This window comes from Molossus molossus, unplaced genomic scaffold (genome assembly GCF_014108415.1).
Source record: "Molossus molossus isolate mMolMol1 unplaced genomic scaffold, mMolMol1.p scaffold_m16_p_5, whole genome shotgun sequence".
In the NCBI taxonomy this organism is placed as follows: domain Eukaryota; kingdom Metazoa; phylum Chordata; class Mammalia; order Chiroptera; family Molossidae; genus Molossus; species Molossus molossus.
In genome coordinates this window covers 2,280,391-2,351,631 of record NW_023425388.1, presented here as the reverse complement: position 1 = coordinate 2,351,631, position 71,241 = coordinate 2,280,391, and the positions used below count along the sequence as shown (strand labels likewise).

General features: G+C 47.4%; 2 protein-coding genes across 2 annotated transcripts; both read left to right on the top strand.

Annotated features, from left to right (window-relative positions):
* The first annotated feature begins 27,557 nt into the window (after positions 1 to 27,557).
* CUNH21orf62 (chromosome unknown C21orf62 homolog) lies at positions 27,558 to 28,225 on the top strand. Its single transcript, XM_036243593.1, is given in 3 exon segments — positions 27,558 to 27,759; positions 27,762 to 28,061; positions 28,064 to 28,225. Coding segments are annotated over 3 exon segments (627 nt in total). The 3' UTR covers positions 28,189 to 28,225.
* Positions 28,226 to 35,377: 7,152 nt separating this feature from the next.
* Positions 35,378 to 68,351, top strand: PAXBP1 (PAX3 and PAX7 binding protein 1). The gene is made up of 18 exons (XM_036242577.1): positions 35,378 to 35,857; positions 37,136 to 37,264; positions 41,469 to 41,645; positions 43,252 to 43,473; positions 44,008 to 44,111; positions 45,070 to 45,287; positions 45,790 to 45,979; positions 50,007 to 50,130; positions 53,497 to 53,596; positions 53,680 to 53,795; positions 55,548 to 55,747; positions 57,397 to 57,541; positions 58,182 to 58,303; positions 59,104 to 59,180; positions 59,551 to 59,617; positions 62,607 to 62,753; positions 64,307 to 64,461; positions 67,221 to 68,351. The coding sequence occupies exons 1-18, from the start codon at positions 35,518 to 35,520 to the stop codon at positions 67,342 to 67,344; spliced, it is 2,757 nt and encodes a 918-aa protein (XP_036098470.1). The 5' UTR covers positions 35,378 to 35,517; the 3' UTR covers positions 67,345 to 68,351.
* Positions 68,352 to 71,241: the final 2,890 nt, after the last annotated feature.

Genomic DNA, 71,241 nt, shown 5'->3' with positions numbered 1-71,241 from the left:
AAACATCGATGTGAGGGGGACACATTGACCAGCTGCCTCCCACATGACCTCAACCAGGGCCAGGGATGAACCGCAACCGAGGTACAAGCCCTTGACCGGAATCGAACCCATGACTCATTGGTCTGCTCCAACCGCTAAGCCAGATCAACCAGGGCTATACCCAGAATGTTTGTATACCACAAGCAGATTCGAAGAGAATGGAGGCTGACAAAATAATTCTTGTGGACGAACCCGGGAAGTTTTAAATCTTTTGAATTTGCTCAGTTGTACAAAAAAGTGTTTGATGCCAAGCGTGACCCTCTGCAGCTGCTCTTCCGGCCTGAGATGTTGGGGGGCACCCTCCCTGCTGCCACAGTTTCGAAAGGCCCGCCAGTCCCGGTGGAAAGGAGGGAGCGCCCCCGTCCGGTGGGAAAGGATGGGGTGCCCCTGTGGGATGGGAAGGGAGGGAGCGCCCCCATGGAGTGGGAAAGGACAGAGCGCCCCCGTCCGGTGGGAAAGGAGGGAGCACCCCCGTGGGGTGGGAAGGGACGGGGTGCCCCCGTGGGGTGGGAAGGGACAGGGCGCCCCCATTGGGTAGGAAAGAACGGGGCCCCCGTGGGGTGGGAAGGGACGGGGCCCCCGTCGGGTGGGAAAGGACGGAGCACCCCCATTGGGTAGGAAAGGATGGAGCGCCCCCGTGGGGTGGGAAAGGACGGGCCCCCGTGGGCGTGCGGCCCACTGTCAGCAGCCACTCTGCGAGGCGGCGACTGCCCGGAACGGCCGGGCGCCCCATGAGGACACCGAGAGTCTCAGCCACAGCGGAGACACAGGACGGAAGGCAGGAGGCCGGATCCCCCTGGCAGAAACGGTCACCGCCGTCGGGACCAGAATAAAAGACAAGTGTGGCTGGAAGGGTCTGAAGTGGTGCGTGAGACGTTCCTGATCAAAGATGTTTGTCGTTTGAGAAGACGCGTGTGGGTGTGAGCAAGATGGTGGGAAAGGTCAGACGGGGTCCCTGGCTCCTCCCAGGGAAGCGGAAGGCAGGTCCTCGTGCAGGAAGGAGGGTGCGGTGGAGAGCGGTGGAGCAGACGGGAGGATGGCGGGGCAGTGGCCGGGGTCCACGGGGAGCCCAGCACCGTGGACTTTCAGGCCTGCGTGTTTTCTGCACGCCTGCCTGCGCCTGCAGGACAAGAGCTGCGAGCAGACGTGGAGGTCACTCCAGATGCAGGAGAGCCAGGGCCCTGCGCAGCCACGTGTGTGAGTGAGCAGACGGGACACGTGGCGACTCGAAGCGGGAACACAGCTGCACCGACGACAAGGTCTAGAGCGCCCGCTGCCAGGTGAGGACGCGACTGTCCTCGGCCAGTCGAGTGATGCGATGTTGGCGTTGCCACGGAAGGAGCTGGGGAGGAAAGGGGACCTGAGGTGGTCCCCGGCGTTGCCTGGGTTGGAACACGTGGTGCAGGGACTCTGGGGTGACTTGGAGGGCTGGAGCCAGCGGCAGCAGAGACTCCACATGGAGAAAGACTGCTGGGAACAGTGGGATCGAGGCCTCGTTGGAGGCGTTTAGGAAGCCAGCGGGCTGAGTGACCATCAAAGCAGTGACCGAGGTTGAACGACGAGCAAGAGGTGCTTCCAGGCAGGTGTACCCCAGCATTCGCTCTGCAGGACATGTCTGGGGAGGGGGGGTGTCGGTTTCCAGTGTTAGTTATCTACTGGGTATTATCTGAACATGCTCTCAGGAGCCTGCATTGCCCTTGTGATTAAAGAAAGATAGAAAACCAAGCGAGCCCAGGAAAACTGGACTTCAAGCCCACAGTGAGCACACACTTGCTCCCCGGTCTTGAACCATGGAGCCGAACAGAACAGGTCTGCGGTGTGGTTGCGTTAGTCTTCCCCACACTGACCTCCCTAAATCAGCCGAAGCTATATGACCCGGTGAGCACAGAACAAACGGACGTAAGCTTTCAGATCTGTGCAGAGAGACGACCTGGGGTGAAGTTTAACCAGTCACACAGACACCCTCATACACAGACACCCACACACAGACACCCCCACATACACAGACACCCACACACAGACACCCCACACACAGACACACCCCCACACAGACACCCCCACATACACAGACACCCACACACAGACACCCCCACACACAGGCACACACACACACACACAGACACCCCCACACAGACACCCCCACACACAGACACCCCCCACACATAGACACCCCCCCACAGACACGCACACACAGACACCCCCACACAGACACCCCCACACAGACACCCCCACATACACAGACACCCACACACAGACACCCCCACATACACAGACACCCACACACAGACACCCCCACACAGATACCCCCACACAGACACCCCCACACACAGACACCCACACACACAGACACACACACACAGCACCCACAGACACACACACATAGGCACACACAGACACACAGACATACACACACACAGACACACACACACAGGCACACACAGGCACACAGACATACACACACACAGACACACACACACAGGCACCCATAGACACACACACAGGCACACACAGACGCACACACACACACACATACAGACACACACACAGACACCCCCAGACACAGACACCCCCAGTGGATGGTGGGCCCTCCCTCCCCCCCCCCCTGTCCACATACACCATCTCACTTAACCCTCACCTCAGCCATTCAGTGAAGTATTGCTCTCCCCACTTTATAACAAGGAGACGGGGGCTCACAACATTGGACTCACGTTCCAGAAGGTAGCGCAGCAAGATCTGGACCGGGGTGCATGTCCCAGCACCCTCTATGGCAGGGTTTATGTTTGCTCTGCTGAAGCTAAACAACAGGGGATCCTCCCTGTTCCCACGTCCTCGCCCCGAACTGCGATTCACCGGCTTCCAAGGCGCGGGCTGGGCCCTGCGCTGTCCCCTCACCAAGCCCTGCTCCAGCCACGTTCTCGATCGCTCGTGCTGCTGGATCCGGAACCACCGAGAAGCCGGGGGTGCGTGTCAGGACTGTCTGGGGTGAGCGCGTACCCTCCATCGGCCGGTCACTCCACAGGGCCCTGTGTTCCCCTGACTGTGACACCCCAATCTTGGCCATCCTGTGAGGCCCAAATCAAACTGCCTCTCTGTAAAGACTCCAACCTCCCTGCGGAAATGGAGCCTGCCTTCCCTGACCCTCCCACACGCTTAACCCCTTTTAAACACTTCCCACAGTCAACCGACATAACCACCCCGCCACAGCAGTGTCCTTGAAGACAAGAACCGTGGCATCAGTCTGGTGTCCCCTACAGCTCCTGGTACAGTGCGTGAGGGTGCTGAGGGCTCACTAGATGAATAACAAATTCAAGAATTTCCCTAGCGAGGTGCTTGTGTCTTTAAAACATTGCATACTCTGCATCTGCTTAATTAAGAATCCATCGCTCCAGATTCCCGGCGTTTTCAATGGGCCAGCCCTCCCCTACCACTGCCCTTCAGCCGATGGCCTGTTATTTCATGAGCACTCATTAGTCACTGTGCACATAATAATTATTTTTCATGTATGTATTCGCCTTGTGGCTATTAACATATTTATTTATTTATTTAAAGGGAGGTACTTTTATTTATTTTTATCTATATTTTTTGGTACGTGCCCCTAGCGGGAACCGAACCCGGGACTCTCTGGCCGGCGACGCTCCAACTGCTGAGCCAAACCGGCCAGGGCAGCTATTAACATTTTTAAAAATGAGCTAAAAAGAGAGAGGGAGAACAGGACTACATCTTTGGAGTTAAAATGAGTTCATTTATCTTTGGAACCACCCTCCCAGGGCAATTTTTACACGAGCCCAGGAAAATTCGCCAAAAAGAACGGAAGAAATCACGAGAGTGAAAGCGTCGGGGCGCCCCACGCTCCGCACTGAATCGCTCCGTTTCCTGCTGAAGGAAGGTCAGCGGGCAGTGGCGGTCTCCCCAGGCCCTTCTGGAGACGCCCCAGGTTGGAGCCGCAGCAGACTGGCCAGCCCTCACGGAGGCCGGTTCCCTCCTGCCCTTGGTGAGGAGCCCGGTAGGCGGGCAGCTGCCCCTGGTTGCCATGGCGATGGCCAGCGCCCCGCAGTCCCTGGCAGCAGACGGGCAGGCGAGAGCACATTCCATCGGGCCTGGCGGATCCAGCGGCCGCGGGCGGGTGGGCCAGGCCTGCGGGTGGAGAGCCCACCGTGCCCGGATCTCCGACCTGTAAGTCAGCTCTCGGTTCTCTTTGGAAAAGCGTGTCGAAAGCGGCGTCGCGGGAAGGGGCTGTGTAGGTTTTAGGAGGCACCGTCCGCGTCACCAGGTCACCGAGTCACCTCCTTATAGTATGTGCATTTCTTGGACACGACGTACACTTCGGGGTGGCCTTCGCCGCGGCCACTCTTGCTCTTTACCGAGATGCGGCCTTGAAGGGCCGTGTTTTCAGTGCACTGAGCAAGGACGGAAGAGATCTCTCTATCCCTAAATCGATCTCTCACTTAGGCTAATGTCACGTAACAGGTATTTCCGTGGGCTCTGGGCTCGTCTACTTTAAAAACCTGGCTGTGCTTTCCTGTTCCCTTCATGCTAAATCCGACTCCGAAGAAGAGGCACGGAGCGCACCTCGGTCCTTTACCGCGATCGCAAGCAAAACCAGGCACTCTCCAGACATCCCCTGAGCCGTTCCTTGGCTGTGTTTACTAATAGCTTTATGTTTACTGCCACGTATACATAACTCATCAGAAAACGGGTGGGTAAGGAGAAGCGACGTTTAGATCATCATTAACCTCTGAATTCGTTAACTTTTTAAAAAATGCATCCTTTTATTCAACAGTGGGGGGCGAACCCACGATACTTTAGTAAAAGGCAAGATGATGTTTTTAGTAAAAATCAGTGGTCCTTACACAGTCCTACATGTACTTCCTTGTTTAATAATAATCATGTTTTTGCCCTGGCCGGTTTGGCTCAGCGGTTAGAGTGTCGGCCTGCGGTCCAGAGAGACCCGGGTTCGGTTCCCGCTAAGGGCATGTACCTCGGTTGCAGTTCGTCCCCGGCCCTGGTTGGTCGTGCGGGTGGCAGCCACTCGATGTGTCCCTTTCACATCGACGTTTCTCTCTCTCTCTCGTCCTCTCTCTCCTTCCTACTCTATCTGAACAAAAAATGGAAAAATGTCCTCGGGTGAGGATAAAAAAAAAAAAAAATTTTTTTTTAAAATAATAATCATGTTTTTGAACAGCATTTCAGCAACGAGTGTATTGGTGGATATTGAGGAAAGAAAATATTTCCATAGAATTGTGCATAATATTGATTTTAAAAACCTGCCCTTAGAAATGACCCAAAATGTCAGACCTCATTTGTCTGAAAATTTTTTAAGTAAAAAGAGTGGTCTTTGGGAAGTTTTTATTTTTATTTTAGACCCCATAATGCAATATATTTGAAAGAAAAAGTCGTTTTTCAATTGGACAGAAATGAGGCATTTTCTGAAAATAATGCTTCCAATAAAGGGTTTACAGAAATGCCTGCTTTTCAGCAGCTACCTTGGATTTCCCACATTTCTTTTCCACGTCAGTGTTTGCTGCTCTAAGTTGGTAAAGCACCAGCCCTTAGAATCCGGGTCAGCCGCTGAGCCTGGCTGGGGTCTGACCCGGTGATCCAGTGGCTGAGCACACACCAAGGGAGGGCTGGCAGGGGCAAGAGGCGGTGGGGGCGGGGTTTGCGATCACTGGTCCCTTAACTCTGGCAAGGACTTGTGTCGAGTGACATGTTTCTGTGAGGTCTTCCCATTGGCTGACTCTCTGAGATAGTCTTTGTCCCACCTTCTTCCCTATGTTAGCAGAAGTGGCGCTCAGCTAATGGTGTCCTTATTTATTACTCTTTGAAATCCTCACCCCAGGATATTTTTCCATTTATCTTCAGGTAGAATGGGAGGGAGAGAGAGGGGAGGGGGGATGAGGGAGAGGGGAGAGGGAGAGAGAGAGAGAAAGAGAAAAACATCAGTCAGCTGCCTCCTGCACGCCCCCTACTGGGGATCGAGCCCGAAACCCTGGCATGTGCCCTGACCAGGAATCCAGCCAGGACTTCTCAGTCCATGGGATGATGCTCAATCACATACCAGCCAGGCTCCATTACTTTTAGATAGAGTGGAAGGGAGGGAGGGAGGGAGAGAGAGAGAGATGTGAGAGAGGCACATTGATTGGTTGCCTCCTGCACGACCCTGACCAGGGCCAGGGATTGAACCTGCAACCCAGGCACATGCCCTTCACCAAGAATCAAACCCGAGACCCCTTGGCCCAAGGGCCAACGCTCTAAGCTCTGAGCCAAACCAAGACAAACCATCCAGGATGAATAGTCATTTTCATATCTCATTTATAAACCTTCCTTTTTGCAAAAGTGCTTCTGAGAGGTGTGTGTACAGTAGAGCTCGTTGATTCCTTTTGTTTCCTATTGACCCAGCACGAGATTTCTATACACTTGTCAGGTTAAAGGCCACCAGGTCTGCAACTAGAAGGAGAGACATGAAACATCATTTGAGTAGGAACATGACCCTGGAGTACATTCGGCTGTCCGGGTTCAAATCTGAGCTGTTTCCTACTGGCTCTGTGGCCTTGAGCAAGTTGCTTAACCCTCTCTGGGTCTCCCTGTTCTGAGAGGAAAGCGGGATCACGTGATCTATCGGCAGGCTTGTTGCACAGATGATGGATGGGAAGTACGGATTGTTGCACAGATGATGGATGGGAAGTACTTAAAACGGAGTGTGGTGCAAAGAAGCACTCATTAAATGTTACTCCTGGTCCAAACCACGAACACGGGCACACCCTGTTTTACCGTGATTCACGGATGCTGTGTTTCCCACAGGTTGAAGGCCAGCACCTCCGCCCAAGAAAAGATCATGACTTGCGATTCTCGCTTCATTGTGGGGGTCTGGACACCTCGGAATCTCTTTGCGGCGGGAGGGTCTTGCCTTCCCTTTGTAAAAACGAAGCAGCTGCAAAGCCCAGATGAGGTGTGCCTGTGCTTCCTAATTTCAGTCCATTATCAGCACGTGTATCCCTCACATTCTTGTCCAAAAATACATTACCCTTGCCCTGGCCGGTTTGGCTCAGCGGTTAGAGGGTCAGCCCACGGACCAGAGAGTCCCGAGTTCAGTTCCTGCTAAGGGCATGTACCTCGGTTGCAGTTTGTCCCCGACCCTGGTTGGGGTCCCAGGGTCATGTGGGTGGCAACCATTCGATGTGTCTCTCTCACATCGATGTTTCTCTCTTTCTCTCTCCCCAGCCCCACTTTATCCGAAGATAAATGCAAAAATGTCCTACATTTAGCTTAGATGCACGTTTTCTATACTCAGCTAGGTTAGCCTGGGAGCACGGGCTAGGGGCAGGAACTGCAATGTGTTGATACGGAACATCTGCTCTCCACCTAGCGGTCAGCATGCAGTTCCTTGGGGATCCAGAGTGGAGGACTGGACAACAGTCGGAGCAGTCTGAGATATCCCGGGGGGTGCTGTCAGTAAGATGCTGGGTATGTGAGGCTGAAGCTCAGGAAGGGTTTGGGAGCTCATCTGGGTATTGAAATCCATGGGTTGCCCGGCCAGTGTGGCTCAGTGGTTGAGCATCGACCCTGCACCAAGAGGTTGCTCGTTCAATTCCCGCTCAGGACACAGGCCCAGGTTGTGGGCCCAATCCCCAGTGGGGGGCCTGCAGGAGGCGGCCAATCGACGTTCTCTCTCACCGATGTTTCTGTCTCTCTCTCTCCCTCTCCCTTCCTCTCTCTCTAAAAATCAATAAAGAAAAAGTAAATAAATCCATGGGTTATCAGGCAGTCCCCAAGGGGCGGGTAAACGGAGAGAAGCGAGCCAGGCACGGAGCCAGGTGCGCACAGCAGCAGACGGGAGAAAAGGAGATGCTGACGGGAGAGACCGAGGAGGAGCGGCATCAAGGAGGCCCAAAGGGAGCGTGTGGGTCCGGAAGGGCAGAGGTTCCCGGCTCAGGAAGGAGGGAGTGGGCGGCCAGGAGGGATGCCAGTGAGAAGTGAGGCGAAGGGGCCAGGAAATGAGCCGCGGTTCCCACTTGGGGGCGGGAGTCGCTGGGAGCCTGATGATGTTTCCAGGGACGGATGGGAGGGCAGCCCGAGCGAGGGGGCTTGGAGATCCAACACGGACAGGCACCGGGCTCTGCCTGGTCACACACTTTCTTAGAAGAGCTTGTTTTTCATTTCTTCTATGGCGGACTGATGTGGCCCTCTGGAAAAACAGGTTTGAAGCAGCCAAGAACTGTCATCCATGCCCCTAGCTACTCAGGTTCCGTGAAGGAGGCGGGACTTGGTGACCATCTGAGAGGCGAAGGTGGTTTCTTGGAAGATGAGAAATAGAAACACTCCTAGATGCAGGGGCACCATAACAGCACCAGAGAGGCATCACACCTACACACACGAAGCCCACACACACCCCACACACGGAAGACTACACAGACACATGGAAGACCACGCACCCACACAACACACACACGGAAGACTACACAGACACATGGAAGACCACACACACACACAACACACGGAAGACTACACAGACACATGGAAGACCACACACACACAACACACACACGGAAGACTACACGGACACATGGAAGACCACACACACACCCAACACACACACGGAAGACTACACAGACACATGGAAGACCACACACACACACACAACACACACACCCCTCAGGCCCTGCTCCCACAGGGTCCACAGCCCCTCCTTTCCAGTTCTGATGCATTTCCGTTTGCATCTCTGAAGCACCTGCTCTCCAGCTCACCAGGGGAGGAGCCAGAACCTCCTCTGGGGCCAGCAGGTCTGCAGCGTTCATGTGGAGTCAGGCCTGGACGGCGTTCCACGGGTGCTCGGTGAGCCCAAATTGTGATGCCCAGACTAGCCACAGGAGCTGTGCCACTGTCTCCGAAATAACTTCAAGGAGGCATCCATGAGCTCAGGAGGAATGCTTTAAATACACTTTCTACTTTAGAATAGTTTTGTACTTACGGAAAAATTGTGAACAGCACAGAGTTCCCTTATCCCCACACCCAATCTCCCCTACTATTAACATCCACCCATCACAGTGAGTGAACCGGTATTGACACACTATCATCATCAAGTAGAGTCCACCCCTTATTCAGATTTCTTAGATTGTATCTAATACTGTTTCTGTTCCCGGATCCCATCCCACATCTCACCCTCCCTTTAGCTGTCGTTCCCAGGGGCATTTAAACATCTTTCAAGAAACCAACAAGGGAGGATTCCAAAATGGCAGTGGAGTGAATGGAAGCTACACAGACCGTCTCCCAGGACCAAACTGGAATTACAACTAAAATAAAGACAAATCGACAAGAAAAAGCAACAGAAAAGCAGCTTGCGAGGACCATATAACCAGGGACACTGACTCAATCCTGGTAGGATTACAGAGGCACGAGAGGGGGGCTGGGAGCCCACAGACAGCAGCGGCCTTAGCTGTGAGCAGCGCCCTCGAGGTTACACTCCCATGTGACTCCACAGTGCAGAGCCGGGACAGAGGCTAAAATAGCCACAGGCACTCACCTTGGGCTCCGGCAGACAGAGGGCAGACTGGACAGGAACTGTGTGGGGACACTCGGGATTTGGAGGAGGCTCAGAGCTTTTGCTGAGTTGCGGCCATGCAGGACAGTGGTCATCTTACTCCTTCCCAGGGCTCTGGGGAGAGGTGGCGGCCCCTCCCTCGGAGATTCAACCCCACCCAGGTGGGCCATTGAAATGCAAATTGAGGCTCACTAACAACCAGCATCAGCCCTACCCTCAGGAAATCCCCTTACACTGAACACCTGAGGAAGTTTTTCATTTAACTGAGAACACAAGGCTCTTCAAGTAACCACTACTGATAGCCTCCAGGCAAAAAGCTAGAGGATAACTGTACCATTCCTGGGCTAGCAACTCTAACCAGGAAAGTAAGACTGGACAGTGGTGTTTAACGTGCGTCCTCCCTCACTCATCCAAACCCAGGAGAGGGAGCCACAAACAGCAGAACACCAACACCCACAGGCAGGCTCCAAAGCCCACTCTGATAGCCAAAATGTGAAACACAGAAAAAAAAGCCAAATGAAAGAACAAGAGACCTCTATTGAAGATGAGATAAATGAGGTGCAGTTAAGCAAGTTAACAGAACTAGAATTCAGAGCCATGATCTTGAGGAAGCTCAACAGGATGAGTAAGGACATAGAGATGTTGAAAATCAACCAATTGGAAATTAAAAACCACCAAGAAGAAATCAAAAATGACATATCAGAAAAAAAAGGACACATTGGAAGGTCTAAACAGCAGAGTAGAGGAAACTGAGGACCAGATCAGTGAATTAGAAGACAGGGTAGAAAAAAATCAACCAATCAGAAAAACAAAAGGAAATAACGATTAAAAAACAGGAAGACAGCTTAAGAGAACTGTGGCACAACTGGAAACGCAATATTATTTGCATCATAGGAGTCCCCAAAGAAGAAGAAAATGAGCAAGTGTTAGAGAATATATTTGAAGAAATAGTGACAGAAAACTTCCCTAATTTGGTGAAGGAAGAAGGCATTCAAGTTCAAGAAGCACAGAGAGCCCCAAGTAAGAAGAACCCAAACAGGCCCACACCAAGACACATAGTAATTAAAATCCCAAAAATTAAAGACAAAGAGAGAATCCGAAAAGCAGCAAGAGATAAGCAACTGGTTACCTAAAAAGGAACCCCCATAAGCTGACTTCTCAAAACAAACACTACAGGCCAGAAGGGAATGGCATGAAGTAATCAAGGTCATGAAAAACAAGGATCTGAATCCAAGACTACTCTACCCAGCAAGGCTGTCATTCAAAATAGAAGGTCAAATAAAGAGCTTCCCAGACAAAAAAAAAAAAAAAAAGGCTAAGGGAATACATTAGCACCAAACCAGCACTGCAAGAAATGTTAAAAGGACTGCTGTAATTAGTAGAAGAAATAGGAAGAAAAATATAACCATACTAAACAAAAATGGCAATAAATAAGTACATATCAATAATCACCTTAAATGTAAATGGACTGAATGCTTCAATAAAAATACACAGAGTAGCTGATTGGATAAGAAAGCATGACTCATCTATATGTTGTTTACAAGAGACCCGCCTCACAACAAAAGACTCACATAGGTTGAAAGTGAAGGGATGGAAAAAAAATCTTCCAAGCAAACAGAAAGGGAAAAAAAAGCTGGGGTAGCAATACTCATATCTGATAAAATAGATTTCAAAATGAAGGCCATAACCAGAGACAAAGAAGACCACTACATAATATTGTAAGGATCTATCCAACAGGAAGATATAACCTTGATAAACATATATGCACCCAATATAGGAGCACCAAAACATATTAAAAATCTTCTGGAGGACTTCAAAGGAGAAATCGACAGCAATACAATCATAGCAGGGGACTTCAACACCCTGCTGACAGCACTGGATAGATCCTCTAGACAAAAAATTAGCAAGGAAAAAGAGACTCTAAATGAAGCACTAGACCAACTGGATATAATAGGTATCTACAGAGAATTACACCCCAAAACTGCAGAATTCCCATTCTTCTCAAGTATACATGGGACATTCTCAAAGATAGACCACATGATAGGACACAAACTAAATCTGTACAAGTTCAAGAAGATTGAAATCATATCAAGCATCTTCTCAGATCACAATGGCATGAAACCAGAAATCAATTGCAACAAAAACATGCAAAGACATTTGAACGCATGGAGGCTAAATAGCCTGTTATTAAACAATGAATGGATTACCGAGGAGATCAAGGAAGAAATTAAAAACTTCCTAGAAACCAATGAAAATGAACACACAACAACACAAAATCTATGGGATGCAGCAAAAGCAGTTCTGAGAGGGAAGTTCATAGCACTACAGGCCTACCTCAAGAAACAAGAAAAATTTCTAATGACTGTCTCACCTCACATCTTAAATAATTAGAAAGCAAACAAAGAGAAAACTCCAGAGCAAGTAGAAGGAAGGAAATAGTAAAGATCAGAGCAGAAATAAATGACATAGAGACCAAAAAAACAAAAACAAACAAACAAAAAAACCCCACACAATTCAAAGGATCAATGAAACAAAGAGCTGGGTTGTTTTTTAAAAGATAAAAAAGATTGATGGACCCTTAGCTAGACTCACCAAGAAACAGAGAGAGAGCCCTGGCCAGTTTGGCTCAGTGGTTAAGGCGTCGGCCTGCGGTACAGAGATACCCGGGTTCGGTTCCCGCTAAGGGCACGTACCTCGGTTGCAGTTTGTCCTCGGCCCTGGTTGATCGTGTGGGTGGCAGCCACTCGATGTGTCCCTTTCACGTTGATGTTTCTCTCTCTCTTCCTCTCTCCCTCCCACTCTATCTGAACAATAAATGGAAAAATGTCCTCGGGTGAGGATAAAAAAAAGAAAAAGAAAAAGAAACAGAGAGAGAACTCAAGTACACAAAACCAGAAATGAAAGAGGAGAAGTAACAACTGACACCACAGAAATACAAAAGATCATTAACAACTGCTATGAACAATTATATGGCAACAAATTCGACAATCTAAGTAAAATGGACAAATTTCTAGAAACACACAGTCTCCCAAAACTGGACAGGGAAGAGATAGATAACTTGAACAGACCAATAACAACAAAAGAAATTGAAGATGTAATCAAGACTTTCCCAGCAAACAAAAGCCCAGGCCTGGATGCCTTCACGGGGGATTTTTACCGAACATTCAAAAAAGAACTAACACTCATTCTTCTCAAACTATTTCAAAAAATTCAAGAAGAAGGAAGACTTCCAAACTCGTTTTATGAGGCCAGCATAATTCTAATTCCAAAACCAGAAAAAGACACTACAAAGAAAGAAAACTACAGGCCAATATCCCTGATGAACATAGACACCAAAATCCTGAACAAAATACTAGCAAACCGGATCCAGCAATACATCAAAAAAATTATTCACCATGACCAAGTGGGATTCATCCCAGGGATGCAAGGCTGGTAAAATTTTCACAAATCAACTAATGTGATACACCACATAAACAAAAGGAAGAATAAAAACCACATGACCATGTCAATAGATGCTGAAAAAGCATTCAACAAAATCCAGCACCCATTTCTGATAAAAACGCTCAGCAGTGTGGGAATAGAGGGATCATATCTCCATACAATAAAGGCCATATATGAAAGACCTACAGCCAACATCATACTCAATGGGCAGAAACTAAAAGCATTTCCCTTAAGAACAGGAACAAGACAGAGATGCCCACTTTCGCCACTCTTATTTCACATAGTACTGGAAATCTTAGCCACAGCAATCAGACATGAAGAAAAAAGAAAAAGGATCCAAATTGGAAAGGAGGAAGTGAAACTGTCATTATTTGCAGATGACATGATATTATACATAGAAAACCCTAAAGACTCCATCAAAAATTTACTAGATTTAATAAAAGAATTTGGCAAAGTAGCAGGATACAAAGTTAACATCAAGAAATCGACGGCATTCTTATGCACCAATGATGAACTCACAGAAAGAGAAACTGAAAAAACAATTCTATTTACCATCATGGCAAAAAAATTAAGATACCTAGGAATAGCCCTGGCCGGTTTGGCTCAGCGATTAGAGCGTCGGCCTGCGGTCCCGAGAGACCCAGGTTCGGTTCCTGCTAAGGGCATGTACCTCGGTTGCAGTTTGTCCCCAGCCCTGGTTGGTCGTGCGGGTGGCAGCCACTCGATGTGTCCCTTTCACATCGATGTTTCTCTCTCTCTTCCTCTCTCCCCCTCCCACTCTACCTGAACAAAAAATAGAAAAATGTCCTCAGGTGAGGATAAAAAATAAATAAATAAATACCTAGGAATAAACTTAACCAAAGAAGTAAAGGACCTATTTGTAGAAAACTACAGGACATTGAAAAAAGAAATAGAGGAAGATATTAAAAAGTGGAAGGACATCCTTGTTCATGGACTGGAAGAATTAACATCATTAAATGTCCATATTACCCAAAGCAATCTATAGATTCAATGCAATCCTCATCAAAATACCAATGACATATTTCACAGAACTAGAACAAATACTTCAAAAGTTCATATGAAACCAATCACAATACCAGATACCAGGTTATACTACAAAGCGACTGTAATCAAAACAGCCTGGTACTGGCACAAGAACAGGCATATAGACCAGTGGAACAGAACAGAGAACCCAGAAATGGACCCAAGACACTATGCTCAATTAATATTTGACAAAGGAGGCAAGAGCATACAATGGAGTAAAGACAGCCTCTTTAATAAATGGTGTTGGGAAAATTGGACAGCTACATGCAAAAAAAATGAAACTAGACCATCAACTTACACCATACACAAAAATAAACTCAAAACGAATAAAAGACTTAAATGTGACTTGTGAATCCATAAAAATTCTAGAAGAAAATGTAGGCAACAAAATTTCGGACATCATACGCAGCAGAATTTTCACTGATACATCACCTAAAGCAACAGAAACAAAGGAAAAAATGAACACATGGGACTACATCAAACTAAAAAGCTTCTGCACAGCAAAAGAAACAACCATCAAAATGGAAAGGCAACCCACTGTATGAGAGAGCATAATCACCAATGATACATCAGATAAGGGGTTAATTTCCAAAATATATAGAGTACTCATATAACTCAACAAAAGGAAGACAAAGAACCCAATTAAAAAACGGGCAGAGGAGCTGAATAGACACCTCTCCAAACAGGACATACAAATGGCCAAGAGACATATGAAGAAATGCTCAACATCACTAATCATCAGAGAGATGCAAATTAAAACAACAATGAGGTATCACCTTACACCTGTCAGAATGGCTACCATCAACAAATCATCAAACAAGTGTTGGCGAGGGTGTGAAGAAATGGGAACTCTAGTGCACTGCTGGTGGGAATGCAGACTGGAAAACAATATGGTGTTACCTCAAAAAATTAAAAATGGAACTGCCATTTGACCCAGTGATCCGACTTCTAGGAATATATCCTAAGAAGCCTGAAACACCAATCAGAAAAAATATATGTAGCCCCATGTTTGTAGCAGCACTATTTACAATAGCTAAGATCTGGAAACAGCCCAAGTGCAAGTGTCCATCAGTAGACGAATGGATAAAAAGGCTGTGGTACATGTACACAATGGAGTACTATGCAGCTGTAAGAAGGAAAGATCTCTTATCCTTTGAGACGACATGGAGGGACCTGGAAAGTATTATCCTAAGTGAAATAAGCCAAGCAGAAAAAGACAAATACCACATGATCTCACTTATTTGTGGAATATAATGAACATAACAGTCTGAGGAATAGGGTAGACCCAGAAACATGGAAGTAGGTACAGACTGACAACCCTCAGAAGAGGGGGTGTTAGGGGGAGGGAAGAGATAAACCACAGAACTTATATGCATGTATGCATAACCAATGGACATGGACAACAAAGCCAGGACAGGGCGGGGGGGATGGGGAGGAGGATGTCAATGGAGTAAAAAAGGAGAAACATCGGTAACAAAAATAAAATGAAAAATGAAATGAAAAAAAAACAACAAAAGAAACCAACAAGGTTTAAATTACATTGGGTTCTGATGTTTGTAACTAAAACCACTAAAGAAAAATTTAATTCTTGCTTTTGTAAAATCCAGTCGCTGGCATAGTTGAATACCGATGGAAGGGCAAACCTTGCGGCTCACGCCGAGGCAGCAGTCCGGGCGCTCCGTGGGGCTGCCACCGTGTAAGTGAAGGTCTGAAGCCCGGCATTGTTCTGGGAGCACGCGATTAAGATGGAAGAGGCCGCCAGCTTCTTTCGTTTCTCATCTCCTAGCAGAGGGACTGCTCTGGCTCATTTTCCTTGGCCACCTCACACTCTAACACTGGCCGGTCGCTGAGCACGGGTCTCCCGAGCTGGTTGCACAGGACTGAGTGGCCTGCGGCAGGGCCATTGCATCCCTCGGCCGAGAGCACTTGAGCGATGGGTCCCCACGCTCGCCCGTGGCTGTGACGTGTGTACACACCAGCTCTGCCCACACTTCCCGTAGGCCCTGGCAGGTGTGCAGAGGAAGGAAAGGCAGCGATGAGGGCTCCCACGTGGAGTTCATGGTCCCCATTCCAGGTATGGGTCACATGCATTCCCACCAGGGTCATGGGAAAGTTCCGGGTCCACTGCCCACCTAGACTGGGCTCGCTGGTAAAGTCTCAGGAGGCTGAGGATGCCTTGTGGGCCTGGTACCAGGTGGCATGCAAGAAGGCAAGGCACAGGGTCCCAAGCGCCAGCTCCCCTCCCCTCCCCCACACTCAGCATCGCTCTGCTTCCTCTGCCTCCGGACGCCACAGTTCTGGGAGGGAAAGATGACAGAGGAGGGAAAGGACCGGACTGTGCATCCTTGGCCTGGACGATGTAGGAACTCATTTGGATCATGGAAATATTAATGGGGAGCCTCTATGTGACAGGTGTGTGCTAGGGACTGGGGAGACCACAGTCAACAAGAAGACCAGGGCTTTGTCACATCACACACCTGACTTACACAGCGTCCCCACGGCGGGGTCCAGCACCCAGTAAGCAAGTCAGTGGGTAAAATCAACACCCACGTGAGCTCAACGCTCACAAAAAACAAAACAACTGCTTTTCCATCGGTTCTTAATCTTCTTGGTCTACAAGCGTCTGAGCACTGAGTCCACTTCTATTGTTCTTCCCCCAGCGCAATCCGATCGATACGTGAACAGGTGAAGAGGTTGAGATGCACAGGCTGGTAGTTACAGGACAGTCGCGAGATGTACAGCACAGCGTAGGGAACCTAGTCAATAATATTGAAATAACAGTGTGCGGTGCCAGGTGGGTACTGGATTTAGCAGGGGGGTCACTTCCTAAGTCCTATAAATGTCTAACCACTACGCTGTACACCTGAAGTGAATATGATGCTGAATGTCAACTGTCACTGATAAATTTTTTTTTTTTTATAAAAATAGATTATAGCCCTGGCCGGTTTGGCTCAGCGGTTAGAGCATTGGCCTGCGGTCCAGAGAGACCCGGGTTCGGTTCCCGCTAAGGGCACGTGTCTCGGTTGCCATTTGTCCCCAGCCCTGGTTGGTCGTGTGGGTAGCAGCCACTTAACGTGTCCCTTTCACGTCAATGTTTCTCTCTCTCTCTCTCTTCCTCTCTCTCCCTCCCACTCTATCTGAACAAAAAATGGAAAAATGTCCTCGGGTGAGGATAAAACAAAAAAAAAAAGAGAGAGAGAGAGATTCTGGTTTCACCGACCAGTGGGCACAGACAGGTTCATTGAACGGTAATAGCTGTATTTTTTTTTTTTATCCCCACTCGAGGACATTTTTGCATTTATCTTCAGATAGAGCGGGAGGGAGAGAGGGAGGAAGAGAGAGAGAGAGAAACATTCATGTGAGAGAGACACATCGAGTGGTTGCCACCCACACAACCCCAACCGGGGCCGGGGACAAAATGCAACCGAGGTACATGCCCTAACGGGAACCGAACCCGGGACTCTCTGGTCCCCAGGCCGATGCTCTAACCACTGAGAAAACCGGCCAGGGGCCTAATAGCTGTATTCAGCCAGCTCATGCTCTCCCCCGCTCAGGCCCTTCCCTCCTCCCGCCATGGTGTCTACACAACAGATTCTTTCCCAGCTGGCTCGCAGCCCCCAGCAGTGCCCACACAGTCCTTGCTTCTGTCTCCCACTGCCCTGGACTGCTGACTGTCCCCTGCCTGTGCCGGGGGCGCCCCACTCCTCACTGCCAGGGTGGTGTCCAGGGCCGTCCCCGATCTGACCCTCGCTCCTCACTGCACCAGCGCTGTGCTGCACTCGATGCAGAAGTGGGGACAACCCTGGGTCCTCCGCTGTGTCACACTCTGTCCCCTGGGCAGGGCTCCTCATGCCCCATGTCGCAGAGCTCTTGAGAGCAGTCCATACAGCCTCTGCCCGCAACTCCGCTGGGTTCTGCCCAAGGCTTGAGTGAGTCTATCTGAGAAGAGACCGGTGTCATCTGTCCGTCCACTCATCCCTGCCCGGGCCCCGCATGTCATCTTCCCCCTTCCTTCTTTCTCCTTCGAAAGTTCCACGTGGCACATGACCACCGGGTATGGTCACTCCCGAGCGCATGAGACGTGCCAGACGCGTGGTTCGGCTGGGCTGGGTCTAACAGGGTGGCTGCTCTGTGACAGCCTGGAGCTCGGGACTTCAGAGCGTAGTAAAGGGTTAGGACAGTTACCCCAGAGTTTACGGTCCGGTCTAACGAGACTGGGTGTGTGAAGCGGCCAGTGCACACGGCAGGGCTGTGGGTAAGGGGGTGAGGGTTTGCTCCAAGGGCTGCTTGGTGCTTTAGACTCCGAATCTCTGTGCTCGTGTCATGTTACTAACCTAACAGCTTTCCACAGATGCAGTGAAGACAACAGACACTTACTCTCTTACATCCCTGGAGGTCAGCGGTCCAGCCTGGCTGGGCTGAGGTCCAGGTGCGGGCAGGGCTGGCTCCTTCCGGAGGCTCTAGGCCGAGTGTTCTCGCCCTCCCGGCTTCCAGAGGCTGCTGGCATTCCTTGGCCTGGGCCCCCCACTCCAATCTCTGCTTCCGTGGCCTCCTTGCCTTTTTCTTCTCCCCTGTATTCCTCGTAGGAGGACCTGGCAACCACCTCAGGCCTACCCGATAGTCCTAGGTCACCTCCCGGCTCGACCGTGAACTGTCACACCCGAAGTCCCTCTTGCTTTGTAAGGTGACATTCGCAGGTTCTGGGCTTCAGTATGCGGATGTCTTTAGGGACCATTACTCAGCCCCCCACAATGTCCAGCAGGCCCAGCAGGGGACCTGAGGGCGTTTGGTCATACCCCACACTCCTGCTGTGCCTGTAAACATGCACACGCATTTAAATGCGTAGAAATGGGCGCCGCACCATCCTTTCTATTACTAGACTTAATTTGCTGTTCATTTCGAGGCCGCTTCTCCAGAATTCGCAGGAGGGCGTTTATGCACCGCACGCGCTGGCTCTGAGCGAAATGACGCAGAGGCCTTTGGGTTTTATGCCGAGGCTGTTCTCCGTCCGGGTTTCCGTGTGGTGTTCCACGGACCAGTTACTTTGGAGTGTGCTGGGTGGCGGAGGGGGTGTCCTGACAGAGCGTCCTGATATATTCCTCCCTCACTGTGATTCCCATGTTACAGAGTACCACGTCCTGCTGTATTGCCACATGTGTGCTAGTCTCTTACACTAGTAGTAATGGTGCTATGGACGGTGCTAAGCACGCGTGACCACACCCACCCTGCGTCGCTCTCACTGCAACCCACGGGGTGGGTGTAACTATCCACCTGCCGGGTGGAGAGAAACGGCTTGGATTGCCCAACGACATCAGCGAGCTGAATGTGAACAATCCCCAAATACTTTACGTTGTGTCCGCTCGAGACCCGAGGGGCCCGCTTGAAGCTCCGGGCGCCCCCTCCCCGCCATGGAGCGGGGGCTGGTGCTTTCTGTTCCCCAGTCAATGTCTCAGAAGACAGCGAGTCGTGTAGATGCTACTGTACAACCGGGTGGTCACCGGTCACATCGGAATCCCGGGGGACTGTTTCCTGCCTCTCGCCCTGTTTCTCCAGTCAATGTCTCAGAAGAGAGCAAGTCGTGTAGATGCTACTGTACAACCAGGTGGTCACCGGTCACATCGGAATCCCGGGGGACTGTTTCCTGCCTCTCGCCCTGTTTCTCCAGTCAATGTCTCAGAAGAGAGCAAGTCGTGTAGATGCTACTGTACAATCAGGTGGTCACCGGTCACATCGGAATCCCGGGGGACTGTTTCCTGCCTCTCGCCCTGTTTCTCCAGTCAATGTCTCAGAAGAGAGCGAGTCGTGTAGATGCTACTGTACAATCAGGTGGTCACCGGTCACATCGGAATCCCGGGGGACTGTTTCCTGCCTCTCGCAGGGACCCCGTGAGCCTCAAGGGAAGGGGCGTGATCTCCATCAACAGAGATTGCACCGCGGTGACTTCAGAACTGGGCGTGGGTCAGGCGCAGGAGGGGGCAGGGCCTGCTGCTGTGGACTGTGGAGAAGAAAGAACAGACAACGCTCACCCACCCAGACACCCTGGGGAGAGACCCAAAGGAACTCAACTCTCCAGACCGTGAGCTTCGCATGTTCTACAAGGCTCCTTTCAACGCCGGCTCCCGCGGCCTCCCCTCTGTCACCCACCTCCTGCAGCGTGGGCGGAGCTGAGCCAAGAAGAGGAGATGCTAAGACTCCTTCTTCTCAAAGGGCCCCTCCAGGTCCTGCACCTCCAGCCCACCCAGCATCTCTGTGGGCTCCGCCTCCACGTAACACAGAGGAGCCCACACCTCCTCCTGGCCCGCAGGGCAAGGGTGATGCCCAGCCATGCACGGGGGGGAGCTGTGCCTGAGATCCAGTGACCATTAGTACTGGGCCCTTCCCACAAGGGACAAGGTCGTGATCAGGCTTAGGGTGCAAATGTCGTTGAATAAGGATGTATTTATTTCCATCTGCGCTGAGGTTTAAGCACGTGATATGACACCCCTATTTGAGAGCAGGTTTATAGCACCAGGCATCTGGGAACAGTGCGGGAGGGGCCAGCACGGAATCGGGAGGAAGGCACAGCAAGGGGACCCTGGGGATGGGAAGACCCTGTCCGATGTCAGGATCTCGCCCCTAACTCGTCTCACCAGCAGCGAGCCCTGGGGCCCGTCTAACAGAACCAGCGCGAGGCTCTGGGCTCCGAGCAGACGGGCTGTGCTGTCTCGAGGCTGTCAGGGGCAGAGTGGGGTCCAGGTGAGCCAGGCTGGACGCTGGGAATGGAGGGGTGACTGCTTCCCAGTGCTGCCCCCTGGGCTCCTGCTTCCTCCGCCACCCTCTCCTTCCAGGGGGTCAGGCAGGTGTCCGGGCCACCTCCTCAATCCCACGCTCCATCCCTCTTCACCCCCCAGGACCCCGGGTGCTGACACAGATGTACCCGGAGAGCCTGGAGCCAGGAGTCAGCAAGTGGAGAGAGGCAGACGGCTCTGTCGTCTCTGGTCCCACTGCTGCAGTTCAGTCTACCTGGCACCCAGGTGGCCTTCCTCGGGGACAGGCCTGAGTCGGCCTGCTCACAAACCTCCGCGCCTCATTTCTGTCCCTCGGGGGCCTCCAGGGGCACGTCCACAGCAGAGGAGCCACGCAAGCCCGTGGGGTGGAGCTAGAAACACTCAAACATTCACTTTTATAGTTTCACCTCCAATTTTAAAATTCTATGCTTTGTGTATTGTTTACAATGTCAATAATGGGCATGTATGGTACTGATACTAATACATTATCGATTAAAGTCACATCTCTTCGGGAGCGATGTTTGACGTTTTGATCAGTGGGGTGACTATCAGAGCAGTTTGGGGAGCAGTGTGGTGGGCGAGGTCCCAGCTAACCCTGCCCTACCGGCGCTTTCGGGCTCGCGAGCCCACGACACACCGAGTGCTCCAGTCTGTCTGAGGTTTTGCTCAAGTGACCTACCCTCACCCCAGTGTCTTCTCTGCCTAACCCAACAGCACCCCACTTTTCCAGCCCAGCGCTTGATCTATGCCTCTAATAAGCACCCACCAATCACACTGTCTTACAGTTAAGTTAGTAGCTCAGCTGCTCCTCCCACAGTACATGCTAAGCATGGGGCAGATTCTAAGCTCCCTGAGGGCAGAGATGCCTTCTTCCTTTTCTGTTATTCCTCCCCTGAGGATAGTTTTCCATTGATTTTTAGAGAGAGTGGAAGGGAGCGAGGGATGGAGGGGGAAAGAAAGAGAGGGAGAGGGAGAGAGAGAGCAAGAGAAACATCGACTGGCTGCCTCCTGCAGGACCCTGACCAGGGCCAGGGCCAGGGATGAAACCTGCAACCCAGACATGTGCCCTTGACCTGCAACTGACCCCGAGAGACCGACGCTCTATCCACTGAGCCAAACCGGCCAGGGTCGTACTTCGTTTTTGATTTCCCACCACATAAGCCGTTTCTTGGCACCATATAAATGTTCCCTAAATGTTTATTTCTCATTTTCTTTTGAGAGGAGAGGATGTAAAAAATCATAAATTGCAAAAGAATGGAAACACCTGCTGTATTCGGCTAACTGCTGTGGCATGCTTCAAAAGATCAGTGACTCAGAATAGTCAAGTGTAATTCCTCCCTCCTGTTCCAGTCTAATGCCATCCAGGTGGGGGACAGGGGTGAGGAGGGGTAGGCTCTGTCCCTCATGGTCATGCAGGGACTCGAGCTTTTGTCTAGGGTCCGAGAGCCCTCCACAGGACTTCCTGCCCACATCTCGCCGGCCAGAACTCAGCCACATGGCACGCAGCACGTCACTGAGGAGCTTGGAAGGAAGCCCAGCACCAGGAGGGGTGGGGAGGCTGGTGTTGGGGGCACCTGGAGTCTCTGACACACGTAGGTTGTAAGACACAATGTGCAACCAGGCAAAACTCAGGTGCCTAAAATGCTCAGGCAAGAGGCTGAACACTGTGTATGATTCTTAAATCTTTGAGCCTTTAAGTCCCCGAACATGTTTAAAAACCAGAGCCCCGCCCTGGCCGGTTTGGCTCAGCGGTTAGAGCATCGGCCCGCGGACCAGAGAGACCCGGGTTCGGTTCCCGCTAAGGGCACGTGCCTCGGTTGCAGTATGTCAGTTTGTCCCCGGCCTCAGTTGGGGTCGTGTGGGTGGCAACCAGTTGATGTGTCTCTCTCACATCGATGTTTTTCTCTCTCTCTTCCTCCCACTCTTCTTCCCCCTCTATCTAAAGATAAAATGCAAAAATGTCCTCAGGTGAGGATAAATAAATAAATAAATACAAACCAGAGCTCCTACTGGGAATCAGCTCAAATATTATTTCATTGTTGCAGCTGAGGAAACTTCCAGGGCAATTAATACTCGCAACTAACTATCGATGTGACAGCGAGGACATCTGTTACTTCCAAGTGAATTCCACACGGCTTTCTCCAAGTCCAGGATGAAGCCCAGCATTTAGATAGCGGCCTTCCTTGGCTCCAGAAAGAATGCTTCAGGCTGAACCAGTCGTGTTTACAAAAAGGTGTTGCTAGAAAGGAGATAGTGTGTCAGTGGGAGGAAGGCACTTGGACCATTTGCCCAAAAGGGATTTGAAATGTCACCAACAATGATGTTTTGAACACTAGAGTCTTCGCGCAGAAGACACATTTCTGTTGTGGATAGAGTGATGTTCTCGAAACCCTCCCGGCAATGATACGTAAAAAGTGATTGAGGATTTTAATTCAGAAGTGAGTTGGACTGGAAATTGAAGGGGTTTTTATTGGAAAAGGGAGAGGCGTTGAGGGGAAAGACTCAAGTGAAGAAACTGGACAAAGGGGGACCAGAAACCGAGGAGATGCTCCAGCCAGAAGCAGATGGTCAGAAATACCACGCTGACGGCAGCCTAGGCAGGGAGGCGGAGGAACGCCAGTGTCCCGGCTTCTTCCCTCACCCCTGCACCTCTGAACCCGGAGACCCACTGTGAAGCCAGGACTTGGGGAGCAAGGCCAGGATGTCTCTCTCAAATGCAGTCCTCAAAGTATGTCCCTGCCAAGCTCCCTACAGATTCGGAGGAGGTAAAGATGAGAGGAATTCCCTTAAAGAGGCGATTTGGAATCGGGGTGTATTCCCATAAGGGGAGGCATGTGTTTGCCCTCGAAGAGGGTGCCCAGCATCTGCTGACACTGAGCACGGGAAGTCGCGCGGCCCGTGGGGCTCATGGGCTGCTGTCATTAGGAGCCCCCCTTCCTTGCCTTTTCCTGGTCGAGTTCTGATTTCCTTTGCAGAACCAGCGTCTGCCCTCTCAGTCCATGGTTTCCAGGGGGTCGATCCTACTCATTGGCCCCAGGGCTGGGCATGTGACTCAGGGAGACCAATGCATGTTTCATCTGGTACCATTGGGAAAGAGCCCTTTTCCCTCAGAGGGTTGCTCAGTGTGTAGAAGAGAAACCTGAACCTCTGGGACCATGTGGTCTCTAGAAGGGGAGAGCTTGTCTGAGAGTGAAGCCAACACAGAGGAGAACAGAGACAAAAAATGGACAGACCTTCCCAACAACCCATTTTCTGAGCACCTGGATCAAGTCATACCTGACATCCTTTCTTGGTTTATTAAAAATATGTGAGCCAAGTTTTGTTTGTTTGTTTTTTACTCAGAGAGCCTGAATTAGATTTCTATAACAAGCAGTTAAAAGTGTTAGTACACTGCCCTGGCCGGTTTGGTTCAGTGGTTAGAGCGTCGGCCCGCGGACCAGAGAGTCCCGGTTCAATTCCCTCTGGGGGCATGTACCTCGGTTGCAGTTTGTCCCCGGCTCCGGCTGGGGTTGTGTGGGTGGCAACCACTCGATGTGTCTCTCTCACATCAATGTTTCTCTCTCTCTCTCCCTCTTTCTGAAGATAAATGCAAAAAAGGTGGGGGGCTAGTACACTGACATTTGCTAAACTATGTTTCTTTTTTCATTCATTCAACAAACATTTAATGAGTCCTTGCCATATGCTAAGCACCGTGCTAGGCAGAGACTCCAATGCCAGGGAGAGCCCCCTCGGGGTTGTACCCCAGGGGAAGAGACACCTGAAGCAATACTCAGTGCCGAGTGGCAGTCGCAATCACGACCGTCCGGACGGGCTGGTAAGCCTGCACCTAACTGCCTGAGCGTGGCAGCAACCACGAGAAGCGTCACGGAGCAGGTGGTAACTGAGCAGGGGAATCTCTCTCGAGTGGGGAAGAAGAAAAGGAGATTCCTGTGTAATTACCCAGGGTGGGCGGAACCCGAGCTCTGCGAAAGCGACAGTGTGCGGGCTGTGGCAGGGGAGAGGGGCCAGGTCCCGAGCCCTGCACCCTCCCCGCAGCCCACCTGTCTATTCCCAGCATGCCAATTTCATGCGCTCCAGGAGACCTCCTCCTCGGCCCCTCCCCGCACGGGGCAGGGGCACAGCAAGGGGCGGGGCATCTCAAGGTATCTGTGCCCTCTCTGCTTATGCTCTGCGGAAGCCGCCTACAGATGAACAAACATGTAGCGGAAGCAGGGTGTCCGCAGTCCACGTTCAGCAAACCCACAGAGAGAAATGCATGGCCACCCTGAAGGAGAAAATGCCCGCCTGGCATCTTTGTGAAGAGCCCGTGAAGTGGTTTCCAGGGCTGTGTGTCCCACTCTGCACCCTCAGGAGGCTCCCTGCTGCTGGCCTCTGGCTCTGGCCTCTGGGCTCCCCGGTGTCCAGAGAGCGGGGCCACCCTGTGGTCCAGCCGGGTCCTTGACTGTTGGGAATTTGCTCCCAAATCCCTCTGGGGACTTTCAGCCCCTCCCCCTCCAGGAAATCAATGTCCTTTGCCCTCCTTGCCCGTTCCTTCCTCCCTGCACCTCTGAACCCTCAGCACCTGCAAGAACGGGGTTCCCGGGCCGGCAGACAGGGGCTCCTCCCTGCCTTCCCTGCAAGGCCAGTGGGACACACCACAGACTGCCAGTCCCAGATGACGGGGTTACTGGGATGTGAAGTCCTAGAAACCTCCAGTGGAATCTGGGGCAGCTGATGGTCCAAAATTAACTTGTAATTAACGAACTGTTCGCTGTTCCTGACTCGGTGGGATGGTCAGCACCGCGTTCTAACACCGTCTAACTCTGCCAGGCCTCTCGCTCAGAGAGAGAGGGGGCTCCACGCAATTCTCAAAGCCTTTAAATGACATCGTGACCGATGAAGAAACCCTTTAATAACACTGTGTGCCAGTTTCAAGTAATACACGAAACAGTACGAAGCGCCTCATTCAGTCCTCCAGATGGACTTTAATCTGTCTCTGTGCTGTTGCTGGGACCGTGTAAACGTCCAGTAGAGCCCTCCTCAGTCTGTCCTCCTCAGTCTGTCGTCTTCCTCAGTCTGTCTTCCTCTTTTGTGTGTAGGCCCTTGGAGGGCAGGGTTCAGGTCTTGTTCATCTTCATTTTTCTGCTTGACCTTGGCACATGGCTGGTGCTAAGCCCTACCGGCTCCTGCCTTTGCCCTCCTCCCCGTCCTCTGCTGCAGGCCCTGGGCCCCACCCACGGGCCTGGCCCACCCTGGGCTCTGGAAGCAGAATAAAGTCCCTTAGAACACCAGCTCCGTCAGCTCATTGTCTTACTCTCGGCTTTACCCCAGGGTCAGCAACGTGCCGGCCACCTGCTAAACTCCCAGCAAGTGTTCGGGAGTGACTGGATGAAGGATGGTATGGTTGCTATGAGAACCAATGTCTCCCCTTCTGTTCGAATGTTCTTGGCTGAGCTTACAGTATTTTTAACCCTCTGCACCCCAGCCACCCGCTGGGCCAGCGCTGCCTGTCCACCTACCAGAGCATTGTTAGCTCTGCCCCTTGGGCATCTCACTGCCTGGGGGTCTCACTGCCTGGCCACCTCCTGCCACCCAGCTTCTTCTAGCACCTGCACTGTTGCCTGTCTGCTTGGCCTCTTTCCTTCTGCAGACGTTCTGTTTACCGCCCCAGGCAGACCCTCCGGTGCCTGCCCAGCCCTCCCAGCAGAGCCTCCGCCCCTGGCTCTGGACTGTCCTGGTCAGGGGTTTCCTGCAAGTTTCCCAGCACATCCACGGGACTCTGTAAATGCAGATGGACTGAATCTATTGCTGGGCCTCTCTTCCACCATCAGCTGACTCGGGAAAATGTCATTATCTTTGCAGAGCTGAGATCTGGTGCCCTTAACCAACCAGGAATGCCCCAGGCTCTGTGGGGCACTACCTGCCCCCCCAAGTGGGTGTCAGAGTTGCTCGGTGTGCATTCCTGTCTTATCTAGATCACCCAGAGAGCTTGCAGATTGCTTGGTCCTGGAGCCCTACAGTGCGACCTGATGAAGTCAGCCCACCAGACTTGCTCTAGGAAAGACGTGGGTGGACCGAGATCATCGGGATGGACCGGTCAGTGACTGGTCTTTTCATTGTCTGTCAACACAGTTAGAATCCAGGAGGCCAGGAGCAGTGTGAATGGGCCTATGAACATGGGATGGGGCATGTTTGTCTAGTTAGAGATTCAAGTTTACCATGAACTACCTGTTTCACTGGCATTCACACTATGTTGCTGAAGGGGCCGCCCTCAGGCGGCTGAATCCCATGAGGAACTGCTTTGCCGGTGGGACTCCAGGAAACCAGACAGAAGAGGGTGGAGGTGGGGGGCTGGGGGCTGGGGCGCGTGCTTAGGGGGTTGACAGGTACTCAGTACCAGTAACTGACTGTGTGGAGGACTCACCCAAGTCCCTCCCCACAGACAGGGGGCGCCAGGTCTCCACTCCTGTGCAGATGTCAGCGGGAGTTTTTGCCTCAGAGGAGCAGAGCTGGGGTGTTGGCCGCTACCTGTTGGGAGGCACCCAGAAAAAGCATCCCTGCAGGGGGGCCCTGCCATCACCTGCCTTCGTTAGAACTGCAGGAAAGAGACGTCACCCCGGGTTGCTCTGGGGGCTCCTTTCCCATCAGCAGCGCCTTCTCAGGAGTGGTAACCGAGCCGCACGCTCTCTTCCAGGTGAGTTCCCACGAACCGCCGACGGGGACGGAGCGCCCAGGCCGCTGGGACAAGAATGGCACGGCCTCCTGGGCACAGCCTGCTCTGCTCAGCACGCTGGGCGTCTTGGCACCGGCCACGTCGCCCGGGGCCCGGCAGCACTCTGATTTTCACCAAGGAGGGCGCCGTTCGGAAGTGTGGCTGTCCCGTGGCCCTGTGGGACTGTGACTACAGTCTGGCCAGCCTCCTGTGCAGCTGCCGAGCGGCCCTGCCTGTCGCCGGGAGCCAGCCAGCTACAGTGGCCATCTGACCGTCTGGTTCGCGGACTCCTCCGCCCTGGGCCTCCTGCTGAACTTCATGCTGGTCCGGGACCTGAAGCTGTCCCTGTGCAGGGCCAGCCCTCTGCCCACTGAGTACCTGGCCGTCCGTGGCCTGGAGAGGCTCCGCATCCACACCGAGGCCACGCGTCCCGACCAGAGCCTGCTCCTCCACAGCGCGCCTGGGGAGAGGCCCACGCGGCCCGCAGGCTGGCAGCCCTGCGCCGACGTCTCCTTCCTAGACATGGCCCTTTTCCACGGGGACTGTCCCTAAGGCTGTACAGTGTGGAAAATGTTGACAACATTGCCGGTCACTTCCCCTACTTTTCCCACTTTGGAACCTTCCCAAGTCTAAGCAACAAAAGCTACGTTGTCACATTCATTTACTAACGCGTCAGTGTCCAGCCCCCGGGAACTCTGGCCCACTCTGGTGATTAGAAGGAGGGATCTGGGGACAGGTCAGGGGCATCTCTACCCACAGCCCCGTCTCCCCTCACAGCAAGGCCCTCTCTGCCCGCTCCCTGCCCAACCACCACAGGAGCTGTTTTGAAAAACAAAATGAAAGGAAACCAAAACCCAAGTTGGTTCCGTTGAGAAACATGTCTCGAGGGCCAGCTGCTCCTGCGGATCTGTGGAGTCCTGTTAGACAGGATATGGAGCGAGCATCGCCCCAGGGACTGTGGGGCTCTGCAAGGGAATGCCCCCAGGAAATGCATCTCCCTTCAAAGCACTGCCTGCCTCGCTCTCTCTCCGGGGCTGGCACTTTCTCCTAAGCAGAGTGATGGGCTGCAGGGGCTGCAGAGCTGGGAGCCCCACAAAGCGCCCAGGTTCCCTTACGCTGATCTTTCCCGAACTCCCTGCTACGAAGCAGCATTGGGAAAGGGGAGTTTGGTGAGTGTATAGGGGAGGGGGAGGTCTGGGGAGGGTGGGGACTTAGGGCCAAACGAGGGCACCAGGGTTCAGAGGAGGGAATGAAGCGAAAACTGGGGGACACAAAACCGATTGCACAGAACTCCAACTTTGCTGGGCGCTGGGCAAGCTGTGCTGGGCTAGCCCTTCCCTCTCGGTTCCTTCTGTCTTTGCTCCCGTTGTCCCATCCTACCTCCCGTCTCCCCCGTCTCCCCCCCACCCCCACCCCCCGGCTCCAGAACCAGAATTTGGATGGACACGAGTAGAACCATGTTTCACTGCACTGGGGCAAGTCTGGGAATCTGACCATCACTTACATCATTCCGGTGGGCAAGATGCTCCTACGACCAACAGATAGTTCAAAGAACTTTAAGGGCGCAGTCCACTGGCGGTTTAAGACTGGAAAGTTCAGACACCCCGTATGACGTGGTCAGCACAAAAAGGTTTTGTGTGTGTTGGTACGAGGAACCAAAGCAACATTTTAAACATTAAACCGACTCATCCTTGCACAAAGAACATTCCTCCTCACAGAGACCCAGCTCACCGTCAGAATGGCCGGAATATGAAGAATCCACGCGATCAGGGTGGAAAGGCCTAGACTCCGAGCGCAGATAAGTGAAACATGACTGCACTCACGACACCATAATAGAGTGGTTATATTAGGAAATAAGAGGATGTCTTGGGGTCGATGACTTTATAAGGATTATTTTAGGCTGATTATTTTCTTTATTGATTTTAGAGAGAGATAGAAACATTGGTGAGAGAGAACATCAACTGACTGCCTCCTGCACGCCCCCCATGGGGATCGGGCCCACAACCTGGGCATGTGCCCTGACTGGGAATCAAACCAGCGACCTCTTGGTGCAGGATCGACGCTCAACCACTGAGCCACACTGGCTGGGCGGGGTTGATAACTTTAGATCACATTCACCACATTGTTCTCTTAATTTTAACATGGTATAACTGAAATAACCCGAAATGTCTACGTTTGCTTAATTGGTGGGGGATTTGGCCATTCAGGCTAATTAGCGTGAGTCTATAATGTCAGTGTTTAAATTAGGCCACAACTAAGACCAAGTATAAATTTTAATAGAAAAATGTAAATGACCTCATTACAACATTATACTTGAGAGATAAGATCAAAGTCATAGAAAAAGACAAAGGAGGAAAGAGCAAAGGCAGGCAAGAAGCATATCAAAGGTTAATAATACATATATTTACTGTCATTAGTTCCTGGAAATGTGAAAAATTGAATTATAATGGATTTTTACTAATCAAGTAAAAATAAAATAAAGTTACTGATGACATAAAGTTGAATGATGTTAGAAATTCTGAATGTCTTAATGTGCCTGTCTCCCCTTTGGTGGCTTTTAATAGTTTCCGAACCCTTTAACGATTTAAGTGATTCTTCTAAGAAATAACTGGGTCAATAGGACTTAGGTCAATGGAAGAGGGAAGGTAACGTGTTAGAAATGAAGCTGGAGGCTGCAGGATTTCTGCACTGAAAACGTGGGTCAGGTCGCCCTGACAGAGGATGAACAAAGACTAGAGAAAATCCACAGCACATGCCTGGTGGGAGGGGATGGCATTTGGGGCTCAGCCTTGGAGCTGGGGGGACACCAGGCAGGCATGGGGATGGTGGCAAGCTGAAGGGGCCATACAATGCGGCCAGATCCAACCCTTCAAGAGAGTTAGGAACTCCAGGTTTTACATGAAATCTCACAATTTGTCGATGTTGGCACACTATTCTGCTTTTGTTTCTTGCTTTCAATAACACTGTGTGGCTCACACCAACTATGGCAGAGGTCCCCCCACGAAGCCTGGGCTGCTGTTTGCCACCTCGGATTAGTGGCGTGCTGGTAGAAGTTTAACCACTAGCTCTGCAATAAAAAGGCTGGTAAGTAGGTAGGTAGGTAGGTAGACAGACAGACACTCATGTGTTTATTAAATTTAACTGATATAAAGGATGTGTAGCAACCATTTACAAATGATAACAAAATATAGAGTACTCTTCATTACAAACTCCATGCACACAATTCTCAAGAATGCTTTTGTTTATTTTTGACAAACTCGTATCCAAAGCCACCCTTCCCTTGCAGCTGATGAACTCGAGAAGTTCTGCACGAACATCAGTGGATACTTTCACTTACGTGAGGAGTGAGAGGAACTCAAACAGCGAAGACCAACGTGAGAACATAACTTGTTAGTCGATGACATAAGCAACTTCTCTGCTGAATCAAATACGCGTTTTCCTTGTCTTATTCCTTCCAAGACCCCCACCCTTCACCCCAGCCCTCCTCACTCTAGGTTCTGCAACAAAATCGAACCATACAGAAATGATTCGAGTACTATGTCTCAAGTCTCCCGAGAGGTAGCATACCTAGATGCATTGGAGATCATTCCAGAGGCCTAGGAGTTAACTTATGACGTACGGTGGATGCCTGAGAGCCCTGAGGGTTCTCTCAGGGGCCCCCAGTTCTGCAGGTGGTGATGCGGGAGTCAGACTAGCCCTCCACCTCCAGCCAAGCTCCCCCCAGGGTCCTGCCTACAGGAAGCGGCCCTGCACGTCCTCCGTCCTGCTGGCTGGGGCTGGACTGCAGCAGAGCGCCTTCACCCTGGGCGGGGGTAGCACGAGCAACCACAGGGGACCCAGACTTGGGTTTTTTTCTTCCCTAATCAATTGGTCCTAGGAAATTCTTCAAGATGCCGTAGGTGCAGTTCGAGGCTCAGGCAGAGTAAGTGACAGCGAGAGAGAGTGACACAGCGGTACTCGAAGTCCTACAGTTACAGAGCTTCCTCCAGCCCCCACCGCCTCACTGCCAGCAGGAGGGTGTGCCCGGCCCCCTTAACGAGGAACAGGAAGCAAAGCCCCTCCCCAGACAAAGCTGTGGCTGAGGAGTTATCAACCGGCACACGGTAGTAACGCAGATAATACTAACGTTACTACAGAATTAAAATCACTCTTGGCTATTCTGTAAGAATCCCTTGGTCCCAGTGTCCTCTGGTTCTAACACATGGAACCCCCTTGAACTCCTGGAAGCAAACACACACACACACGCAGCAGAGCTAGGATTCTGGGGTATCCTGGGCAGACAGGGGCACAGTCCTGACTCAGGAAGCCTCGGGAGCAAGCACCGGGAAGGGAGGAGGGCCCACAGCTCCTCTGGCCTCTCCTGCTTCATTCTTCTCTCCCGCTACAGACTGGTTTTCTCGGCTCCTGAACCGACATGAAAATTTATGGCTTTCCTTGGGCTCTTGAGTTCACGGCCACTCCAGCCACAAGCAGGGACGCGTCTCTGTTTCAAGTGCAAAATCTCGGGAGAAGCAGATTGGACATCTTGATCAGGTGCCATCCTTTGCCCCCTCCGAGCAGTAACGAGGCTTCCGGCCTCCTCCTCACCACAGGAGGCACTTCCCCAAGGCGGAGGGGAGGGATCTACTGCTGCTTCAAAAATTAATCTGCTGAGTAATTTACAGCAAACGTACCTCGATTCTGTTTGGGGAATAAAGGGATGCAAGCTGTAGAAAATGTTAATTTATATCAACATAGGGTAAAACTTCTATCACTGATTAAACAAACAGATATTGTTAAACATGACTCAGCCAACACATCTGTACTGCCCACTGTGACAGCCAGGCTACTGCAGGTGCTGTGGACACGCAGTGAACAGCTCGTCCCCGCGGAGCTTAGCTTGGACCCGAGTTCAAGTAGGACTGCCTTCAGCAAGGCAAGCTTGAACATTTTAAACAAGATTTATCAACTTTTTTCCAGAATAGTATTACTGAGTTAGAGATATAGAAAGAAAAGAAACATCCTAGAGCAGGGATTCCTGGACTATCAGATTCCACCTGCCAAACATTTTTAGATAAAATGAAAAATGAAGGAAGACTCAGCTTGCACCGCTTTGTAGTTTGCCGAATCAGGGCGTCCAAACAAGCAAGCACACTCTCATCACTATTTCATAGAAGGCAAGATATTTCAGTATCTCTGTGCGGAAAGAGAAAGACAATCTCAGAATAAAGGGCTATTTTTCCCCAAAGTAAGGACATCTGGCTGCTCTGCAGGGACAGGCTGTCCTCACGCTGAGCACTTGGCAGCCGACTAGGGAAAAGTTTCCTCGGGTTCGGAGACCTGCATTTGGTCACCACCGCTGCAGAGCCCAGTCTGACACTGACCCGGCAGACAAAACAAAACTGATTTGCCCATTTCGTCGGAGTTTATGGGTCAATTAGTCCACGCAAAGTCATCATTTGGTGAAGAGAAAACTAAGAGTTATTGCTTGGAAAGATGACTTTAAAAAAAGAACTGAATCAATTTACTGATTCAAACACAATGGTGGATGCAACAATTGTCTGTAAACAATCCATCTTCCCAGAATATTAAAGACACTCCACTGCTAATGAAATGGTGATGACATGCTGTATGCAAAAACCAAATCAGCCAGCTTGATACTTAAAGAACAGAAGGGTTTTATAAAATAATTTCTGATAATATACTGCTGACAGGCAATTAAAGCAACTATTCAGTTTCAGGAATTTGACTTCCACAAGGTCGATGACCTTTAGAAGGACCTTTGACTTGCTTGGGCAGGAAGATAACTTTTAAGTGTTTAACTTTGCCTTTTAATTATTGAATATGTCGGCTGTCAAAGTCAAAGTTATAAATACATTTGTTGTCTTTTAACATCTTGGCTCACTTTAAAATGCAAGTATTTGGCCTGGCTGGTTTGGCTCAGCGGTTAGGGACGTCAGCCGCAGACCAAAGGGTCTTGGGTTCAATTCCTGGTCAAGGGCACATACGTGGGTTGCAGGTTTAATCCCTGGCCTTGGTCAGGGTCTTGTGGGAGGTAACCGATCACTACAACCAACTGATGTGTCTCTCACACATCAATGTTTCTCTCTCTCCCTCCCACTCTCTAAAAATCAATGGAAAAGTATCCTCGGGTGAGGATTAACAACAACAACAAAATAATAAAATAAAATAAAATGCAAGAGTTCTCCCCTCTAACCGTATTAAATGAATGATTTTACAGTGGAAGATCTTTTTTTGAAGTTTTAGGCCAAGATATTAACATAGTCTGCTCTGGACTATATCTGTTACCTTACCAGAATCATGTTACTGCTAATTTGTCTCTTGGCTCAGGTGTCTGGAGACTGACCAGGCACAATTTGAACCTTTGTGACAGGAACTGGAGTTCAGTTTCACCAACGAAACTCTCGGATCAGAACTTAAATCAATGCTGAACAGCCAGAACATAAGAACTTAGAGTAATTTGAACAGAATGGAAGCCAGGAATTATGCACTTTTCCTATTAACTGGTAGAAAATGTTAGAGGATGCACTTAGCCTCGATCATCTGTCCAGTGTCCAAAGGTGAGTCCTGGTGAGATCTCCAATCTAATCCAAGAAAACCAGAGAAGAGAGGCAGACGGGTAGGACACAGAAATTCTTAGTGGGCTTGGGATTGTCCCCTTCAACTTGGAACTTAAATCTCAAGTGAAACTGGTGTGGGCAAATAGGCACTCATATATATTTTGGTAGAAGCACAAAATGGCATAGCTTCTACAAAGAGCAACTGAGAAGTAGCAAAATTACAAATACTCCCACTTGGATCTAGCAGTTCCAGCTCTAGTTCACCCTACAGACGTGACCATTTTTTGGAAACTTTTATTGCAGCATTGATAATTACACCAAGACTGGAAATAACCGTGGTACTGATTTTTATGGGCCAGGTTACATCAATCATGGTACATAAACGTATGTACATACGGGATCACCATGCAGCTAGTGAAAGAGGAGCTGCCAGTCACTTTAGACAATCAAATGCACTATTTATACACTGTGTAAGAAGGTAACTCACAAAAATGGACACATCTGCTTTTATGATCGTAGAGTAGGAGCTCGAAACTCAACACTGCAACCAACTGGATGCCTTCTGGAGGCGCAGGGGCCTTTCTCACTGTGAGCGCCCTTTGTCGCCTTTGGAGTTTGACACGAGGAAATACATTCACGTGCCTGGGAGAAGGCCCCACGTGCGGTGATGCAGCAGGAAAGCCTCCGAGTTCGGCCTCGGGGTCCAGTCCCTGTTCCGGCCTGGCCGGTGAGGACTGTCACCTCTGGGACGCAGGTCCCGAAGGTGTCCTGACCACCCCACCCCAAGCCGATTTCCCTTCCGTCTGTCTGTGAAGCTGCTAGCACACCGGGCACCCTTTGGGGAACGCGGACAACCAGCTGCTCGTTGGATCGGGAAGAAGGGGGTAACACAGCGGGCCAGGTAACATCCGTCCAAACGGACGCCCGGGGTGTGGGCGCGCTGTGGCTGTGGCCAGTGATGGTGACCGCACCACACCCCAGCCCCAGTTCCGAGGACGCCGCGCGCCTGGACCCCACGTGGCCCGCCGCGCTCCGCGCCTCCTGCGACTCCTCCGGGCCCCGCCCCTTCCCCCAGTGCCCGGCGCTCGGCGGGAGGTCTTCTCGCGGGATTGCTGCCCGGTCACGGAGCGCACTCTTTCCTCCGATCTCTATGATCCTCATTGTCACCCGTCGAATAGCACCCGAGTTCCAGAGTTCCGTGCCAATAGTCCTCCACGCCGACAGAGGGCAGGGCAACAAGCCGACGTTCTCGCGAGAGGAGCGGCGTTCTCTTCGAGGACTGAGCGCGCGAGCGCACGCGCGTTCGGAGGTGCGCGGCAGCGCGACGGAAGAGGACCCGGCCGGGGCTCGGGAGAGCGCGCGTGCGCCGTCGCGAGCTCGGCGCTGCCGGGGCCGCCGTGCGGGAGCGGGTGGGAGGCCGCCGTGCGGGCCGCGGGGATGTTCCGAAAGGCCCGGCGAGTGAACGTGCGCAAGCGGAATGACTCGGAGGAGGAGGAGCGAGAGCGCGATGAGGAGCAGGAGCCGCCGCCGTTGCTGCCGCCGCCGGGCGCTGGCGAAGAGCCGGGCTCCGGCGGCGGCGACAGGGCCCCCGGGGGGGAGGCGCTGCTGGGCCCGGGGCTGCCGCCGCCGTCTGCGCTGACCGCGGGTGGGGCCGAGGCGGGGGGCTGCTTCCCGGGCGGCGCGGAACCCGGCAACGGGCTGAAGCCGCGCAAGAGGCCGCGCGAGAACAAAGAGGTGCCCCGGGCCAGCCTGCTGAGCTTCCAGGACGAGGAGGAAGGTAACGGCCGCGCGGGCCCCGCATCCCCGCGCCGAACCCCTGCCCCCGACCCGCTGCGCGTCTTCCCGCCTCCGGCCTGGGCTCCGGCCGGGACGCGATCCTGCGCCGCCACCAGCCTCTCCTTAAGCCTCGCGGGCCGAGGGCCGGGGTCCGGACGGCCGCCCGAGTTTTCCCGGTGCGAGTCCAGTGCCCGCTTTGCTGGCGGCGTGTTTCAGCGACACCTTGAACTCGGTCCCCTGGCCGCGCGTGGCACTGTCCCCGAGCCCAGTGCAGGTCACCCACGCCTCTTGGTGCTCTGTCCGGACATCCTTGACCCGGAGACCGGCTTTGTCAAAGCAGCCGTAGCACCGGGTCTGGGAACAGAAGCCAAGAGTTGAAGCCCCGGTTCTGAGTAATCTTGGCTCAGCCTCTTGCAATCGCTGAGCCTCAGTTTCCCCATAAAAGTAAAAAAAAAAGGGGGGGGTACGTCAGCCTTGGCACAGTGGAGAGAGAGGGAGTAACAGTGATTCGAGGCAGATTATCCATTCCGATGGGAGAGGCCAGGCTGCCGTGCGATTGTAGATTTTCTGGTTGTAAATGAGCCTTCAGTATTTTTGTGTGTTTATAGAACCCTTAAGTCTGTGTTACCAAATAAGAAAGGAAGACTTTGGGAAATCTCATTTGCATCTTGGTGTGCGGTGCTTTTATATAGATCCAGGAAGGGAGGCAGTTTTTCTTTGGCCTTTCTGCTATTATTTTGTTGAGGAGCAGGCCAGCCAGATTTTTGTTTTTGAAGATGCAAGGACTGTTTGGTCGTGTTTGTGTTTGACTCTGAAATGTTCAAGTCAAAGACGATGGAGACATCATCACATCATCACAACTTTTGAAAAGTGTTTTGTTTTCTTTTCAGCTGTGTTTTGAAATAACAGTATGTCAATTGGTGATGGATGGAGTCCTTAGACTTGACAGCTCTGTTAGGCAGCACCTTTTCCTTTTGGATATTTTGTTTCAGGTACCATGATACTTTGCTGACTGCTTTCACAACGACTTTTTTTCCCCTCCTGAAATAGTTGATTGGAGGAAGGCAATACCACATCGAAAAATTTTGTGCAGTTTACCTGTTTTATGCTTTTTAAAAAGTCTCCAATGCACATTACTGCAGATTAGTTTATGAAGTTGACTTGGGGTGTACGAGTATATATTTGAAAGAATTTGAAAAGCACTTAGGTCATGGAAAAGTTAGAGGGGAAGAGTGTCTGAAAATGGTTGCTACAGATTTTGTTTAATTTCTTTTTTAAGAAACTGAAGAAGTTTTCAAAGTGAAGAAATCAAGTTATAGCAAAAAGATAGTGAAATTACTTAAGAAAGAATATAAAGAAGATCTGGAAAAATCGAAGATTAAGACAGAATTCAACTCATCAGCTGACAGTAAGTACCAAACTAAGAGGAATCTTTTGAAATGTCAAACTGAGCTCTTTCTCAGACGGATTGAGTGGATGGGCTTGGGTCCAAATTGAGTGGTGATTCGGTTCTGTTGTTTCTAACACAATTGCAGTGTAAATGCATTTTTAAAAAGACAAAGTTTTTTTATGTTCCTACTGCAATGACTAAATCCTGTCCCAGTTTTCCTGCCAGTATTCAGACTGCTGTTGAGCAGAGGAGGTTTCCACTTAATCCTGAGGCATAGGTTTACCCTCTTACAGGGAGTGCTGTGCAAATTCCTGTATTTGTGTTTTAAAGAGACAGGCTCTCTGTGTCTTCGGTGGTATTTCTACACCTGGTTTAGTTCTTGGAGAACGTTTAGGAATGCCCCCCAGTTTAGTGTCGATTCCCCCTCCACCGCCTTGTCACCTACGTGGCTGAATCTCCTGTGTGAGGCCCCAGCCCACATTGTTCTCTCACAACCTGAGTTGAAATGTTTTAAGCACTTGTCTTTAGGAAAGGAGATTCATTATACTATGTTGTGGTCTGGGTTGTTCTCACGTAAATGCCCTGCGGAAATCTTTATTTTATGGAGGTGAAGACAATTATTATTTCCCAGTTTGTCAGCCACAGGCTTCATATGAAAAAGTATGTCACTGTATCTCAAATTTCCAATCTCATTTTGGAGACAACATCACTTAAATGTGTCATTGGATCCATTGTTTGGCAAAAATGTCCAATGACTTGTTCGAAGGATACCTTTTTTTAAGAGGCAGGGGGAGGAATGCTTCCTAGATAATGTAGAATTTGCAGCTGGATCTTTGATCATTTAACTCTGAAAGATAGGAGAGGGACGGTATGGGATTCTCAAAGGTGGAAGTGACCAGGCTGTTCTGGAAAAGCGCAAGTCCACCTGACAGGCCAGGGCATGTGATTTGTGGAGGGAGTAGGGGTGCGGGTGGAAGGTGCGCTGTTGACAGGTTTGAAGGATGTTGAGTGTCTGTAAGGGGTTTAGAGCTGCTGTGTTCACTGGCTTGCCAAGATGGTGACATGATAAATGCCTTTGACACCTTACCCTGGAATTAGTGTGCAGTATGGATTGGCACCAGGAGAGATTGGAGGCCTGGAGCACTTGAAACATAGGGTCAGCTTTGATCCATTACTAGTGGATCAGAAATCTCAGTTGAGGAAGACCGAGGCTTCCCGTCTCGCTGGGAAACTGTGGATGAGTTTTAAATGTTTGCTGTGGGTGTAAGAGAAGAAATGGAAAGAAAGCATTATTTGAGAAATGTTCCAAGGGAAGAATTGGCAGGTTTGATGTAATCATTAGCTATTGGATTTAAAAGAAATAGTTGAGCCCTGGCCAGGGTAGCTCAGTTGGTTGGAGCGTTGTCCCATACACCAAACAGTGGTGGGTTCGATTCCTGGTCAGGGCACATAGGGGAGGCACCCGACTGATGAAACATTAGTGTGTCTTTCTTTCCCTTTCTCTCTAAAAATTAATAAAATTAAAAAAGAAAAAGAAATAGTCGAATTTGAACTTCTGTGCCAGGTGACTGAGAGAAATTATGTATTACACAGAGAAATAGGGACGGCAGGTGGGAGGAGGGTTATTTTTGGAGGAACCGATTATCTGGGAGTCTAGGGAACTGCTTCATTTTTTCCAACAACTGTGGATGATGAAATAATACAAGAACAGTCAGGAAAAGTGAGACCTGAGAAAGGATCATTTACTGGTGGGTTTAGAAGTCTAAGTAGGTACAAGGTTTATGAAAACATTGTCTGTGACATCTTCCTTCCACTTGCATCAACTCTCACCAGATAACTCACTTAATGTCCTCCCCAAAGGTCGAATCTCTGTTACAGATCATCCTCATTACCCCTGAAATGATGGTGCTGTGAAGCTCTTTCAGTTGTCTGCTCGCAATCCTGAACCCTAACTGCCTCACCCCCCTTGGGTAGGGAGGGGTGCATTCGCTTCAAAACAAGGGTAGTGCTGACTTGGAAAACCTGTTGTCGTATTCCTGAAATAGTGAGTTCACTTGTAAACTGAATTTGACCAGTATAGCTAGTGAACAGTTGGAGATGTAGGTTAAGGTTTGGTGTTTATTGAGATGACAAAACCAAAGGACCAAAGACCTGTACCTGTAATAAGCATCAGGGACAGAAGTGGATGAACAGAAGAGACACAAGAATTGTAAAGGCTAAGGAGAAAAGACAGAACATTTTCAAGATGGTGGTGGTCCGTTGTATGAAGTAGTACCAGAAAGATCAAGAAAAGGAAGGACCAAGGAAGGACTTGGCAGGGTTGCTATGTTGTTTCTGGAGGAGGGCATCTGCAAGAGACCGGTCTGCCAGCCAAGCCCTGTGCCTGTTGGAAGAAGGAATGTTTTGCTACATTCTCAGCGATACTGTATAAAGTAGCGGCAGCCATTTGTTTGCAGGTGAACTTGGTTGGATTGGGAGAACACAAAGGCAATGGCCAGGGCTGGGCACACCGTCGGTGAGGAAGTGAAGTAGAAGGCAGCAGGCCTCCTCTGCTGCTTCTGGAAGTTGGGCAGAGAGTAGAGGACAACAGCTAGACCCCTGGGACCAGGATCCTGTGTCTGAAGGCTGAAGAGGGGGAACCTGATCAAGGTCAAGGCAGTGAGAATATTTGTGAGTGGATGTTTTCTGAAGTGCTAAGAGTAAAATTGAGGGTGCAAAAAGAGTGTAGAAAAAGGTCATTTAACATCTCTGTATAAAGACGTCTGGAAGCATAATATCTGACCATTAACACAGTCAGCTGTCACTGTTTTGGACTAGTACTTGCTCGATCACAAGCAAATACCTGTGCAGTTAAAATCTGCAGAAATCGTCATCTGAGCACATCTGATCTGGTTGACCTTTCGCAGTTCTGTTTTGTCTGTTAAAAGCGTTGATTTAGTGTGGGTTGAGAGCAGAAGGAAATGGTCTTTTTTGACTTAACCATATACACCTGATAAAGTGATTTTAAATCTTATAGCCTCAGAATGCACTTCAGAAGAGAGTCTATGGTTAATGAGGTAGGATAGTAACTAGAAAAAATCAAGGAGCCTAAAACAGAATGATCTAACTCTTCTCAGTGAAGTGAAGGGGTGGTGGGCAGGGAGTATTTTCCCCGGGACTCTTGTTTAGGGGAGAGAATATGGTTTGAGAAGAATAGGGACTTCTGAAGCATTTCTGGGAAGGGAACGTGCTGGGAAAGAACAACAGGATATCTTCCATATTTAGAAAATTTTGGTTTTACTCTTTGATTACATTTATTGTACCTGTCATGTGCATTGCCAGGTTCAAGTGCTTCAAGGTGGAAAAATCTGGGTTTTCTTAATTTTGCCTGGGACGGAGGATGTAATAGCACTATTGAGTTACAAGCAGAGGAAGCCACTTGGTGGAAAGCAAACAACTGTAGGCTTTCGAAACCCAGTGTCAGGAGAGCAGTCCTGAGACTGGCCGGAGGAGGAGTGGCCTGGGAACTGGAACTGACAACAGAGAGCACTCTCGTCCCCCCACGTGGCAGAGTCCGGCCACTCCGCAGCTCCCTTCCTGGTCCACACGGGGTTGGTCTCAGTGCCACTGGCCTGTGACTTGTCTCTCTGTCCCAGTCCTAGATCCCCAGAAAGAGAATCAGGTTACAGATGCACTCTTAAATACTTAGTCGTGGCATGGGTCAAGGTTCCAGAGTGTACATGTGACTTGGGTCTCGCTCTTCCAGATGATGGGTGACAGACAGGTATGAACTAAGAAGATATCCCCCAAACCATTCACCAGAGAATTTATCTGGTCCATAAACTTCGTTCTTGATAAAAGCTGCCTGGAATGGGCTTAGAGTTGAATGAAATACCGACATATAAAATGAAATCGCTTCAGAGAGCTACAGACAGTTACCTATGGGAGTTTAGAGGAAGAAACAGTTAATTTTGATAAATTAGTAAAATTCTGATAAAAATAACTGAAGATGGGATTGAGCAGGACTTCAAAGCAGTCGTGTGTCCCTGTGTCCCCTATATTATTTTTAGCTCTCAATTATTTCTATTGTGATTTTTCATTTTCATGCCTCAGTAGTTTGAGGCTTTTATGAACAATTAAAATAGTTGAAACTTGAATGAATTGAGCCCATAATCAAATAAAAAGTCTCTCCTTAATATATGGGTTTTTGTTTTTAAAGCATTTTACTTTTTTCAAAATGTAGGTGAACCACCTTTGGACAAAGCAGGACATGTCAAGGACACCGGTCAGGAAGACGGAGTGGTTATTAGTGAGCATGGTGAAGATGAGATGGACGTGGAGAGTGAGAAGGAGGAAGAAAAGCCAAAGGCTGGTGGAGCTTTTTCTAACGCGTTGTCATCTTTGAATGTTCTCCGTCCAGGTGTGTCCTCACCCAGGGAGTGGACCCATGCGGTCATTGCCAAGGAAGGGTTAGTTAAGTGTGTTTCTTAGGACAGGCATCCTTGTTTGAAGCCAGGGTGTGTCCTTTTGCAAGTGTAACAAGTGAGGGAACTAGACACTGCCGACAGGGACCTTGTCAGACAGGCCATGTGTGGTCCAAGCAAACGTGGGGCACATGGATAAATGGCACTACGTACGGTCTTTTTATGTATTTCAGATTAACGTTTAAACTCCACTAGAACTGCTCCTAAGAGTAAAACTAACTGCTATTAGTTTTCTTCCACTTTTTTCATGTTTTATGTTTCTATAGGAAATAGTTTGCAAATTTCTTCACTGTTTAATTTACAGCTTTTGAATAATTAAGTGTTTAATAGCCAAATTTAAATTATGAAAAGGTGCTTAACTCATTCATATTTATAAAATTTAAAAATGCTTACTCTGGTGAAATTATAAAAAATCATTTATATGGGTCTAGTAGTCTAATTGGTACAGTATGTAAGCCATCGGGCAATGATTTCAAATGTTCTTGTCCTGTAATTCCATATCTAGAAATTTATCCCAAGGAAATAATATTTTCATTGCAATTTTATTTGCAATGAGCAGAATTTGGAAACAGTGGGTAGCCGGAGAGAAAATGGCTTAGTAACTAAGGTGCATTGACATGAAAGGATGTTACATAGCTATTAAAATAACAATCTGACAAGTAGCAAGGCAATTTTTACTGTAGGTAAAAAGTCAATCAATGTAATTGTAGTAGCTGATGCCTTATCTGTTAAGAAGTTGTTACAGCCCTGGCCGGTTTGGCTCAGCGGTTAGAGCGTCGGCCTGCGGTCCAGAGAGACTCAGGTTCGGTTCCCGCTAAGGGCACGTACCTTGGTTGCAATTTGTCCCTGGCTCCATTTGGTTGTGCGGGTGGCAGCCACTCGACGTGTCCCATTCATGTCGATGTTTCTCCCTCTCCCTCCCCCTTCCCTCCTCCTCCCCCTCCCCCTCCTTCTATCTGAACAAAAAATGGAAAAATGTCTTCGGATGAGGATAAAAAAAAAAGTTGTTACGCCATTAAAAATTATTTTTATGCAAAACAAAAACATGGAAGAAAACTTATGTTTTATTTAGCATGAAGAAAAATTAGGTACTGAATTATATAGTCAGTATGTTCATAGGTGAACTGAAAACTATTTGCAAGAGAAATATGCTATAAATCTTAGTGTTCTTTGGGGTCGTGAGGTGTGGGCACCTTTTTAATTTTTATTTGTTTTCTAGTTTAATAATATGATTGTATTCCTTTTGTTTCACTTAAAGATGAAAAAGTTACAGTTAAAATAAAACTGCTTTTGTTTGACCACTCCCCCAAGTCCCCATATTGCCATTATATCTTAATTTTCGTTTCTTTAGTGACTGAGTTTCCATTTAAACGGCATTAAAGGTCAGTCCTCTGGGTTGCAGGCACAGTTTGGGAAGGGGTGCCAGCTGCTTACATCAGGACAGCATCCTGTGACAAGGCTATCTCGATCAGGTGGTTTCATCCTGCATGTCTTCAAGACAGTAGATTCTTCACACCCTGACGTTTGTAACCCTGTCCGCAGGAGAGATCCCAGACGCGGCCTTCATCCACGCCGCCAGGAAGAAGCGGCAGATGGCCCGGGAGCTGGGCGACTTCACTCCCCACGACAGCGAGCCTGGCAAGGGCCGCCTTGTCCGAGAAGACGAGCACGATGCCAGTGATGACGAGGACGACGATGAGAAACGCCGGATAGTGTTTTCTGTGAAGGAAAAGTCTCAGAGACAGAAGATTGCTGAGGAAATAGGTAACTTGATTGAAGAGGAGAGGAAGCCCATTATAATGCTATTAAAGCCCATTGCTATTAAATGGGATTTGATAGTGAAAATAAATGTCGACTGAAGAGTGCCTGTATTTAATTAATTTTGTTTAATGTTAGAGGACTGTTCTTGCTTGGGTTCAAGTGTCTTATTGGAATTTTTTGAAAACTCTAACTTGATGTTTGAGCACTTTACATGCATAAACTCGTATCGTCAGCTCAGCATTCTCAGGAAACCTTAGGTTTTGTTCTTCCCTTTGTTGAGTTGATGTCAGACTCAGATCAGGAAACTCATCCCAAGTTTTCACTGTTACGTTAATTCTGTCTTTGGCTTCAAGGGTTACTGTGTATCAGACAAGCAGAGTCGGGAGCATTGACTGAGATGGCGATCATAATAGACATGTTAGTAAGGTTGAATCAGTACCAGTAGTTGGCTTAGTTTTTGTGAAATGTTAGGATAGCATCTCTTCCCTTCCTGCTTTCATGGGATCGTTGACTCCTCTTGGCTGCTTCCGGCTGCAGGTATTGAGGGGAGCGATGACGATGCCTTAGTCACTGGGGAGCAAGACGAGGAGCTCAGCCGCTGGGAACAGGAGCAGATAAGGAAAGGAATTAACATCCCTCAGGTGAGAAGTAAAGAGTTCAACTTCAAAATGTAAAAAGTAAATTTTTTAAAAAGTAAATAAAAAACCTTTTTTTTGTCAATTTTGTTAAAGTTAAAACATACTGCATATTGAATGGATCTTTGTTATTTACTCAAGTGACATAAAGGTATGTATTCAGTATGCTTTTAGAAGAAAGTGTATTCTGTTTTGTTCTTTGTAGTCAAATGAGGGAAGATTTTCTAGTTTCTTAGATCGGTGTTTCTCAAAGCGGTTTTTTGACCAGCAGCATCAAATATCAGAGAGCTTGTGATAAATGCAAATTCTTGCCTTCCGGAGACCTGAGGATTAGAAACTTAGGCCAGGGCCCAGCCTCTAGTCAACAAACCCCAGTGTGATTGTAAGCACTCGAGGAGTCTGAGAACCACTGTGTCAGTCAGATGTTTCTTTCCTGTAGAGCTCGCTTTTCTGACTTGAGAAATTATTTTGTAGGAGATGGGTTTCTCTTACTGTAGATGAAAAATGTCTTCCTAAATAGCAATAGTATTTGTTCTGTGAAAATAAGTAGTACGGTGGAAATGTTGCGTAAATGCAAACCTTCTGCTGCTAGTGTGTATATAGGGGGATGTCCTGGACGAGGGAGGGGGCTCAGATGCTCACGTCTGCTTGTCTGTTTCCTCTCTGACCGTGCAAGGCATTGTCTTCCTTGTGGGAAATGGTGGCCTTGGGTTGTCCCTGGTGTGCCTTCCGGCTCTCCTTCTGGAAACTACTAGAAATGAGTCCAGTGATCCTGTAAGAGTTACAGCAGTCATCCAGCCCTATTTTTAATTTTGAGTAACTGTAATTTATTTAAATTACACACTGTTTGGAAAATGGGTATAATTTTTGCTGTTAGGTGGTTGTTTTTAACCCTAAAGGCGTGATACTATTGTTTTCGTAGTTTTAGCTGCTAATTTTCACATATATCCCATTTCTTTTCTAGGTTCAAGCAAGCCAGCCCCCTGAAGTGAACATGTACTACCAGAACACTTACCCAGCAGTGCCTTACGGCTCGTCCTACGGCATTCCTTACAGCTACTCAGCCTACGGGTCATCTGATGGCAAATCTCAAAAACCAGATAACACAGCCCCTTTCAAAACTCCCAGTAATGAGATGACTCCCGTTACTATTGATTTGGTAAAGAAACAGCTTAAAGACAGGTAGGGCAGATCAGCCTCTTAAAGACCTGTCCTCTAGCTTTGTGTTCCTCAGGCGTCCTGTAGTCTGGGGTAGCAGACGCAGACTATCGGCAAAGAAGAGTCCCTGGCCCGTCCTCAGAAAAGCCAGACAGAAGATGACGTCATGCTCTGCTCTGCTACCTCCTGGATGACTTCTGTGGAAGCCTCGGAAGTTTGGAAATGCCGCTCCGTGATCTTGTTGAAGACAGCTCTGAGTCTGCACCTCCTGGGCTCTGAGAATGTAGTCAAGATCGGGGGGGGGGAAAGCAAAGCAGGGAAACTTTGGTTAGCCCACCAATGGTTTTAATGAAGTCTGTAAACTGCTACTTTTTTTTTGAGAGAAAAGCAGTACAGATGAAAAGATGCCACTCCAAGTATTTTTGTATTCTAATGGTGGAACTAAATGCATTATAATATTGCAAGAGTCCTGACAGCATAGATTTGGGGTGTAAATGTGTTATATTTATCCTTTTGTGTTCTTAAGGTTGGACTCCATGAAAGAAGTGCACAAAACAAATCGGCAGCAGCATGAGAAACATCTGCAAAGCCGCGTGGACTCCACCAGGGCCATCGAAAGATTAGAAGGGTCTTCTGGGGGTATTGGTGAACGGTATAAATTTTTGCAAGAAATGCGAGGGTATGTCCAAGACTTGCTTGAGTGTTTCAGTGAAAAGGTAAGAATGCAAAAATACTAATCTCTTTCAATAAGGCAAAGTTAGGGAGGTCTAAACGGCCTTATTCAGATCACTTCTGTATTGCTCAGAAATAATCCACTGAATTTGACTTTAGAAGTGATGAAAAGCCATGCTTTATTTTCTTCACTTCATTAGTGGTGTTGTATCTTGGCAAATTTACTGCCTTTGTGGAACACATAAAAGATAACTCAGCGTGTTTAGATAAGAGTGGCAAGTCCTACCTTCATATAATGGTAGATGGTTGGCCTGCCCTGGGTCATTAGGACAGAAGGGCTCAGCTGATGGAATTTTCTTTTTATGGTTCAGGTCTCAACTTACCTTTAAACTGTTTGTACAGGTAATTCCAAATCATTAATTTGCAAAATTTTATTTATTTTTTTACCCTAAAGTTGCTCACCAATGCTGCTAATAGTTTTCATCTAAGTAAACCTGTGCTTCATCCATTTCAGAAACCATTCATGGCCATAGTTTCTTCTAAGGTCTCGTTTCTTCCAGGTTCTTTTTTTTAGATTCAATTTTTTAAGTATAGATTCAGTTTTTTAAGTATGATTTATATTTTTATAATTCGCTGCATAGAAAAACCCCCTTTTTCTCAAACCACTTCTTAATTGATTTTTTTGGTCTGTAAGATAAGTGTTATTGTTGATGGATTGGTTTAGAAGCATTTGTGGATTTGCAGCCTTGTCTTTACAATAAGTTAAAGTGGTGGTGCTTTGAATAGTCTGTCTCTAAACTTCCAGTGATAAGGATTAGAAGGCATGTTTTTCCTTGTTCTTGGCTCTGTGGAGTGGCATAGACTCTATAAGCATATGGTATGTTTAAATGAGTATTTTAACTGTCATTATCTCTGCTGATTACTTCAATACCCTAAAGCCAAAGACTGGCAAAGAGCCCTGCCAGGCTGTCTTCCTGACGGGTGACGGGTTCCAGCCAGGCCGCGGTCAGGTCTGGGCTGCGGCAGCACTCACCAGGTCCTCTGCAGGGTTTACCTGGTTCTTGTTCTTAGCCTCCTGCTTTCCGGAGAAGCAGCTACAGCTGAGCTGCCATATGCCCCTTGTGGCAGGCAGATCAGGGCTTAGGGTGGTGAAGCACATGGGGCGGGGGGAGCAGGTTTGCCGCTGTGCAGGCTGGTGCTGGTGGTTGTCTCTCCTACTGATACAGCCCTTTGACCCCAGCGGGCGTGGCAGGGGCTGTGTAATAGCCTTTGTGACCAGGGCAAGGGTCTTTCCCTTACACCATGCTTGTCAGCAAGGTTTGTCCCAGGGAGCTTTCCCTTGAAGTGTTCTCAGCACTTTCTCTGAAACTTACTCCAGTAAACTTACATGCTCCTCATTGCAAACTGGACTCTTAAAAACATTGACAGTAATAGGATCAACTAGATTCGCAATGCTTGCATGAAGGAAACTACTAGGATGTCTAGTTCATGTAGTTTTCAATTCCATATTCATTTTATAACCAGCTTTGTAAATAATTAGCAGTGTGCTTTATCTCTGCTGGGCCACTGTTCCTGGAGAATCCGCTTCAGGCGTGCGTGTTTCTGAGTCCCCTAGAGGCCTGTTCGGAGCAGCTCTCACCCTTATATATTATACAGTGGCTATATTTTAACTGAAAGAGGTAGATAATTCCTGCTTTTAAAAAATATATATTTTTTTTATTGATTTTTTCTTTTTTTTAGGAAGGGAGAGATAGAAACAAATGAGAGAGAGAGAGAAACATCAATTGGCTGCCTCCTACACGCCCCCTACTGGGGATCAAGCCTGAAACCTGGGCATGTGCCCTGACCTGAAATCCAACCAGGAACCCTCAGTCCATGGGGCAGCACCCACTGAGCCACACCAGCTTGGTGATAATTCCTAATTTTAAAGATGAGTATTTTATTTCATTTTGACACATTCATACACATTCAATTTTAAGAGACTCTTGAGTGAGTACAGTCATAAATTGTCATCTGGGAAATATTTAGGAACAGTTGGTTTGAGTGTTCGTTTTAGTTATATTATCAAAATATTGTTTTGGCGTAAGGACCATAAAAAGATAAACATTCCTCCCCCCACCCCACCCTTTTGTTAAAAAAGTTTAAGTGGTTTTGAACTTAGATTTTTAATTATTTGCAGATCATTTTAACTTCCCATTTTTCTGTTTCCCTGTAGTCATCTTCTTTCTTGTGCTCTTCACTTTATGTTGGGTCTTGAAATAATAGCCAGTAATAACAGTGTTGAGTTTGGAGAGCGTAAAGAAATTGTTCATGGTACATACTTTCTTGAGATCAGTCAACATTGTTAAGAAATATAAGTGAAAAAGTATTTTAGGGCTTTTATTCTCAGTAGACTTTTCTCTGGGCCTTGTTAAAGGCCTTCCTATGATCTGACAGGAAAATTACATTATCAACAATTTAATAACTAAATTTTAGTAATTAAATTCTGTCCAGTGTAACCTTAGGTGGAGGGATGGTCACAGTCTTCATACCAAAGGAATGCACTTTAGCCAGACAGTGCATCAGCCCTGCATGGTTTAAAACAGGGAGTGGAAGTCAGTGATACTATAGTGATGGCTTAAAAAGTCAATGTAGTAAATTTTAAAGATAGTCTCTGGGTTCAGCTGTCAAAGATAATCAGTGCAGGTTTGGAGACATTGTTGCCCATAGTGTGGCATATTAAAGAATAGAATAGCTCCATCATGTGGACCTCTCTGAACATTGCTGCTTTTGCAATGGGATCATGCAGGTGTGTGGTTGCTTTTATTATAGACATCTTTGTATTCCACCTGCCTTCTTTATTTTCCATTTGCAGTCTGTTCAGTTCAGGAAGCTGCTGTAGCAGTTGGTGCCAGTGTTCCCAAACTCTAAATAATGTGTTTCTCATTTGCACTAACCACCAGGAAGCTAGAATTTCTGGTTTCCTCAGGTATGTGTAGTGGTCGTTAGTGTTTTGTGAAGGTTTCGTAACATTTGGTTTTAACATAAAGGTTATAAATAGAACATTTTCTGGGGTTTTTTTGTTTTTGTTTTTTAAAGATTTTTTTATTGGTATTTAGAGAGAGAGAGAGGATGGGAGAGGGTGAGAGAGAGAGAGAAACCGATGTGAGAGAAACATTGATTGGCTGCCTCTTGCACACTTCCCACTGGGGATCAAGCCTGCAGCCCAGCTTGTGCCCTGACCGGGAATTGAGCCTTTCAATGCACGGGACGGTGCCCAACCAACCAAGTCACACCGGCCAGGGCTGCTTTTTTCTTTTTAAGTTAGGTTTTGTTTTGTAAGCTTTTGTATTCTATGTGACCTACATGAATGGTTAGCCATGATAGTAACCTGGAAAGACAGTGACTTTGTAAAATAACAATTCATGTGAAGACTTTTATTTTATTACACAATATGGAAGCATTTAAACATTTGATGAGAAGAGCTTTCTGAGTTTGATTTCAGACAAATTAATAATAGCTAGAAATTTTATTTGCCTCATTTGTGAATGAATATAGCTAACATTTAAAATATGTAATAAAGTTGTGAAATAGTAAGGTCTATAAGAGTGGCAGAGCAACCTAAGTGTCTAAAATTGGACAGCTAGTAGACTCTTGTTCTTACCTACTCACAGAACCCGTTACGTTGCAGTTTCTGGTATCACAGGGATAATGGTTTATTGTAAACGATGAAACAGCAAGACAGGTCATAGTGCTGGCAGGGTAAAACTGGAAGTTAAAAGGCTGCCAAGTACGTTATTCTAAAATAGAGGCAAACTTTTGACATTTCTTTACTAACATTGAGGTGTAGAGTTTCCTAACCAAACTTTTGCTCCAGTAACTAGGCACCGGACATTATAGCTCTATCTGGATTAAAAGAAGTGATGTTTCTTAAACATCATGTGACTGAATTGCTATTCATGTCCCATTGGGAATTCATGATTATTTTGTCCATAGAGGGTACTTTTTCAGAAACCCGGAAATAGTATGGAACCCTCAAATAAATATGCAGCTGAGGAGTTTGGTGTTACGGAGTGCGTTGTATTTCCACAGGTGCCACTGATTAATGAACTTGAATCAGCAATACATCAGCTGTACAAACAGCGAGCTTCCCGCCTTGTCCAAAGACGACAAGATGATATTAAAGATGAATCTTCGGAGTTTTCAAGCCATTCAAGTCAGTCCATCTTGAAGGTTTTTATTATTCATTAAACAACCTTGTTTACTTAGTGCAGCCTAATTGAAAATTAGAGATCTCAGCATCTTTTTTTTTTTTTTAAATAAGTGAATCCCCTTGTTCTTGTGTTAGATAGATCTAAAAATTATAACAGCATGTGCGCATGCATGTACTTGGGTTGTATTTAAGAAAATGTAGCTTCACAAAGGAGCTCGAAAACATGTACTATTTGCTGTCAGTCTTATTCTTCTTCGGACATATTTTTTCATTCTTTAGAATTAGCTAAGACATTACAGTATTTTATCTTAAAACCACTATCTGTCTGGCTCAAATGGATTTTGTGCCCCATTTTCATCCTGTTGACGATACCAGTGCAGATGCTGATGCTGACACAGTGAGGTCTGAGTTTGGGGGCGGGCATTTGGGGGCAGAGGAGTTTTATGACATAAGTGAGTTTTGAGCTTCACCCCTTGGATAAAGCAGTTTTTTTTTTTTTTTAATTTAAATACTGTGTTTTGCAGTCTGTCTTACACACTATACAAGGGATTTTAGTAAGTCAGTTGATATCTACGTGTCTTGAAATATTAGTGTAAAAATTTAGAAATTGATTTTGTATTCTTTTCACTATGATGAGTGTTTTGGAAAACCAAAACTAATTGGAAACCTCTTACTAAATAGTTTATCTGGGACTCTTTAATCAGATGTTTTAAACTTTTGATTCCATTTTTTCTATTGTCCTCCACATTGTTGGGTGCTCGAATAAGGATTTTCCCAGCATGGGGTTCTTGTGGCTTCTCAGTGTTCCCCGAGTCAGCAGCTCTCAGAGGGAAGTGTATCAGAATTGCCTCTGGGTCCAAATTTCAAGTGCAGGCTTTCTGGCCCTTTCCCCAGAGTCTCTTGTTAGGTCTTAGCTGGTGTCGAGTAACCTGTGTGTTAAGCACACACCCAGGTCATCCAGGTGCCAAGGGCCCTGGTGCTGCTGTTTCTGAAAACTGCTTTGTCATGGGAGGTCCCTGAGGAGGCACCTCCGGGCCTGTAGTTCAGAGCATCATAGGAGGCGACGGGCCTCAGCCGAGGCAGACTGCGGTGGGGCTCTGCCAGTGTCCTGAGCCTTTTGCTTTTGCCACCTACGTTTCAATCGGAGTGTTTCTGTACTGGGCACCTGGATGACGAATGCATCCCTCCGAGTCTCTTTTGATCCAGACAGAGCCCGAATTCTGGGGCAGATCACAGGTAACCGTTGCACCTGTAAAGGGGAGTCATTTCCTTTTAAGTTAAACGGTTGAGGTGAGCTGTGCATTTCATCAGATGCCTTTTCCTACCTATAATCTGTGTGTTATCATTTGGAGCTATTTGCTTACATGGAATTGGAAGAAGGGTTCAATGATGATGCACGTTAATTAGGTTGAGAGTTGGAAAGAAATTGAAAGGTGATGAGAGAGTGAAAAATACTGCCCTAGAGGAAATACTCATTAATTGCCAAAGATTTAAGGACAATTACATGGAGCACTGAAGTATCAGTTCCATTTCTGATCTCTGTACAAAGAAACAGAAGCCTGGAGTTCATCTCTTTGGGTCTGGAAACGCTCACAGTGACATGTTCTCACAGAAATGTGGGGGCTGTCTCTTCAGCCATCAACTCCCACCTCTCCCTCAATACATATTTCATAAAGTCCATAGATAGGGCAACATTTTTAATATTTACTATAGTAATGAGTAGTCTCTAAAATATTTAAAAAGGATACCTCTTAAAGAGGCAGGAACTGTTTCTGTGGGTTGAGGTTTCTTAGCTGATTCATCAGTGGCATTAAGCTCACATTTGAGGTCATGCATCTCATGTACTAAACTCATCTTTATCATTTGTGAACGCTGGGACAGCCTTCCTAATATCTGAGCTATTTTGCAATATGAATGAAAAACTCAGAATGTCACCTTTAAAAGTAATGGGGTCTAGGATAGTTAGATGCTGCAGTATAGAGAGCTAGTATTTGTTTTTACTTTTCCTGTTGCTGCTATTGGTGACACATCTCAGGAAAAAATCCACGAAAGCCATTCTTTCACTTAGCACGGGATTCCCCCTACTCACCCTTAGGTTGTTTACTTCCCTTGCTGTCCCATATGTAGTAGGTCCTGGAATGACATCATTTCTTTGTGGTGCTGATGAGATGCCCTAGGAACTTAACTGTCTGTCAGGCCTGTCGGGAAATTCTTTTTCGCCTGCAGTCAGAACCAATGGACCATGTTAGTGAGGACTTAGTGTTGCAGAGTATCTTCATAGTGTGGGACTAAAATGTTGAAATGAGGGAAGATTTGCAGACAGACATTTCTCCCCCGCTCCTCCTGCCCTAGGCAAGAGATTAGAGGACTCTTTTCTGGAGAAAGAATGGTTCAGAGAAAAGATTCTGAGACACTAACAATCTTGGGTTCCACCACCGAAGAGTTGAATGTCCACCAATGATGTGGTTAGCCGCCTGTGTCCACGGAGCTCCAGGCTTGCTCTGTGAGGAGCTAACAGGCACCAGAGCATCCCAAGCAGAGGGACCAGAGGGATGGAGGAAGCAGAGGGAAGCAGGTGGCAGGTCAGACATCACTGACCTCGGGGACAGTAGGTCTCCCGCCCGAAGATGAGCAGAGGGCGCCGCAGGAAAGCAGTGTTCCCAGATCAGAGCCACCTCTTGGAAACTAGGGACGTGGTGACTGAGATGCACCTTGAAATTGGCAGCCTGGAAGCTAAAACTAAAAAATTGCCCTAGAAGTTAAAAAAACAGAGATGGAAAATAGAAAAAGAAAAGAAATAAGGGAACTGTGCTTTAAAGGTAGAGTTTGAGAAAGCATGAGTTTCCTGTTCAGATACGGTCTTCAGTCTACTGTTGATTCTGCCCTTGTTCTACAGCTAGTACTGGAGCATAAATGTCTACAAAGCAAAATCAGTAACAGAACAAATTATTAAACTCTCACAACAAAGCTGTTTTCTCATCCTGCCCTTCTTTCCTGTGTTTCCTGTCATTCAGCATGTGGCACCTAAGGTCTTTCTTTAAGAAGTAATCTATTATTTTCCCTTTGCATAGGTAACGTAGAATTTTAATTTATTTGGTCATCATGATAGCATCGCCTTTTGTTACTTAGACATAAAAATAGGGATTTAGTCCAGTTGCATTTATGTAAGGTTATTGAACTACTTTCCTCCTCCTCTTCGTGGGAACACAGTTGTGAGATTTGCTCTAGGCCAGAAGGCGACATGGTTTACCAGTCATGGCAGACCTGCCTTTGAGATTAGCAAGCAGTCTGTCATTGTGGCTGATTCTGTGCAAACGCTTCCTCGGGGTGGGTGAAGAAGGGTTTAATCGTCACATTGTCGTCCAACAGATAAGGCTCTAATGGCACCAAATCTCGACTCCTTTGGACGGGACCGGGCCCTGTACCAGGAGCACGCAAAGCGGCGCATTGCGGAGCGGGAGGCCAGGAGGTGATTCCGAGATCCCGGGCTGCTGAGGGGTGTGTGGGGCGGCATCTCTTACCTGGTTTGGGAACTCGATGTTTTTTATTCAGGACTCGTCGTCGACAAGCCAGAGAGCAAACCGGAAAGATGGCAGATCACCTTGAAGGCCTTTCTAGTGATGACGAAGAAACTTCTACAGATATTACAAATTTCAATCTGGAGAAAGGTCAGATATTTATCTGGAAATGAGATTCGTTGTTTGTTGGTTTCTGTTGGGTGTGGTTTTACCATCAAGCGGTGGTCTGAAGGGTTGTGGGCTCTGTTAGAACTGGCACTTTCTTCCTGAGTGTAGGAGCTTGTACCTGCTTTCACTCCTGAATATCATGAGTTCTCAGAACTAGACGTAAGCCCCTGCTGGGGGTTTACTTAGTACTTGCATCTTAAGTGACCCAAACTGTCAGGTCCGAGGGCAGCCTGGCTGGTCTGGAAAGGGAAGGCTGAGCGGTAGGGCAGGCAGCCCTGCGGGAAACGCCTGCTCTGGGGAGCCCTGAGGAACTGCACCCAGGAGGAGTAGTTAGCATGCTACCTGCCAGGTATTTCCAGAAGGATCCCCACGGATCTCCCTCTCAGCACTGGCTGCCCTCCCTCGGAATCCGATTCGCTGCACGACTTCTGGAACTCGGCTGGAGAAGCTCATTTTCCTTCTGCTGTTTTATAGTGAACATTTCTAAACACACAGGAAATGTGAAAGAATAGCAGTGATAACCCATGTACCTGTCACCTGATGCAGCAGTTCTTACTGCCTTCTGGCCAGGTTGGCTTTAACTCTGCATACAGGTGTGTGTGTGTTGCCGAATCATTGGAAATCAATAGACACGGTGACATTTCCCTCTAAAACTTCAGCATGTGTCCACTAAAAACAAGGATGTTTTTTCACCTGCTCACAATACCGTTGTTGCCCTTAGAAAAGTAACTAAAATTTCTTAATATTAGGTCTGTATTGAGTTTCCTCAGCAGCAGCCTCTGCAGATGCCGTTTTTGTGAGTCATTTTGTGTTTTTAAACGAGGGCCCACACCCGGCTCCTGCCCTTCATTGGTGGTTACAGCTTTCTATCTAGGATTAATGAAGACCCTCCAGCACCTGACACACATACCCTGTTATTGACCTGTTTAAGATACTAACTTTTTGAAGAGACCAGGCCACTTGTTTTGCAGAATGTCCTACATTGTAGATTTGTCTGTTTCCTCGTGGTATTAGCTTGTTTTTCTATTCACTGTATTTCTTGTAAACTGGAACTGAGGTCTGAAACCTTAATTAGATTGAAATTGTTATTATTTTTGGCAGGAACACTTCACGTAAGCTGTTGTTTATTACTGTGTAACAACAGATGACGGATGTTAGATAGTATCTCTGTCGGCAGTGTTAAGATTAATTTTGAGAAGAAGTTTGTCACACCAGGTCTCTTTCCCAAATCGTCTGGGGCATCAGGCAACCTTCCACTTGCAGATCCAAACGTCTGTCACTGAGTCTTGTCTTAGTTGGTTACTGCGATCACAGCTGACTTGGAAAGAAGTTACACGATTGGTCACTGATTCCGATGCACACGTCTTGTCGACAGTGATTGGACTGAAGAGCTGGCAGCAAAGTGGATGCGTTACGTAAATACTCAGAGCTAGTATACCATGGCAACTAAATTTGAACTGAGTTGTTGGGGAACAGGTGGCATTTAACTAAACCACGTAACAGAAAATGGTATATATTGGAATCATGCAAAGAGAGCGCCTGTACTTCGGATTGAAAGCTAACTTAAATGTTATCCTTTCTCTTTCTTTTAAATTGTAATTAACAATTATTACTTTGCTAGTGAGCCTCTCTCATTGATACTCAGGCTGCAGAGAAAATGCTGAAAATATTGAACTGTATTTGTTCTAGTCCATACTGAATTATGGGTCTCGGGGGGTTTGTTGTTGTTTTTAGATCGCATTTCAAAGGAGTCCGGCAAGGTTTTTGAAGATGTCCTGGAGAGTTTCTGTTCAATCGACTGCATTAAATCCCAGTTTGAAGCATGGCGTTCAAAATACTACATGTCCTACAAGGATGCTTACATTGGCCTTTGTCTGCCAAAGCTGTTCAACCCCCTCATAAGGCTGCAGCTTCTCACCTGGACTCCTCTGGAGGTGGGTGGCTTCACACTGTCAGAAAGCCGTGTGACAGGATGCCTGGGTAATTTTAATCTCGAAGCTAGAGGTGTAAGCTTAAGCAAACGCATTTTAGGGGACAGCATGGAGGGCTATAATTGATACTGATTGCAGCTGGCCTTCATCTGAGGCTCTTTCTTCTTATGCTCCACCCCTTCTCAAGAGAGCTATCTGTTGCTTTTCACTGTACATAATGCCTTTCTCAATCACCTGAGTTATATATAGTGACGCTAGAATAGGAACATGAATGAGTAAGAAGAACTTGGTCCTTTGATCCTAGAACTTAGAACCTCATGGGAAAGCTCAGTGAGGCAGGTATGAAATAAAGACCTAGCCCTGGCCGGTTTGGCTCAGCGGTTAGAGCATTGGCCTGCGATCTGGAGAGACCCGGGTTCGGTTCCCGCTAAGGGCACGTACCTCGGTTGCAGTTTGTTCCCGGCCCTGGTTGGGTTGTGCGGGTGGCGGCCCTTTCACATCGATGTTTCTCTCTCTCTCTCTCCCTCCCACTCTATCTGAACAAAATATCGAAAAATGTCCTCGGGTGAGGATAAAAAAAATAAGAAATAAAAGACCTGAACTGATAAGTCAGTGTTAATGGAAATTGGGAGGGTAAGAAATTGATAAATTTTGAAGGTGGAGTCAGGAGGGCCTGTTGGCCTCACATATAGGAGAGCAGACCCGAATTTACTGTGTGCGTCTAGTGGTCACGTTGAAGATTTAGATTTGGAAGTTACTAACATGGGTACAGCTGTGGGTATTAATGACATTGGCTGGGTTGAATGTAAACTAAGGAGAAGAGGGTTGAGGTTGAAACCCTGGAAATTATCAGGAAAAATGTGAACTCTAGAACCATTCAGCTCGCAGCTCCCTCTCTCTCTGCTGAGACATGGTTTCCCACTGTGCACGTGTGTCTTAGCACACGGCTGAGGCTCAAGAGGACCCGCGTGCGTCTCTGTGCACGTGCGTCTTAGCACACGGCCGAGGCTCAAGTGGACCCGCGTGCGTCTCTGTGCACGTGCGTCTTAGCACACGGCCAAGGCTCAAGTGGACCCGCGTGCGTCTCTGTGCACGTGTGTCTTAGCACACGGCCGAGGCTCAAGTGGACCCGCGTGCGTCTCTGTGCACGTGCGTCTTAGCACACGGCCGAGGCTCAAGTGGACCTGCGTGCGTCTCTGTGCACGTGTGTCTTAGTACACGGCTGAGGCTCAAGAGGACCCGTGTGCGTCTGGGTGCACGTGTGTCTTAGTACACAGCCGAGACTCAAGAGGACCTGTGTGCATTCTGGAATTCTCCAAAAGTAGCTCCCTCCGCTGCCCCACAGCTTTCAGAGTCTCAGCCTCCCTCAACTCCAGTTTCTGTTCCATGAGCTCAGCAAGTTCTCGCCGGCTTACAGTCCCCTGCCCTGCCCTGCCGATGGGCAGTTCACCGCACCCGGCACGCCTATTTCAGGGTTCTCAGTCCTGGACTGCCTGCGGTACATTATCTGCAAACAGATGTTTTCTATAGTTTGCCCAGTTTTGACTTATGACTGAAGGTTAAAATCCAGGCGTTATTACTTTCATAATGGCTAGAAGCAGCAGTAGCCACTATTTTAAATGTGTTTGGATAACCTTTTAAATTTTTTATAGGCCAAATGTCGGGACTTTGAGAACATGCTGTGGTTCGAGTCCTTGCTGTTCTATGGTTGTGAAGAGCGAGAGCAGGAGAGAGACGATGTGGACATTGCGCTGCTGCCCACCATTGTGGAGAAGGTGGTTCTCCCGAAGCTCACAGGTGGGGTTCCAAATCGCACCCTCGAACACACTGGGGTTCTCACTGGTGGTTTTTAGGGTTTTTTAATTACAAAATATTTCCTCATAGAAATTACATTATAAATGATAAAGTTACCACCGGGTCCAGAGGCAGCTAAAGATACATGTCTCTGAACCTGGGACTTGACGACCATCTTGGGGTAGGCCTGGAGTTGGAGTCGATAACTGATACATTGGCAAATTTTAGAGACTCTTAAAGATTGCCTGAAGCAAAACATAAATTCGGGGGACATGTGCATTTTTCTGGAGAGTGATTTCATAACTTTCTCACAAGAGATTAGAAGTCTTTGATTCGGAAACCAATGTAAAGTATTAATAATAAGTCTTAATTTTAGTTAAACGTTCCTGGTGCTGGGACAGTATGTCTTAGGATATTGAAATCTTTCCCCATCTTTATTTTTTACTGATAAGCATAACATAGAGGACTCTGTCTCCTCTCCACTTTGCCTAACCCTCAGCATTCCCACAGTTAATTGGACGGAGGCTTATGAGAGAGAGAGAGAGAGAATATCAGCATTTATAAGTTGAGGACTCTTAACATCGATTTAAGTCAGCTGCAGTTTACCGCTATACCTCAAAACATTCTACCTTTTTCTTAACAGTGATAGCTGAAAATATGTGGGACCCCTTTTCTACAACACAGACTTCAAGAATGGTGGGGATCACATTAAAGTTAATAAACGGATATCCTTCTGTAGTGAATGCAGAAAACAAAAATACACAGGTAATTTCATTACTGTTTTTGGAAGGTTTTTTGTTTTTTTCTCCCTGTCCTTTTGAAAATGAGCAAGAATTGAGAGAATGAGTAGCTATATTCTAAATCAACTGGAAAATCAATTCTCCCACTTGGGCCATCTGGTCCTTTATAAAACCTGAAATATGCGAAATTTGAGATGATGGTTTTCAGTTTTAAAGTATCTACATTGGAAGGATACTGTAATGAGTCTAGACTGCCTCTCAGTCTTACTGTTACCACCCTTTTTACACCACCCCCACCGTAACTCCAATTGGACTAATTAAATATCCCTTTAAGAACTGGATTTTTAGGGAAAAATTGTAAAACTACCAGAATAGGTAATAATTGATTATTTACGTGCTGAAACATTTAAATAGCATGTAAAACAACTAATAACTAGTTTCCAAATTTCAAATTGCTATTGTCCCCCATTGGACATTCTTAGGAGCTCTTTAGACATAGAAAAGGTACTTTTTATCATTGTTATATTTTCAGTGACATAATTTAGAACAGAACCAGATTATGTGTCTGCTCTCAGATCTTTGTGTAGCAGATGGAAGGGCTGGAGGTTTCTCAGTGGCTTATTGCTCCGTAATTGTCGAGGGTGAACAGTGGAGCAGTAGGTGCGAAAGGCCCGGCTTCACTGTGGAGAGGGAGCATTTGGGAAGAGAGGCCACTCAAAATGGAACACGAGTCTATGGTTTGGAATACGGTTTCTTTTTATTTCTTAAACTTTTAGTTTTTTTATAACCCTTATTACAGTGTGTGACCAATTTTTGCCTCTTTAGGTGTACCTAAAAGCACTTTTATTGAGAATGAGAAGAACTTTAGATGATGATGTATTCATGCCCTTATATCCCAAAAAGTAAGTAATTCATGAGAACATTAAAGATAATAGTCTCCATTATCTTCCAGGGAAGGCTTCTTAAATTCTGGGTAAATAATGGTAGCCTGGGAGGCAGGCGGGACCTCGGTGTGGAGCCCTGCGGCCTAGGAGACCGCTCACTGGGGGAGGTCCCTGAAGCAGGAGGAGGCAGACGTGCTCTGGGTTCTCCCTAGAGGCTGCGAGTCATTTCCACTGCTTTCCAAACTTCTAGCCTTCCCGATTATAATTGTTTGAGAGACTTAACAGTTACTAACTCTTTTGTTTACCCGTTTTATTTGTAGAAATGTTGTGTCCTAGGGATCGTGTGATACTATATATAAAACATTTGAACATGCTATTTCTCTTTCAGTGTCTTAGAAAATAAAAACTCTGGGCCTTACTTGTTTTTTCAGCGACAGTTTTGGTCCTCAGTTAAGGTATGTATGGGGTATCTGAAAGGCTTCAGATTTGCTCGACTTTATATATTATGTTTTAAAGGTATTTTTATGTTTGACTAACTCCATAGGCTTAGATCTATGTGTATATACAAAGTCTCCATTTTGCAAAATAATGTTATTCCAAAAGTTTATTCAGGTTTGATGTTTTCATAGGAGAAAATGAAGTAAGGTCCTGGGTGGTGAGCAAAATGCTTTGCTCACCCACAGTCCCTTCAGAAACTAGAGCACTGGGCCCTGTTCTGAGTGTGGGGATACAGCTCTGGGTGCAGGGACCAGGCCTGACTAGGAGGCCACTGAGCACCCCTTTCTCCCTGGGGAAGTGATACTTGGGTCATTAGACCAGAGGAATCAATAGGATTTGGCCCCGAGGGAGGGGGAGGGGAAGGCAGGAGCCACTAGGTCACAGGGGACACTTTGGTCTACACACAGTAAAGTTTACTCTGTACTCTGTAGAGTCCTGCCAGTTCTGATGAATGAACTCAGTCATAAAATGACTACCCAAATCAAGATACGTAATACTTCCATCGTCCCTCCAAATTCCCCATGCCCCTTTGTCGTCCAGCCCACCCTACTTCCTGGTTTTCTTTGCAAGAGTGTTTGAGGACTGGAAGTACAGTCTGGCTCCGTTCACTTAACATGCTACATGTGAGATTTTCCAGTGTTGTGTGTGATCAGTGTGCTTCTTACTGCTCAGTAGTATTCCATTGCTTAGTGGATATTCCACAGTTTCTTTTTTTTTTTTCCTTAATCCATACCTCAATTGAGGGATATTTGGATTGTGTCTAATTTGTGGTAATTATGAATAAAGGTACACAGATTTTTCTGGGTATGAGTTTTTATTTCACTTACACAAAGTACCTAGGCAAAGCTGTTTTCCAAACCAGCAGTATGTTAAGTGTTCTCGTTATTCAGTTTTTCCTCATTCTTACCACATACCACACTTGTGATTATCAGTGGTTTTATTTGTTTTTGAGTTCTGTTAGGTATATCGTGGTATCTCATTACGGTTTTAATTTGCAGTTCCCTAATGACTGATGGTGCTGAGCATGTTTCCAAGTGCTTAATGGCCATCTGTCTATGTTGTTTGGTGAAGTGTCTGTTCAGATCTTTGCCAATTTTTAAAAATTGGTTTTCTTTTTTTTAATCCTCACCCAAGGATATTTTTGCATTTATCTTCAGATAAAGCAGGAGGGAGAGAAGGAGGAAGAGAGAGAGAGAGAAACATCAGTGTGAGAGAGACACATCAAGTGATTGCCACCCACACGACCCCAACCAGGGCCAGGGACAAACCGCAACAGAGGTATGTGCCCATAGCGGGAACCGAACCTGGGACTCTCTGGTCCGCAGGCTGAAGCTCTAACTGCTGAGCCAAACCGCCCAGGGCCAAACAATTGGTTTTCTTATTGAGCTTTGAGTTCTATATTATGGATGTAAGCCGTAACAGATACATGATTTGCAAAGGATTTTTCCTTTTTCTGCAATCTGTGGCTTGTCTTCATTCTCTGAACAGTCTATAAAAGTGCAGAAATTCTTAATTTGATTAAGTACAATTCATTGCTTTTTCCTGTTACGGTTTGTGCTTTAGGTGTTCTGACTAAGAAATCTGTGCCTAACACAAGTTTTTCTCGTGTATTTCTAGAAGTGCTGTAGTTTTAACATTGCGTTTAGATGTTGCTTCTCGCACGGGGTGTGAGGCCGCTTGCAGCTCGTTTGTTCCAGCACTGTTCTGGAGAGACTTGTTTGTTGAATTGCTTTTGTGCCTTTGTGGAAAGTAATGGACCTTATGTGTGTGGGTCACAGAAGAGTTTCTATGGCAGGAAGTGACGTGAACAAATTTTCACAGTTAGTGGATTGAAGTCGGTTAAGTGAGGCTAGTAATAATGGAGGTGGAGATTAGTGTCTACTGTGTATTTAACTGTAAGAGCCCAGCACTGTGCCGCACTCTATACAGATCATTTTGTTGACTCCACGGTGGCCTGTGAGCTGCTGTTCTCACTCTGCTAATGGGACGGTGAGGCCCAGAGTAGCCTGCCAGGGCCCTTCCGGTGACAGGCGGGCGGGCCTCTGACTCGGGCCGTGCTGACTCGTGAGCAGCTCTTCTCAGCTGGGCTTGTAAAGGAACGAACGCCCGGTGCCCGAGACCTCCCGGGTGCGGGAGGGATGCTCTCCTTCGTTTGCATCTAGAACAGAGCTAGCTGTGCACCGGCCTTGGGAACGTGCATCACTCAGACCGTTTTCTGCAGGTTCTAGTTCTGCACGGAACCCCGCTTGAGAAGGACTGTTTCAGAGCCCCTAGTCCCTGGAGCAGTTGCAGAGCCCAGAGAGAGGCGTCGCTGGCTTCAGTGAGAGGTGGCAGAGAGGCCACAAGGAAAGCGGGGTGGGCGGGGTAGGCGGGACATCCAGGCTCTGGCCTGTCAGTTGATTGGATCGAGTTACTGTTTACTAACTTGAGAAAATACTGGGAAATAAATGTCATGGCCGGATGGCGGGGCTTCCACTGCACACGTATGGAGCTGGAGTAGCTTGCGAGGTCCAGGTGACATCTCAGTCCAGGCTCTTAGGATCTGGAGCACCAGTTGTCATAGTCAGAAAGCGTTCACATCTCTGGGAGTCGTAGGCCTGGCTCAGGCAGGATTGTGGATGGAGGGTGTTTCCCAAGAACCAGCACTGGCCCAGTAGTGCTCTGTGTGGTGGTGGCAAGACTGTTTCTGTGCTGTCCAGTGTGGGAGCCACTCGTTACATGGGCTCCTTGCCTGTTAGTTAATTAAATTTAAATTAATGGACATTTAAAATTCAAATGCTTGGTCATTCTAGGAAATATTTGGGTCCTTTAAAAGTGCTTATTTTAGTACTTTTGCAAGACAAGTTTCACTGTATTTCATAAGGTGTTTATTTTACTATGTAACTTATTTTGTACCTAAGTTAGTTGCTTAACATTGCCTCTCATTATTTTTTTTCTTCTTTCTAGCTATTAGGGAATTTTCTTCAATGGTATGGCATTTTCTCCAATAAAACTCTTCAGGAGTTATCAATAGATGGTTTATTAAATAGATATATTCTCATGGCTTTTCAGAATTCAGAATATGGAGATGACAGCATCAAAAAAGCCCAAAATGTGAGTTAAATGACAGTTTTCAAGGCACATACTTGTGTTAAAGTGAACTTTTTTTTGAAGAGAAATTTGGAATTTTATGAAACCCCTTTGGTTATTGGACTTGAGGGTAAGATTGACCCAGGTAGTTCCAAATCCCCACAGCATTTTTTACATAAAAATTTGTACTGTTGTATATGTGTATTTCTACTCATCCATCTGTGTCAGTATTTTTACAGTTATTAATGCAAGTTTTAATTTCAGGGTATTTTTTTAATAGTTGAATGAATGCTATTTTGAATGTTACTAAAATAGTTTCTTATTTAAGAAATGGTTTTTTAAAATACTGTTTGTTTTCTCCTTTATACATGAGTTCCCTAATTTGATCTTTTAAATACCTATTTTTTCAAATCACAAAATTAAAGCAGATTTGCAAGTGTAGTAGTTTCTCCCCGAACGTCGGAGTCTCCTGACATGATGTCCTCGCCCTTAGCTACTTCTGTTTCCTGTAACATGGCGTTCTTCTCCGCGATGTAATGTGACTGTCAGCACCAGGAAGGACTGTGTGTGCTGTAGCCTGACCCTTGGGCCCTTCTCCAGGCGTGGTCAGCTGTCAGCGATAGTCGTGACTGGGAAGGAAAGCTCCCAGGTCATTCACTGGTCATGTCTTTTCAGTCTCCTTTGGTCTGGAAGAGTGTCAGTGTTTGACCTTCCTAACCTTGACCTCTTTTAAGGTGATAGACCAGTTATTTTGTAGAATGTGCCTCAGTTTGGGTTTGTCAGGATAGTCTGTCATTAGGTTCAGATTCTTGGTGAGAATCATCCCAGATTTCATGAGTGGCAGTCCCTTCAAGTGGACTTCTGTGACCTTGTGACATGTCTTCATTTGGGGGGCATTTGCTTGCTTTCTGCCACGTGATGTTCAGACCCATCGGGTACTTGCTCAGCCCTGGAATCAGTCCTTCCTCCAGGCGTCCCTGGGTTCTCTAGTGGGGCTTGCGGTTCCTTCTCTCCACACGGACTGACTCCCTGAGGTGGGCTGCCCTCTCCAGTGTGGGACTCAGCTCCTTGCCTGGCTTTGTACTACCACCACGCCCTTCTGCTAGGCTGCTGCCCTGCGACCTGCCCCACGTGACGCTCCCTGCCCCCACAGCCCCACTGCCAGCAAGGTGCCTCCTCCACACTGCTGTGTGGGAGGGGCCGCCTCTGCTCCGCACTCTCAGTGTTTCTACGTGGACAGCTGCCGATGCAGGAGAGCTCGGTTCACTTAGGGCTTCCTGGAAGCCAGAGAGGGAAGCATTTGTTTCCAATATGATGTCCCTAATACATTTAAATATTGGACAAATTATTTGTCTTTTGCTTTGCATACCTGACCTATGTGTTGAAATAAAAATTCTAGTATATTAAGGAAAATTATATAGTCAGTGTAGGTTGAAAGACTAACCCTTCAAATTAATTCGTTGCATAAAGCTCAGGAGCAAGTCTTCTCGTTAAATACAGTGTACCCATGATCTAGACTCACCTTTGAGACACTGTTTCTTCCGTTTTAACTATTTTATTTTGCATCTTCTCCATAGGTAATCAATTGTTTCCCGAAGCAGTGGTTCATGAATCTGAAAGGAGAAAGAACTATTTCTCAGTTAGAAAACTTCTGTCGCTACCTGGTACACTTAGCAGATACAATTTATAGAAATAGCATCGGATGCTCTGATGTGGAAAAGAGAAATGCAAGGTAGTTATTTGTGATTTAATGAAATGGTGATGTCATCTTTACTTAGTTGTTAGATTTAGTATTACAGAAATGTTTTAAGTAGAGACATGCTTATATTTTAGTTTAAACTGTACAATGACTTACTATTGGTAAACATACCAAAAATATACATTATTTTCTCTTTTGGGGCTTTTACCTAATTTCTTTCAATAGGATATTTTATGGAGGCATTAAGAAGAGGCTTCTGGTCAGGACAAGGCCTAAGGGGAATGAATAAATTGTTTTCTGTCTCCTCCCCCAAAGAGTTCGGGAGACTCAGGCTCATTGATGCCATGGGCCTAGGTTTTTGTAGGTTCACTGTATAGCTACAAACCCTGTAAAAGACAGTGAAACCCACAGTATATTGAAGGTTGCCTCCCAGGGGCTGTGCTCTCTGGTGCAGTTCTCTGTATTCGTGTCGTAGACTGGAGGTCACCACTCAGGAGTCCTGGGGAGCAGCTTTAGATACACAATCTTTATCGAAGGGAGGAAGGAAGGACGGAGTTGTGATGTCTTTTCGTGGACGTTGTTTTGGATATTCATGTACTTTTGGGAAAATCTCTAGCATAAAAAGTAAATAATAATAACTAGTATAGCTTGGAAGAATTTTCTTTTTAAACATTTCATTTCAGATGGTTTTCCTCATACAATTTTTTTCATTTAGATCACACCATCAATCACATCCCTATAACAAAACCTGTTTGTTTCCCCATTCCTTCTCCATGTAAAATAACCTTATTTAGTAAAGATCGTTGGCATGTGCCCTGGCCAGTTTAGCTTAGTGGTTAGAGCATTGGCCCTCATACTACAGAGTTGCAGGTTTGATTCCTGGTCAAGGGCACGTACCTGGTTTGCAGGTTTGAACCCGACCCCGGTTGGGGTCCTGCAGAAGGCAACCAGTCAATGTGTCTCTCTTACATCGATGTCTCTCTCTCTCTCTTTCCCCTTCCCTGCCTCCCACTCTATACAAAAATAATAATAAAAATAAAAAGATTTTTTTTAAAAAGATATTTTGGCCCTGGCCGGTTTGGCTCAGCGGTTAGAGCGTCGGCCTGCGGTCCGGAGAGACCCGGGCTCGGATCCCGCTGAGGGCACGTACTTCGGTTGCACTTTGTCCCTGGCCCTGGTTGGTTGTGCGGGTGGCAGCCACTCGATGTGTCCCTTCATGTCGATGTTTCTCTCTCTCTCTCCCTCCCACTCTATCTGAACAAAAAATGGAAAAATATCCTCGGGTGAGGATAAAAGATAAAAAAAAAAAAGATATTTTGCCCAGCCGGTGTGGCTCAGTGGTTGAGCATCGACCCCTGTACCAAGAGGTCGTCGGTTCAATTCCCGTTCAGGGCACATGCCCAGGTTGTGGGCCCGATCCCCAGTGGGGGGCGTGCAGGAGGTGGCCAGTCGACGTTATCTCTTATTGATGTTTCTATCTCTCCCTCTCCCTTCCTCTCTCTTTAAAAATAAAGAAAAAAAATGTGGTAAAATTTTTTGGCAGATAATTTTGCTTTATATTTTAATTTCATCTTTGGTATGGTTGTTTATTGGTACTAATATTTCTTCTTAAGATGTTATATTTTCTTAGGTGAATTCTGTTCACTTTTTTTTTTTTAATGAGATTTAATTTTTTTCTTTATTGATTTTAGAGAGGAAGGGAGAGGGGGGAAGAGAGATAGAAACATCGATGAGACGGAACATCGATTGGCTGCATTCTGCCATGCCCCCCTCTGGGGAATGGGCCCACAACCTGGGCATGTGCCCTGACCGGGAGTTATACTGGTGACCTCTTGGTGCGTGTGTCAGCGCTCAACCACTGAGCCACACCGGCCGGGTCTGTTCGCTTTTTAGCACTGTTTGTGTTTGGAGCTAAATATCAGCAAATGGTATTGACTGCTTCTGGCACCTGCTGCGTGCAACACCTGCTGCGTGCAGAACAGGTCCCCATTGGAGGAGTTTCGCAGGGCAGTCCTTCCATGTAAGGCACTTACCCCCAGTCTTGTAGAGAGGAGATAACTGTAATGTCACACTGTGCGAATCACTCAAACGTGATTCAAACTAAGTGTTAAAACACTCAATCTTTAAGTGCTGTTCCTAGACCAGCAGTATTAGCCGCACTGGGGAGCTCTGTTGTAAATGCAGATTCTCAGGCCTGCCCACTCACACATTGAGGGCGGAGCTTCATGAACTGGGTTTGAACAGCTCCTCTAGGCGAGTCTGAAGTTGCTAAAATTTGAGGATGACTTAAGGAGAAGGCAGAGTGACTTTTAGCCAGGATAGTAAGGAACTCGGTTAGGCTTCACTAATGAGTTTTGAAGAGTGGAAATTATGCTGGGTTTTGATGAATGGCTTATGAATACACACAAATGTAATTGTGTTCCAGGTATGTTCTAAAAGAACTGGACTCTGGTTTGGGAAGGAATGGGAGGCAGGCCCTGGACTAGTTTGGAAATAGATTGCTTTTTTTTTTCCTTTTCTGGGTATTAATGAAAATTATTCATCTGAATGGAATTTTGCAACTTTTTTTTTTAAATGGGTTATTGGAATATACACAGTTTTGTTTTTATATGGATAAATTATATATATATTCAAATGTGCTGTAGTTTGCTTATGTCTATATTTTCCTTTAAAGAATGTATGCCTGGAAAAGTTGATTGCAAAACCTCACAAGAGGTCATAAAGTTAGTAGCAGGTTTTCCTTTAAGGCTTTGCACTAATTAATGAAATGCTCTTCCACTTTCTTGTTTTAGGGAAAACATAAAGCAGATAGTGAAACTCCTTGCAGGTGTCCACGCTCTGGATCACGCCATGTCTGTCGCGGCCGAGCACAATGTGAAGGAGCTGAAGTCCCTGCTGGAAGGGAAATCGACCTGAGACGAGCAGCTGCGCTTTCGTACCATTCCTGATGTGTAAAGTCTGTACATATGTAAAGTTTCTCGACCTGTAAAATAGTGGTTCTCGTTTTAATACAAAGAACATTATTAACATCCAGTACTGTGTCCTTAAATGCGATTTCTTCAGAATGAGAGGAATTCAGATTATTTCCAGGAAGTATGTGAATGTTTTCCTCACTGCCTGTCATACTTTGTTTACAGAAGTATTTTATATGGTTATTCCAGTTAGCTCTCAGTTAATTGTTTTTTACTCTGTAAACAACGTGTGCAGTGTAAATTGTGTAATTATGCATATATATTTATACCACCATGGAGTCACTTTCACACTGGGAATTTGTGGTGTTTTTCTATAGAGGAAACCTTTTAACAGCAGAAAATTATTCGGTAGCAGGTTGTCTTAGAAACATTGCTCCACTGTTGCAGCAAAGGGCTGGCAAGGGGCTGAGTGCTCCTCACCCGGGGTTAGCACTGCCGCCCTGCGGCTGTGCTGCCGTCCAGCTGGGAGCAGCGTGGACTCAACCACGGGCCGGAGGCGCGCTTCCTGCCCGGAGTTCCACGTGAGTTCTGAGACATGCAGCGTAGGTGTGCGAAAGGAACATAGACGTTTAATTTTTTAAAATAATAGACCCACAACCTAACTGCATGGTTTGGGGCTGGCTTTCCTGTCTCATTCATGACTTTATTCCCTGACCAGCTTATAGGTACATGCATTTGAATTTCGTAGTTTGCTGTATTTGAAATCCCACATATGTGAGTTACATATGCAATAAAGAATGCGCCTTGCTGATCGGCCGACACACCCAGGCAGTCAAATCTCCACGGTCTGTAATGTTTATACACATTGTAAATACTCAGAACTTGTTTTAAAGTTTATGCTTTCTGATTCTGATTTTCAAAAGAGGAACTTTTTGGAAATTAAGGACTATTGTTTGATAATTATATATGTAATTAAGCTTTAGCCAAGCATTAAATTAATTTTCAATTATATTCTTTGTTGTATTTGCTGGAAACCAATTTCAGTGACAGCATTTCAGGTGAGTCTAATATGGAGAGACTGTGAGCGTGTGGACCCCAGGTCAGCTCAGGTGCTGTTGGGCAGTGCCATGCACTCTGCGTGCCCTGTCCCTTTATGTTGATTCTAGGAGCACAGCTGATATCTGTGTATTCATTCTGGGTGAATTTCTTGTTGTATCTCGAAGGCTTACTAAAAAGAATTAAAATGAAAACACTTATTTTCAACTTCAGTGGAGTAAAAGGTAGAGATGTGTATATAGATGGTGTGTCCCCTCTCTACTTCCAAGAACTTTGGGACTGTCATCCTAAAGTTTAGCATAGAACTGATTTTAGCATGGAGACGAGGCTCTCATCTCAGCCACAAAGTTGTGTTTCTGCAGCAGCCAGAAGACATCCTTTCTTATCAGGAATTGTCAAAAGACAAATTCAGAGGGTGACATTTTAATAAAGCTGCAGCTGTGTCTTCAGACTTTGACTTTTGGAACAGTCTTCTGGATTAACTCTCAAATAAGTAGAGAAGGCTTTTGTAAAGGAAAATCATTTTATTGTGACAGTATAAACCACAGTCAGACTGATTACTACTGCTGTACAAAATGAGGAGGCCCCGCCATGTCCCTGTTGATGTGCTGTCCAGTAGCAAGCACTCGCCGCTGTGCCCAAGGGCCCGTCTGGGCCAGGCACCCAGCTAGAGTGTCTGCCGGGTGAAGTCCCCGGAGCCACCCTCAGCCGAAGACAGGAGTGGGAGAATCAGCACCCAGTGTGTTAGTCCTGTCCACTGGGAGCAGTCACCACGACAGCATTCGATGTATAAGAGATTGATGGTGGAAAGTCCTGTTTGGGAAAAGAGGGTGCTGGAGGAGGCAGGGTCAGCCTGCGGTGGGGGATAAGGGGTGACCTGTGTGTAGGAGAGGGAAGGAATTAAAGACAGTCTCAGATGTGGGTGCAGGTCTAAGAAAGTTTTGGGAAGGTTGATGGAGCCCTCCACCCAAAGGCCTGCTTCTGAGGAGCCCCAAGTCTCCAGAGCACACCTGCCTTTGCCTCCCCACTGCAGTCAGTCCCCGGTGGAGAAAGCTCCCAGGGAGTGTGGCCTGGTGCAACCAAGGGCTCTCGTGGGAGGTCTGAGAGGCGTGGTTGCATGTCTGCCACCAACTTCCTAATCTCAGGACAGCAGGCAGCTGCTTATCATCTCCCAGTGTGCTCTCCGGTGAGCGCAGTTGCCTCTAGTGATAACCTCATCACCCAGATGGCCAGAAACTACACCCGTTTTTGGTTTTTTTTGTGTGTTTTTTTAATCCTCACCCGAGGATATTTTTTTATTCATCTTCAGATGTAGTGAGAGGGGGAGAGAGAGAAACATCAACGTGAGAGGGACACATCAGCTGGTTGCCTCCCGCACAACCCCACCAGGGCCAGGGATGAACTGAAACCGAGGTATGTGCCCTTGGCTGGAATCGAACCTGCGACTCGTTCTTCCGCGGGCCCACACTCTACCGCTGAGCCAAACCAGCCAGGGTGAAACCAGTTTTAAAGCAAGTACCTTCCTCATGAGAATATACTGAAATGTAGAATTTCCTAATTTTTAAAAAAAATTTTTTAAGCTATTGCCTTTTTTTTCATTTTCAATACAATTTAAATTTCTTAATTGTGATCTTTATTGAGATATAATTGCAATAGAACACTTTGGAAGTTTAAGATGTACACTGTGATGGTTTGATACATTTGAATCTGAATTATCTTTTGTTTTATCCTCACCCGAGGACTTTTTTTTTTGCATTTATCTTCAGATAGAGCGGGAGAGAGAGAGAAACATCGATGTGTGAGAGACACATCGAGTGGCTGCCACCCACATGACCCCAACCAAACCGGGGACAAACTGCAACCAAGGTACGTGCCCTTAGCGGGAACCGAACCCAGGACTCTCTGGTCCACAGGCCGACTCTCCAACCATTGAGCCAAACCGGCCAGGGCGAATTCCCTAATTTTTTATTTTATTTTTATTTATTTTTTTAATCCTCACCCGAGGACATTTTTCCATTTTTTGTTCAGATAGAGCGGGAGGGAGAGAGAGGAAGAGAGAGAGAGAAACATCGACGTGAAGGGACACATCGAGTGGCTGCCACCCGCACGACCAACCAGGGCCTGGGACAAACTGCAACCGAGGTACGTGCCCTTAGCGGGAACCGAACCCGGGTCTCTCTCTACCGCAGGCCGACGCTTTAACCGCTGAGCCAAACCGGCCAGGGCGAATTCCCTAATTTTTTAAAAGCCAGGTTTACTGAAGTATACTTTATAAACAGTAATGTTGAAGTTATATGTAGTTCAATGAGTTTTGACAAATGCCTAATTTTGTTTTAAGTGCTTATCTCTCCCTGGTCGATGTGGCTTGGTTGGAGTGTCGTCCTGTACACCAGAGGGTGGCAGGTTCACTTCCTGGTCAGGGCACATACCCAGGCTGTGGGTTCAATCCCATCGGGGCACATGCAGGAGGTGGCAGCCCATTGATGTTTCTCTTTTTCTCTTCCTCTCCCTAAAATCAATAAAAAAAATTTTTTGAAAACTAATTTCCCTTGAAATCATGAAACTCTCCTAATAATGGTCAAATAAATGTTGGCGAGCTGCAAAATACAATATGAGAATGTAAGTTGCTACATGGTAGTGGTTCTTCATGGTTACAAGGGCTTCTCTCATCTCTAGCACGGCTGAGGGATGTTGCCATTTTGGTCTCTTCCAGTAAATGAAAATGGGAATAATCAAACCGAATTTCTACACGTAGTGAGAACAATGAAGTATGTCTGAATGATTGAGAGACCTCACACTTCAGGAAGCCTGTCATCCAAAACATTTGGGACGCTGTTCTCCAGAA

Excerpts from the sequence above, each read along its gene's own strand:
- PAXBP1 (XM_036242577.1), top strand. The coding sequence starts at position 35,518 with ATGTTCCGAAAGGCCCGGCGAGTGAACGTGCGCAAGCGGAATGACTCG. Across the intron at positions 50,131-53,496 it reads GGAGTTTTCAAGCCATTCAA|ATAAGGCTCTAATGGCACCA; the intron begins GTCAGTCCATCT and ends GTCGTCCAACAG. Across the intron at positions 58,304-59,103 it reads CAGAAAACAAAAATACACAG|GTGTACCTAAAAGCACTTTT; the intron begins GTAATTTCATTA and ends TTGCCTCTTTAG.